General features: G+C 40.5%; 2 protein-coding genes across 3 annotated transcripts; one reads left to right on the forward strand and one right to left on the reverse strand.

Moving 5' to 3' along the window:
- Positions 1–305: 305 nt before the first annotated feature.
- atpsckmt (fATP synthase c subunit lysine N-methyltransferase) lies at positions 306–6,958 on the reverse strand. 2 transcript variants are annotated; one of them, XM_060825473.1, is made up of 4 exons: positions 6,622–6,953; positions 3,333–3,470; positions 3,183–3,233; positions 306–790 (listed from the first exon to the last, which is right to left on the reverse strand). In XM_060825473.1, the coding sequence occupies exons 1-4, from the start codon at positions 6,865–6,867 to the stop codon at positions 620–622; spliced, it is 606 nt and encodes a 201-aa protein (XP_060681456.1). In that variant the 5' UTR covers positions 6,868–6,953; the 3' UTR covers positions 306–619. The 2 variants fall into 2 exon arrangements, with proteins under 2 accessions (XP_060681456.1, XP_060681457.1); XM_060825474.1 differs by having other exon boundaries at positions 697–837; positions 6,622–6,958.
- A 10,751-nt stretch (positions 6,959–17,709) lies between these two features.
- On the forward strand, positions 17,710–38,021 carry cct5 (chaperonin containing TCP1, subunit 5 (epsilon)). The gene is made up of 11 exons (XM_060824790.1): positions 17,710–17,875; positions 19,024–19,084; positions 27,117–27,281; positions 27,623–27,821; positions 29,451–29,643; positions 31,873–32,022; positions 32,152–32,271; positions 32,370–32,555; positions 34,080–34,217; positions 34,477–34,657; positions 37,418–38,021. Exons 1-11 carry the CDS (start codon positions 17,771–17,773, stop codon positions 37,543–37,545), a joined length of 1,626 nt encoding a protein of 541 aa, XP_060680773.1. The 5' UTR covers positions 17,710–17,770; the 3' UTR covers positions 37,546–38,021.
- The last annotated feature ends 25,164 nt before the right edge of the window (positions 38,022–63,185 follow it).

Here is a 63,185-nt window from a genome sequence, read left to right on the forward strand (position 1 = left end):
TCTCCTATGCCTGAGGACTTGTGACCCTCAAATTAAATCACCATCATTTCTCTCTAATTAGAGAGCAGCCCTATGATCTATTGGATTTATGGCAACTTTACCAAAGTCATTTACAACCAAAAGACCATTGGACAATAATAAAAAGCTGGGCATGTTGTTCCTATATTGTTACAACAGCTTGGATTGAATATCTTAAAAGTTAAAAAAAAAGGTAGATGGTTAAACACCACACCCTACATTATACAAACTAATCCCAGAGAAAAGCTTCTGGTTCTGAGAGATTATTTAAAAAAGACAACAAACCAGGCAATTAAAGATTTAATTAGCAACATTTCTGATATTGTATTAAAATATCACACCTATACACTGTTCACTTAAAATGATACTTTTGTAAACTGAATCTGCTAAAGTAGAATCAGATATTTTTGCACATAAATTCAAGTTACTGCAATTATTTGATCTGTGGGGAAAACAAATGATTAGTTTGAAAACAATGCTGCAACTCCAAGCTGATTAGATCACTTCCATTGATGATGTGCAACCATTTAATTCTTGAAAACAATCTGTAGTCACTCTGCAGCAAATGAAAATTATGCCTGCCTTGTCCATTCATTTGTTTTTAAGACTTCTTTCCTGTGGTTTTAAATGACTTTGCATCATACAACCAGGCTGTATCGATTCCCTTTCCAGATTCACGAACAGCCATCCAGCTGGGAAATGGAAAACGACAGGCTACAACTCTAGCATTGCTCTTCAACTCGCTCTGAAGTTTCTCCTCCAAGGACTTCATCTGGAACATTGGAAAATGTAGTCAGAAATTCCCTGATAGTACTGTTCCTAAATTAAAGAAAAATACACAATCCAAAAATTGTATTTCAGAATAAAATTATATTGACTCATTTTGCATCTAATACAGAGACAGTTTTTTTTTACAAAAACTGCTTTCGGATAAGAAATTAGGTATCCACAATATAATTGTCTAAGTTAATAACAAAACTAAGTTTAGGGGCACTGTCTCCATGAACCCATAGGCTTTAAAAACATTCATCCAATGATGACTGGTCCAAGATCAGGAGTTTCATGTTTACTATTTCTTCAAGTTGACTGAAAACATACATTTCCTTCTTTTTGCTTTACATCCTTGCACACTACCTGTCTTGCTACTCCACTGAAACATGCCTTGGAGTTGAGGGGTGGAGCTATGGAAAATAGAAGCTAAACTAAATTAAAACAGGTCTCCAAGCTGTTGTATAAGGGATTGCATGGAGTTGTATGGCACAGTGGTATTGTTACTTACCTTTGAGCCAGTAGGATCAGGTTCAAGTTCCACATGTTATATAATAAAATATCTGAACAGGCTGGTAAGAAAATACCTATAAAGGAATGCTTTTGGCTTCAATCAATCTATGTCATCATAACTTGGGTGGGGAAAGTTTCAACATTTTGGAATCTTTAACAGGACAGACCGATTATTATAGGCCTCCCCATAGTAACAATACCTATCTTATTAATGTACAAAGACTATGTACCCAATTGCTGCCATGCAATAAATTTTCTTGTTTAAGACAAAAGTTTTTTATTAGACTACCTAATTGGCTGTCCTCTACCACTTTAAACAAAGTTAGTCCTGTAAACTCAGTCAAAACAACAGAATGGTGGCTGCATTCTCACATGACAAATCAAACCTTGAAAGAAAGAGAGAGATAATAGAAATTTATTTCCATTTAGATAAACCAAAGCCCCAAGTACATTATTAATCAAATGTGGAAAAAGTCATTTTTTAAGAACCACATATATATGGGCTCCTAGTATCAGTCATGCCATCAACAGGCTGATGGGAAAAATAAATTTTTACAAAGCAGCAAGCCATGCCTAATTGCAAATTGCTATATTCAGGACAAGTGCTGAGAACATGAAACAACCCCCTTTAATGCAGATTGTGTAGATCTTAAAGTAGTCTTAAAATACTTTTATTTGCAGAAGAGATCATTTATCAACTCTTTTTCTTCCAATAACCTCATGGATTTCTTACACAATGCAATGAACACCAGAAAACCTCCAAAATCTGTACACAAATGGTCCATATTGTACCAATCTAAATGACTAAGACCACAATTTTAAAAGTTACTTTAAAAGTAAGGTTTAGTTGTTAAGTTATTGCTTTTCACTATCAACCACAGTAAAAAGTAACATAGCTACTGCTATTGTTATTTTTATATATTCAAGGGATCTGTGTGTCACTAGACTATACTAGCATTTATTTCTCATCCCTAATTACCCAAGGGGCAGTTAAGAATTAACCACATTGCTGTGGGTCTGGAGTCACAGGCATACCAGATCAGGTGAGGCTGCCAGATTTCCTTCCCAAAAAAGGGCAGTAGTGAACCAGACCAGCTTTTATGACAACTGATAATGTTTGTCATTGGGCTAGCTTTTCCTGAATTAAAATGTTAAACATCTGCCACTGTAGGAGTTAAACCCATATCCCCAAACATTAACCTGGGTTTTGGATTCCTACTCAAGTAATGTTCCCAGTACACCACCACCTCCCCTAATTGATTTTCTTTTAATCCAGTCAATCCCTGTTTAATTAATGCCAATTTGTGATATGGGCTTACTGCCAATAGAAACTAAATTAGAAGAGAATAAAACTATTTTTTAAAAAGCAAAATTTTGTAGATCTAAATTAAAAACAAAGTGCTGGAGAAACTCAGCATATCTGACAGCAATGATGGAGGCAGAAACAAAGTAAATGTTGAGTCCAATAATTCTTTTTCAGAAATGAAACAGCTCTGTTTCTCTTTTACTGAAGAAACTTATCATCAGAAAAAAGGTAACTATAATCTAATCATTCTGCACTGGATTCAAACCCAAGGTCTAAGGCTTGAAATAGTGTGCCATTCTCTTTACAACTGACACTTCCAAAGTATTTTTTTAATTTTAGTGGTAAGACATTAATAAAATCAACCTTCAAAACATAAAACACCCCACAGTTTTGCCTGTTAGAAAAATCACTGAGACTTTGGCAGGACAATTTGAAAAATTATTCTTTTCCCCCCAGTTCTCTAATGCAGACCTCATCCAGTGAGGTATTGGAACAGGAATAGGATTTATCAAAATGTACCTTCATATACACACGTCACAATAATTTTTAAGAACTAAATTATTAAAATCAAACTCACCATTTGAGGAACTCCAAATATGACAACATTATTATATTCTGAGAAATCAACCTAAAAAAACACAGGACAAAAATAAAAAGAATTATCACATTGTAAAAATCACAGTATTTAATACATCAGTATTGTTGTGCTGTCCAAGAGTGCCTGTACCTTCCATAAGTCAGAGATGTAAAATCTGGTATTGTGGTGCACTCCTTCCTGCCATGCTTTGAATCTAGCATACCAAACCAACCAAGGATTCAACTCATAACCCACAGCTCGAAACCCTTGCTTTGCTGCTGCAATTACCTATAAAGTTAAAAGAACACATTATCAAAAATGGATTGGTTTTTCATAACCTATTAATACAGTGATATAATTTATATGATGAGACAACAATAGAAGCTGGTCAGAACCATGTCGCTATGAATGTTTTGCCCATAAGTTCCACAACACAATGACCAATATAATACATTTCATATAGAAAATATTGGAAAATTTGAAGTTCTTCCTAATAAAAACATTTAACACTCAATGTGTTAAGATATTTTTAGAATGATAAAAGGTTGACCTTTTTTATTGAGAATATTACTAAGTCCATCCCAAAATGTAGTCAAAACCCATAATCTCAAACAGTGTCTTGAACATTACATTTATATGCCAGATTCGATTAGAATTTTTTTTGCGGTATGGGTGCATCAACTAATCAAAAATTCACTTCTTAGTACAGAACTGGAGTACTGCCGGAACAAAAAACATAATGCCAAAGCTTTGTTTTGATCTCATCAGGACAGTTGTAATAATGCCAAATTTGAAAGGGAGCAAAAATTTATACATGAGAAAAGCGATTCTAATTGGTTGCCAAGTGGACTCAGATTGGCTGAGACATGCCATGGTAATACACCAGGTAACAATGTTCCACAGGCATGTAGAGTCATAGAGATATAGTATGAAAACAGACCCTTTGGTCCAGCTTGTCCATGCCAACCAGTATCCCAAACTGAACCAATCTATTCTAAGATAATCCCATTTACGAGCACTTTACCCATATTCCTCTAAACCTTTGCTATTCATGTACCCACCCAGATGCCTTTTAAATTGAACCAGCTTCACCACTTCCTTTGGCAACTCATTCCATACACAGACCATCCTGTGAAAAAGTTGCTTTTTAAATCTTTCCCCTCTCACCCTAAACCTATGCCCTCTAGTTCTGGACTCTTCCTTGGGGAGGGGAAAGTCCTGATCTATTTATCCTATCCATACCCCTCATGATTTTATAAACCTCTAAGGTCACCCCTCAGCCTCTGACACTCCAGGGAAATCAGCTCCAGCCTATGCAGTCTCTCCCCACAGCTCAAACCCTCTACCCTGACATGCTTGTAGATCTTTTCTGAACTCTCTCAAGTTTCACAACATCCTATACTAGCAAGCAAACGCTATATCAATTGACCTCTTACACAAGAAGAATCAAAACCAAGTTGTGATTTCACATGGAGCAGGGATGGAGAACACAACTGACCCAGCACCATTTTTCTAGTTACATATTCAGACTTTTATTTTTATAATAAATCACCATGTTCACAATTATAACTCAAGTAACATATATTAATATGCTATTACTACAACTTCCCATGAATGGTTGGACTTTGGGATATCATGAGAATGCGCTTTATTAATAATAGTTATTTTCATGTTTTGTAATATCTTCCTGTACATGAGATGGTAATTGTTGCCAATTAATGAACTATTTTCTTAACCATTGCCATATAAATCCATGTCCACCATATTGTGACACTGTAATCTTCAGAACTTTAGCTGTTCATGGATTGAAAGTATGAGCAGTAACTCCCTCTTGAATAAACTGTTTCTGGAGATAAAAGGTTAAGAACAAACTTTATAAAAAAAACAAAAAGCAATATGCCAAATAACCATCCCTAGGAAAAAGGAATCAAAACTACATAAACGATTTAATTGCTTGATAAATGGCTATCTTATACCACAAGAGAATTTAAGGAGTTAATGGCAAGACAGGCTTTATTTTGAACAGGCAGCTAACACCAGTATGAAAAGAAACAAAGAATCTATGCCTGATAAGAAAGCAGAGCTGAAAATGTGTTGCTGGGAAAGCGCAGCCGGTCAGGCAGCATCCAAGGAATAGGAAATTCCTGGTGAAGGGCTTATGCCCGAAACGTCGAATTTCCTGTTCCTTGGATGCTGCCTGACCTGCTGTGCTTTTCCAGCAACACATTTTCAGTTCTGATACTCCAGCATCTGCAGACCTCACTTTCTCCTGATAAGAAAGCAAGCAAGCTACAGACTTCAGAAGTGTCATAATTATAATGTCACACCACAAGCTGAACAAGACAGAAAATCCTATAAGAATTCAGCCTTCAGGAATCTTCAGCAGCAGAACTCCAGGGAACCATACTTCACAAGAATCAAACCTTGGACATATCCAGAAAGAGATGTTCATTGGTATTGTAGCTAAATTCCATTAGTAATACTTTATGGTACAAAATTCCTTAAATTTTATGGTAGTACGTGTTTCTTCTTTTTGAAAAAAAAACATCATCAACATAACTTATACCAGCAACTCATCATAGCGATTTCTATACCTGTCACTTCAAGTTTCACCCACAATAAGCCAGAAGCAAAATAAAAAGGAACACTTATTTCCTAAAATGACACCAACTCTGAATAAGCCCAAACTTTATGCACAAATATCATTCAAACCCAAATCAGCATTATTGAAGAGTTTTAATCTTGGAAAGGCCCCAAAGACATTTTTGCCAATTTACAGCTTTCTTGGTGATTTTTTTTCCCAAAACTAAATTCTTATTACTCCCTCTCACTCTCTCCCGTTCCTTTCCCCACTCTTCTTCTCAGCCCATACTTCTCTTCCACCTTCACCCTGTTTTCTGATCCTGCACTCCACAATCCCCTCCCAGCCTACTCCCATTTCCCCAACCCACCTTTCCCATCCTTTCTACCTACCTTGTCACCCTTCCCTACACTTTTCACCCAACTCTCTCTCCCCTCCCACACTTTCCCTCTCCCCTTTGCCATCTTGCTCCCTCCAACTCCACCTCTTCCCCTTCCCCCTTCCTATTTTCACGGCCACTTGTACCCCTACTTAATCCATCTTCCTATCCTCTTCTCACTTCCTTTTTCCTTACCCATTTCCCTTTCCTCTCAACATCTCACTCTCCCCTCATTTTCCCTTCTCATTTCCTCCCCATCTCTTTCCTCCTCTCATACTACCCCATTCCCTACTTTTTCTCCTGTATCTTTTACCTCCCTATCATCCCTCTCCCACCTGATCTTCTTCCCCAGCGCTTCCCCTTTCTTTCCTCCTTTCCATTCCCCCTCTATCACCACCACCACCCCTCCCCGGCCTAGCGCCGACTTTCTCCGTCCCCCTCCCCTAATCCTTGCTTGTCCACCTCTGTCGATCACTTACGATCCTGCCGTCGCCGCTGCCGATGTCCACCAGCTCTCCCCTGCGGCCTTTCAGTAGATGCAGCACTACCTCCACCTGAGCCGGGCTGGCAGGGACAAAGGGGAGGCACACCCTCCTCAGAGCCGGGGCCACAAATGGGGCGGCGCCCAGGGACAGTGTGAGTCCAGTTCCACTCACAATTCCGAGCAGGGCTAGGCCCCAACGCCGCTTGCGGCCCGGTGTCGCCCCGGGAACCAGATCAGACATTCAACGACAAGAGCGGACCCGAGGCCGGACGGACGGAACGATTGGAGTAGGTGTCACATTGAATTGGGTCCGGGCGGTCACCGTTTGTGAACCGTAACCATGGAAACACACTACCTTCACGTGTGGATAACCCCCCCCCCCCCAAAGACCTCCCTCCCTCCCAACCACAGACTTTCCTCTCACTATAATTTTGAAGCTAACGACCCTCACGATGCCGGTGTTAGACTGGGGTGTACAAAGTTAAAAATCACACAACACCAGGTTATAGTCCAACAAGTTTATATGGAAGCACTAGCTTTCGAAACGCTGCTGCAGCATCAAGTAGTTGTGGTCCACAACTACCTGATAAAGGAACAGCGCTCCAAAAGCTAGTGCTTCCAAATAAACCTGATGGACTATAACCTGGTGTTGTGGGACTCTCGCAATGCACAGCTTTAATAATTGGCATCAAAGTGGATATCACCAGTTTCCTCATTTTCCCTCCTGTGGGATATAGGAAATTCATGTTTCTTCTGCAATTCTGAAATTCATTATATAAAAAATAACTGAACTCCATCAGTGCGTAATTGTTTCAGCCAGGAGCTGAGTCAACAAGAATGTGAACTCTGTGGAGGAAATGCTAATTGGTTTGCTAAGGATGTAACAAATAGTAACCCCAGTTAGAAGGGCTTCGTGATAAGATGCTGTGAAAACAGACAGTTGGGTTCAATATGCCTGTAATAAACAATTGGTGTGGACGTCTGTTTCCCACTTTTGCAGAGGCGCAGGAGCAGACCACAATTAAACGAGTCTTAATGGCTGGATGCTGAGAGGAGCGGCACCAATGGAAGGAGTAAATCATGGTTAGGGAAGCAGGCAAAGAGCAAATAGCCCTGATAATAGGAATGAGCATGTTTTTCACAGACAAGACACGAGATAAGCAGGAGGATCTCAGGGAAGTGGAGGATGTTAAAGGGGGGGGGGGGGGGGGAACAATGAAATAAGGAAAAAATATGTGGTAACCAAATTGTATAAATATTGAGTATTTGTTGAATTCGGTGTGTGTTTTGTCCCTGCCTTGTGGACATCACACCCACTTGCAAGTGTGAAATAAAGAGCCCTGCTGATTCAGATCTTGTCTCGGACTGAAATTATTGCAGTGTGTGAGCTTTGTTTCTCACACTCCCACCCATCTTACCCAAGTTCCAACCTTACAGCTCAGCACCGTCCTCATGACCTGACCCATCTCTTCATCTTCTTTCCCACCTATTCTGCACCACCCTCCTTTCTGACCTATCACCTTTACCCCCACCTCCATCCCCTATTGCATTCTCAGCTACCATCCCCCTCTTCCATTTATCTCTCCCTCCCTCAGCTCCAAGCCTCATTCCTGTTGAAGGGCTTTTGCCCAAAACATCAATTTTCTGGCTCCTCGAATGCTGCGTGACCTGCTGTGCTTTTCCAGCACCATACTCTTGACAGCTTTAGTGATGTCCAGTTTAGTTGTTGAGAGAGTGCAGGAGAGGTTTACAACAATGGGAAACCATAAGGATGATGATTGGAAAATATGTGACTATCTTCCTGAGAGGAGATTTTCTGTGTCTGCTTGCTGGAGTCATACCTAATACCTAGGTGGTTGTGTTTGTTGGATATCAATAATCCCAGCCCCATAACAACAATGTAGTACTTCCTCAGGGTAATGTCCTCGGCCCCACCATTTTCAGCAATTTCATCAATGACTTTCCCTCAATCCTAAGGTTACAAGTGGGGATGTGCACTGGTGATTGCACAATGTTCAGCACTATTAATGACAACTCAAACACTGAATTAGTATGTGTTTTAATGCAGCAATACCTGAAAACATCCAGGCTTGGGCTGATTAAGTGGCAAGTAACATTCATATCACACAATTGCCTGGTAATGGCCATCTCCAAAAGACTATTAGACAAAGAAGCTGAAATAGGCCAATTCAATCTATTGAGTCTGCTCTACCATTCAATTATATTGTGTCTGATCTGAAAATCTGCAACTCCACTTTCCTGCCTTTCTGCATAACCCTTAATTCTCTTATTAATTCTTAAAAATCTGTCCATCTTGCCCTTGAATATACCTAATGACTGAATCTCACAGCCCTCTGGAGCAAAAAATCCAAAGATTCATATCTATCCATGTTAATGTACTATTTCCAACACTATGGGTTATTATCTTATTAAATAGGCTAAGGTTGGTGCCGTATCAACAGCTTTGAAAATCCAAATATATTATACCCATGCTTCCCCTTTATATATCCTGCGTGTTAACTCCTCAAAGGATTCTTGTAAATTGGTTAGGCATGATTTCTCTTTCATGAAATTATGTTGACATTGCTTGATCATATTACATAAATGCTATGTCATTACATCACTTTATTAGACTTGAACATTTTCCCAACAACAGACAATTCCTCCGCCTCCACTGCATCTGCTCACAGGAGGACCAGTTCCACCACTGGTCTATAGTTACCTGTGTTTTTTTTTCCATTTTGAAATAAAGGTATTACATTAGCACTTTTCTAATCCTTTGGAATTTTTCCAGAATCTCAGGATTCCTGGAAGATTATTACCATTGCAGCCACTATCTCTGTAGCTACGTCCTTCAATATCCAGGATGTATTTCATCAGATCCAGAGCACCTTGCAGTCTTCAGCCCCAATAGTTCCCCTAAAACTCCCTTTCTAGCTATTGTTATTCTATTTATATCAACACTTCCTCTTGTCCCTTGAAGAATTAGTTTTTTTTGCTACTCATGTCTTTAATACTATTATTCAACTTTTTTGCATTTTCCTGCTTTCTTATTATTATTATTTCTTCAGCCTTCTACTGTAAGAGGCCTATGTTCAAATTGTGGCTTCTCTCTTTTTATATACTTAAAGCAGCTCTTGCTATCTATCTCGATACAACTTGTGAATTTTCCCTCAATGTTTATTTTCACCCTTTTTACAACTGGCTTTTGTTGTTTTTTTGAAACTTTCCCAATCCTTTGGCTTACCACTAATCTTTGCCACATTTTGTTTTTTCTTTCAATCTGATGCTATCCTTAACTTTCCTGGTTAACTGTGGTTAGCTTTTCCTTTCCTAGAATTCTTCTTCCTCACTGGAATATGTATTTGCTGTGAACCATGAACTATTTTCTGAAACATCTGCCATTGTTCCTTAACTGTCATTGCTGCTGCTTATTCCCAATTCCTCCGCCTCCACTGCATCTGCTCACAGGAGGACCAGTTCCACCACAGAACACACCAGATGGCCTCCTTCTTTAAAGACCATAAATTCCTTTCCCATGTTGTTGGTGATGCCCTCCAGCTCATCTCTATCCACTTCCCGCACCTCCGCCTTCGAACCCTTCCAACCGCAACTAGGACAGAACCCTCCAGTCCTCACCTTCCACCCCACCAACCTCCATATACATCGCATCATCCTCCACCATTTCCGCCACCTACAACAGATCCCACTACCAGAGATTAATTCACTCCCCACTCTATCTGCTTTCTGTAAAGACTGTTCCCTCCCCAACTACCTTGTCAGTCCACGCTCACAAACCCCCCCCAACCAACCCACCCTCCCCTTCCAGCACATTCCCCTGCCACTGAAAGAATTGCAAAACCTGTGCCCACCCCTTCCCCCTCACCTCTGTTCATGCCCCAAAGGAGCCTTCCACATCCATCAAAATTTCACCTGCGCATCCACACATCATTTACTATATCTGTTGCTCCCGATGCAGTCTCCTCTATACTGGGGAGACAGGACGCCTACTCGCAGAGCGCTTCGGAGAACATCTCCAGGACACCCGCATCAGCCAACCCCACTGCCCCATGGCCGAACACTTCAACTCCTCCTCCCACCCCACCGAGGACATGCAGGTCCTAGGCCTCCTCCATAGCCACTCCCTTAGCACCCGACACCTGGAGGAAGAACACCTCATCTTCCACCTTGGGACCCTCCAACCCCATGGCATCAATGTTGATTTCACCAGTTTCCTCATTTCCCCTCCCCCCACCTTATCCCAGTTCCAACCTTCCAGCTTGACACCTCCCTCATGACCTGTTCTACCTGTCCATCTTCCTTCCCACCTATCCGTTCCACCCTCCGCTCCGATCTATCACCATTATCCCCACTTTCATCCACCTATCGCATCTTCAACTACCTTCCCCCAGCCCCAACCCCTCCCATTTATGTCTCCACTCCCAAGGCTCCCAGCCTTATTCCTGATTAAGTGCTTTTGCCGGAAACATTGATTTTCCTGCTCTTCGGATGCTGCCTGACCTGCTGTGCTTTCCTAGCATCACACTCTCGACTGCTATTGCTGCTAACCTCCTTACCCACTCTTCCTATCATATTTATTCCTGCCAGCTCTTCCATTAGTCTTTTCTAGTTACCCTGAGTGACTGTGAACCCAGGTTCCTCCCTCTTAAACTGGGTACAAAATTCTACCATCTTATGGCCACTGTTTTCAAGGGGGTCTTTTACTCAGACATCATTTACTAAACTTGCCTCTTTACATATCACCACAATTAAAATAACCTGATTTCTGGTTGGATCCATCACATACTGACCTAGAAAATGTTCTGAATATATTCTTATGAATTTGTCCTCATGGCTTCTTCTGCCAATCTAATTATGGTAAACTACATGAAGATTAAAGTCATCTACGAAAAATGTACGTACTTTTTAACCTGCCCTCATTATCTCCTGATTTATTCTCTGTCCCCTCCATATATCTACTTTTAGGCGGCTGAGAAACTATTTCTACTAGTATCATCTTTTGCTTTTTCATTTTTCTTTTATCTCCACACATATGGAATCTAGATTATTCAAGACCATTTCTTTCTATCATACATAATCCAGTCCACACCAATAATGTCACCCCACCACCCTTGGTTTTTCATGCTTTTGAGAAGTCACATACCCCTCAATATTTAGTTCCCAGCTTTCATCTTGTAACTATGTCTCTGTAATAGCTACAAGGTCATACCCAAACCTGTACTTTTCTTATGAATACATTAAAGAGCCATTAATTTTACCTTTTTACCATATTTTCCCCCTTTGACCCTATTTAGTGCTGTAGTCTATGTTTGTACACTCTATCCCTTCCTGTCCCACTTTGGGTATTGTTCTGCCCTGTAATGCTGCTATATCCTATTATTGTATAAATTAACAATTTACCCTCAGTTAAACCCCACCCCCTCAATATGCCACCGCCCGCAATGCTAGATATTCAATTTGTCAGGACACTGTTAAATGAAGTCCATCTCGCAAGAACAGCTCCCTTTCACCCCATTACTCATGCTAGTGCCTCATGAACTGAAGCTTATTTCACCCACACTAATATTCAAATATGTTTTTAAGTCATTGACTTTATTTACCCTACACCAGTTTGTGTGTGGCTCAGGTAGTAATCCAGAGATTATTATCTTGGAGGCAATGTTTCTTAATTTAGCTTCTAACTTCTTTCAGTAAAGTCTCCAATCTAGTCCTATCAATATAGTTGGTACCAACATGGATGATGACCACTGCATCCCTTCCCTTACTCACTGAGTTCCTCTCCAGCCCCGAGATGTCCTTAACCTCTGTGCTGGTCAGGCAACACAGCCTTTAGGATTTCTGCTCACATCCACAGCTTCTATTGTCTTATTTATACTGTCCCCTACTACTATTGCAATATTCCTTTTTACTTCCCACCACTTGAATGACTCCCTGTATCAAGTTGCCATGATCAATTTGCTCGTCCGTCCTGTAGTTCCTGCTCTCATTCACACAGCTTGCAAGAAACTTCTAACTCTTGGACAACTGCAGGAGCCAAATCCCCTTAATTTTACACTGCTGGGTGCTCATATCTGGCTCACCCACAGTCACACTCTGGTGTGCCTGATCAGAGACCAATTTTAAAATTATCTAATCTGAAAGGTTGTGACTGCCCTATTTTAAGAATGGAAAGAAGAAAAACACTGGAAACCTAAACACAAACTGAAAACTTTAATTTTATATTAAAGACTAGGAATATACACCAAATCTAGGTGGAAGTGGATACTGAAGATGCTGGAAATTAGAGTCAAGATTAGAGTGGTGCTGGAAAAACACAGCAGGTCAGACAGCATTCCAGGAGCAGGAAAATCTACATTTTGGGCAAAAGCTCTTCATCAGGAATGATCTACTCACCAAATTTCCTGCTGTCATGCTGTAGTTCATGATGTCACTCTACCACTGATCTCGCTGCAGGTCAGCTTCTTTATACTCACCTTTTATCCTCTATTACTCACCTTACACTCTGGAGTTTACTTCTTGCAGTAAACCCCAGATAAAACACCTCTTCCCCTCTGCACAGAATTTCCACTTTGAACCAAATTTCGAATAGTAGTCAGTCAGTACTCACTCAGCCTTCACCTCACACTGCTGACCTTTCACCGTGCTCTGTACAACAAAGAGAGAATCTGACCATTACCCCTTGATATTAACTTATATCATCTCTAAATTTCTCACTACCAACATCCAAGGGGGTTATCATTGATCAAAAGCTGAACTAGGATAGCCATATTAATACAATAACAGCAGGTCAGTGTTAAGAATTGTGGTGAATCCTGACTACTGTCCACAATCTTTCAGTCAGGAGTGCAACAGAATACTTTTCATTTGTCTGGATGGGCAAAACTCTATCAATACTCCAGAAGCTTGACACGATCCAGGATAAAGCAGCTCACTTAATTGGAACCATACCCACAAACATTCGCTATCTCTACCACCAAAACACAGTAGCAACAGTGTGTATCTACCATCTATAAAATGTACTGCAACAACTCACAAAGGCTCTTTTGACAACACTTTCCAAACCCACAATGTCGACCATCTAGGAGAACAGCCACAGACATGTGGGAATACCACCGTCTGCAAGTTACACATGTAACCACATATCATCCTGACTTGGCACCGTCACCATTCCTTCATTGTATTATGACATGGCAGTGAACCCCTCTGATAATTAAATTATACACCCAGAGAAGCTTACCTCACCTCATAATCTGTTAAAATATATTAGTGACAGAGAACTCCCACATTCCAGTACTTAATGAAAATAACATCAATGTATTAACTCTAAAAGTGAATATTAAGCAACAACTATTCACAACTCTATGCTCCCCTTCTCTTTACTGCTTATTATCTGCCTCCAACTCTATGACAATATAGTGTTCCAGTAAAACACTTGCTAAAATTACATCAATTGAATTTCAAAACCACAGAGAGGCTGTCGTTGTGTCTTTCTTCTTTTGTCTGAAGATCTCCCTGGATCGTCTTCTTTCTTCTGTCTGTCTGTCTCTCTCTCTCACTTTCAAAATACCTGCTTTGTTTCTACCCTCAACATCGGCTCATCTCATTGTTTTGAGGTTGGCAAACAATAAACTCAAATTCAATTCAGTTTTAGTATCCTGAGGCATTATTTAAACTGATTGATTAAATTCAACTTGTTGTCAAAACAGCAACCAACTCAGGTATCCATTTAACAGCCAAATGTTACATATTTTCAATTTTTCACTACACTCTAGGCCTGCTAACTAGTCATATGACAGTTGCTTGTAAACTCTCAGTGCAAAATAGCATCCACTCTCTTTTAAAGGTACAGGACACGCCTTCAACGTCATAACTATTGTCAATCAACTTTCTTGTTTCAGCTCAAGAACTGCAATGGTTCAAGCAGACTGCTCACCACCACCTTTCCTAGGGTAATTAGGGGTGAGCAGTAAATGTTGGCGTAGCTAGAAATGCCCACTTGCCATGAACAAATTTTAAAAATAAATCTGAAAATGTTGATATTCATAAAGGCTTCAGAATGCTTGTGTAAAAATGCAGAAAATTAATATGAAGTCATAGCAAATAATTAGGAAAGTAAATGGCTTACTGAACTTTATTGTTAAGAGCATTGGAATATAACATAAAGACATCTTGCTATAATTGGACAGACCTTTTGAGAGACCATATTTGGAGTAGTATAGTTTTGTATTCATATTTAAAGATATGCTTTTCTTTACAGGTATTACAGTGATGGCTCACCAGACTGGTGCCTTGAATGAAATGATTGTCCTCTGAAAAGTTGAATAAATTGGGTCCATATATCAATTCTCATTGAAACTTACAAAATTCTAACGGGATTGAACAAATTTGACAGAGATTGTTTCTTGATCAGTGTTTAGGGTGGCACAGTGGCTCATGAGTTAACACGACGGCCTCATTTGAGGACTGGGGTGGACAAATTTATGGTTCTGCAGGGAATTAAGGGTTATGAGGAGCAAATAGAAAAACAGAGTCAAGGCCACACATCAGCCATTATCATCTTAAATGAATGGAGTAGGCTCAGCAGGCTTTATTTGTAGTCTGTCAGCATTCTGAAGCAACCATTAGCTCAAACGCCCTTGGCTCAATCTCCTCACGCTTTCCATGGCATTTATCCGCACAAGTGCAGGAGGTACAACAGAAGGTTATCTTCCTCCCTTTTCATTATCCAAAGTTTCAAGCATTGTTTCCAAATGAAACAGCAATTTATTTGCACTTTAAAGATACTATGTTTACTGCTAATGATGTGGTCTTGACTAAGTAGGGAGACGAAATATGCAGAATATGTCATTAAGTCCGCAAAAATAGTTTCAAGCTTCCAATAACCTGTCATTTTAATTTTTGACCTAGCTCCCTCTTTAAACTGGTGTTCTAGTGGAGCTTAAGGTAAGCTAGCAAAATAAGACTTCATCTTTTGACTGGGGCACTTTACAACCTTTTAACAACAATTTTAAATAACATGCATTGCACCAATTTTGTTTGGTGCTTCGTTAATGAATTTTCTTTCCCTTCTTATTTTGCATATTTTCTTTTTGCATTCAGACAGCAGGTCAAGATCCCTTCTTATACACTGACTTCAGAAATTAAGCACAAATCCAATTACACAACAGCAGCAAATGTGGCCCACAAAGGATTTAGGTAGTGTTTATCCTGGTTGCCCTTTTTTGCTATTTTGCATGAGCCTGAGCGACACAATTGGTGACATCCCAGGAAACAGGGTCAAAAGGTCATACATTTCTCATGATTTCATTTGTGCTTCTGTTTCAGGATATTCCAATGGTTAAGACAATCATGTTTGCAGTAGATGAGATTTGTGCATACGGACCCTGCATAATCCCCATCGTATTGTACTCCAAGTAAATTATCCAAGAAATTGAAGATTTTGCTATGCAATTCCCTCACTAGGACCCTCTGAAAGTATCAATTTAAATCATAGAACTTGGAGGGTGTTGCTGCAGTTAAGTAAATACTTATCTAATTAAAACACCTAACCTAACTCCTGAATAACTATTTAGCTGAGCCCCAACATAACAATCACAACTCACCCAAACCCCTGAAACTCCCCCAGATCTTGACTGAGACACTCTCCTCCAACCAAATGCCTTATTCTGTCCCCAGCATCCCCTTTCCCCAATATCAACCCCACATAGACTTGACACCCCTTTCCCGAATCATTGGATCAAACATCAGTACCAAATAGAAGCATATGGCACCCCATTCTCACCCATTGGGTTCTTCTGCAGAACTCAACCACATCCCTCTGACACAACACAACCTCCTCCACTCCAGACTCACCAAACCCTTCCCCCTCATCATTTGCCAAAGATGAACCCCATGTACCTTTGCTAGACACACTCTGTCTCGCTACTCAACCAAACACCTCCCCCTCAACACATCAACATGACATCAGCCCCCATGCACAATTTCTCCTTTCCAAACTTAAACATCATCGCCTATCTGGTGCCTTGCTACCTATATCTTAGCACCCTACAGGAGCTGTCAAAATCATTGTCTAGGAGGCTGGGTTACTGTGAAAAAGGAGATCTTAAAATCATAGAATTGCTAGCGTGGAAAAAGGCCATTTGGCCATAAAGTCTGCATCAACCTCAGCCCGTAACCCTATACCCTGCAATTACCATGGCTAATCCACCTAGCCTACACATCCCTGGACACTACAGGATAATTTAACATAACCAATCCATCGAACCCTGCCCATCTTTGTAGTGTGGGAGAAAACCTGAGTACCTAGCAGAAACCCATGCCGACATGAGGAGAACATGTAACACACAGTCACCCAAGGCAGGAATTGAGTCCGTAGCGCTATGAAGCAGCAGGAACCCAAGCCAACATTCCTCACCCGAATGTCTTTTCTATTTTCCGAAAAACCAGACCAGTTATTCTAACATGCCAGTGCAGTGGTTGTGGCCGTGCCCATTAGCTTGAAGGACCAGGTTTCAGGTCTGGCACCACAAGAGCCACTGCCCCACTGTACTACACTAACGGGAATCAGAATGGAAGTAGGGGTCCGTATTTCTGAAGGGCCCGGACTGGGACTATCCAAGCAGAAATGTAGGACTCCGCCGTTTTGTTAATAGAGGAGCAATCTACTTATGATATCCATTCTCAGAAAATCCAACCCAGAAAGCTAGAGTCAAACAAAAAGAGAGACGGAAAGTGGAACCAGAAACAATTCTCATTTCAATGACCCGAACCCACCCATTCTCTCTGGCGGCAGTTCCCGTTAATCTCGCGAGAACAACGGGGGCCTCGGATCAAACCATTACCCCCGCTACATTTCACTGAATTTTTTTTTACACAGGTATAGAATTATTAAATTGACATTTGAATTTTATTTTATTGGTTAAGAATGGAAACTCAGTGTTGAGCCATTGATACATGTACATCTCTTCCCATCGCCTTTCTCCCCCCCCCCCCCATTGTGAATGGTGCGGCCTGTTGGACGGTTCCAGAAGCCGGAGCTCGAGCTCCCTCCCCTCCCCCCCCCCCTCCTGTCGGGCGGAGACTCAGCTGCAGTGAAAGGAGTTTGATCCGGTCCGATCGCAAACATGTCTACTCTGGGGACTCTCGCCTTTGATGAATATGGCCGACCCTTCATCATCATCAAGGATCAGGAAACCAAATCTCGACTAACCGGGCTGGAGGCGCTGAAGGTAACCGTTACATACAAAAGCGTGTGAGGCCCGGGCCTGGCTGCCGTTAGCTGCTTACCCACATGTGGCTGTCGCGGCCTAGACCGCCGGCGGGCTCTATTTGTGTTTGATTAGGGATCTAGTCTCTCGGTGTCCTGGTCAGCCATACACCACCACTCTGCTCCCCGGTCTCGTTTGATCTGAGGCACGGGGGTGAAGTGGCTGGCTTCGAAGCGTCGATTTAAATGTATTTTAAAATATATATGCTAAAATATAATCATGGCGGTTTCCTCCATGCTCCGCCCTCTCGGCGTTGTGATAGTGTGGGGCCAACACTCGGTGAGTAACAACCAAAAGATGGGAGTTTGACTCTTCACTGTGTTAATGTTAACTACTGGATCGCCATCTCGTCCTAACCGACTTATCCGTTTGTAGAAAAATCCCTCTGGAGGATTTTAAAAATACTCGCCGATTCGCAAAGTCTTTTGTTATAAAGGTCATTCATTGAAACATTTTTCATTATTATAGTGAATTCACATCTGGAAGGAGAAAAAATGACAGATTTATCTCGCACCTGTCATGCCCAATGTCCCTCAGTGCTTTATAGCCGTGAATTTAATTAAAGTGCGTTCACAAATTATTCTTGAACTCTTCCCCACCCCCACCCCCCAACTCAAGGGAAATAGTAAGCAAATAAAGTTTACACATTGTATTTGGATGATGGAGAGATACAATGTGGTAAGAGTGCTTTGAAGTGAAAGGAAACTTCTGGAATATAAACATGAATAGACCATTTGAAGCAAATGGTTAATTTCTGGACTTAGAGCCCCAGCACTTTATTCTGCATTGATAATAAATTTGAAATATAGGGCATACATTTTGGAAAAAGAAGAATCTTGATGTTAATAACAGCTTTACATTGTGCATGATATTCTGTTTTTGATATTGTGATGCAGATTTTTCAATTGATGGTTTTTAATACCAGCACTAGTTTCTGTAAAACAAGCAATCACCAATTTAGACAATTGAATCAATGAATAGCTCAAAATAAAATGTCATTTCATTTGCAATATAGTAACAAGTAGAGCTTTTTTCAAAAAGATTAGACTTTTGACAAACTTCTATAAGCCAGTTTTTGAAATAGAATTCTGATGTTGCTTTCATTACAGTCACATATTATGGCAGCAAAAGCAGTATCCAATACGTTGAGAACTTCTCTTGGACCAAAAGGTAAGATCACAAATTTGGAGTTTTAGATAAATCTCAGTTTTGAAGTACTGAAGAATGTGAGGCAAATAAGCTTCTCTTACATTAATTCACATATGTTTACTTGTAAATATACAAATTAGGAGCATAAGTTGGCCATTTGGCTCCTCAAGACTGCTGCAGCATCCAGTAAGACCTTGACAGTGTTTTGAACTCCACATTTCCATAATCCTCAATAAACTTTGCTTAATGAGAATTTTGGCCAGTTATTTGACCAAATGTGGTATTGAGGAACCCAGTTTAAAAACTCCAGTTCATGAGAACCAATGGAACAATTCTGTTGATTGAAGTCATGCCTGGCACAATGGGAGATGGTTAGGGTTGTTGGAGGTCAGTTATCTCAGCAGCAAGACAACTCTGCAGGGAATATTCGAGGTTCCTGATATTCTATTATACCTTGCTGAAAATCCACAGATCTCAGATTTCAAATTATTAACCGAGTACCATCATGTTTTCTGGAAGAGAGTTCCTGATGTACAGCCCTTTGCTTGAAGAGGAGTTTGCTGATTTTCTTCCTGAAAGAACTGGCTTTGATTTTATTGTTAGGTTTAATTGTCATATTGATATAATTATTTATAAACTTCATAGTTAAATGGGGTAGAATGAAATGATGGCGTGAGATAAATTTAACTGTGAGCTTTTCAGTTGACAGATCAGACACGAAGAGCCAAATGACCTTTTAAGACTCCCGCTTTTGATGTCCTACACTGTCTCATCAGTGCAGAATGTTTCTCTCTAACTTGTTTATTCTTTTAAAAATCTTTATAATCCGAATTTAATCACCACTTAACCTTCCATATTCCATGCATTAAATACTAGTATTTGTAATCAGAGTTCTGTAATATAATGTTCTAGAATCAGAAGACTGTCATCAGTGCACTGAAGAAATTTATTATTGTACTGAATTGAGACCCTCTGCTGTTTCCAATCTGTTTAAAAATTGAAAGCCTCCAATTCATTTAACTTGCTTTTATTACAAACTTCTAATCTAGAATGAATACATCCTTTAACTTTATTGTTGCTGACAGGCCTATAGATGTCTTCCAATATAATTTTAGAGAGTGCTCTCTAATTGATCGATTCTAGCAGAAAAGTCTGCTGTTGCATTCGTACATGACATATCTGTTTGGAAAGGATTCACTTTGTTTTACATCTCATCTGATGTTATCTTTCTGAACTGCCAGAGAAAGTGGTAGATACATGTATAGTTACAACTTTTGGGTAGGTACATGAATAGGAAAGGTTTGGAGAGGCAGGCAAATGGGACAGTTTAATTTGGGAAACTGGTTGGCACGGAAGAGTTGGTCCAAATGGTCTGATTCTGTGCTGTATGACTCTATTTAATGTAACACTAACAATTTTAGATTTCCTGCAGTGTTGAAACAGGGCCTTCAGTCCAACAAGGCTACACTGACACCCTTAGAGTAACCCACCCAGATCATTTCCCTACATTTATCCCTGACTAATGCACCTAACACAATTTACAGCTTAGCATGACCAATTCACCTAGCCTGCTATTCTTTTGAGGTGTGAGAGGAAATCGGAGCACCCGAAGGAAATCCACACAGACACGGGGAGAATGTGTAAACTCCACACAGACAGTTGCCCGACGCCAGAATTAAACCTGGTTCCCCGGTGCTGTGAGGCAGCAGTGTTAACCACTGTGCCACCCGTAAATCCTTTTACACGGTTTGACAAGTACAAAGTTTTACATGTTGTTAAAATATTAAAGGTATGCCGAATATTGTTTCTGACTGAGCTCCCCTCCAGTTTTTAGTTTACATGCATTGCTACACTGGACCTTTTTATTACATTTTCAAAATTGTTTTACCATCTACTGATGATGTGGAAACAAATCCTCATGCAGGATTTTGACATAGATGTTTAATGATTTTGTGGTAATTGCACATATATTTCATGTGTGTCCTCTTTAAAGAAACATTAGGAAAAGGAGTCAGTCATTCATCTAGTCTGTTCTGACATTCATTTATATCATGGTTGATGTGTGGCTTAAGTCCACGTGCCTGCCTTTGGCTCATACCACTTAATATCTTTGTTTAACCATCTCAAGTTAAGTTATCTCTCTCAGGTTTAAAATTAACAGCTGTTCTAGTACTGCCATTTGTAAGAGTTCCAACTAAAGTATCGTTTGAAGTGCCGCCTAACATCACTCCCGATGTCTGGCCCTAATTTTCAGATGATGCTCCCAAGTTCTAGAATCTCGAATCAGTGGAAATAATATATCATTATCTACCCTGTATTTTCCTATTACTATCTTGAAGACTTCGATTAGATCAACACCTAACTGTCTAAATTCAAGAGAAAACAGGCCTAATTTATATAATCTCTTGTAACTTAACCCCTGAAGGCCTGGTATAATTCTTGTAAACCTACATTGTACTTTCTCCAAGACCAGAATATCCTCCTGACTAGTACAGCAGGAATCTAACTGGTGTTTTGTATAGCTGCAGCATAATTTCTGCATCCTTATACTCCAGTCCTCTGGATGTCTAGGCCAGCATTCCAGAGGCTTTCTTGATTATTTTCTACACTTGTTTGTGGCATTTTAAAGATCTGGACCTGAACACCCAAGTCCCTTTTCATAGCTACTGTATTTAGCTTCACAATGGCTTACTTTGAATTCCATCTGCCACAGATTTGCCCATTCACCTAGTCTATCAATATCTCTTTGTAATTTTATGCGATCATCTATGTTGTCTACGATGCCATCTAACTTTGTGTTGTCAGCCAGTTTGGATATGTGACTTTCTAATGTGTTATCCAAGTAGTGTGAATAATTGAGGCCCTAACATAGATCCTTGGGGAATACCTGCCAATCTGAATACCTACCCATTATCCCTACTTTCTGTCACCTGCCACTCAACCAATTTCCAGCCATGTTTATCATTTTCCATCAATTCCATTGGTGTTTGTCCCTTAATTAATAGGGTCTTAAGTGGGACTTTATCAAATGGTTTCTGGAAGTCCATATCAACAACATTCATGAACATCCCTGTCCACTACCTCAGTCACCTCTTCAAAAAATTCATTGAGGTTTATCAGACACGGCTTATGGCTGCTTATTAGAATAAATTGCGTTTATCAATAACGTGGCATGGCAAATATTGTTTCATTGTTCTTGTCTGTCGTTCTATTTTGCAATCTTGAAACAAATAAAGCTAGGACCTTATCTATACAGAATGATCCACTGTTGGCCATTGTTGATCTTTCTGATATTGAACTAGTGAGAAGACAAATAGCAACAGTTTCTACTTCTTGCCTTTTTGGAGGTTGTGCAGTTGAGAAAATGACTTGAGTGTGGCTATAATGAATAATATGACAGCTTTAAAATAAGGTACTCTGAATTTTGGAGTTAATGAAATGAAAGCAGTGCAGGAGAAACCAACAGATTTGATAGCATGTGGAGAGGAAAACAAAACTTTCAATAACACGATTCCCTTATTGATTATTAAATCGTAATACAGAAGAACAGAAGTAGGCCATTCAGTCCATCAAGGAAGTTCTGATGGTGGTAGAGAAGTGGCATAGGTACAGATTAGTGTGAATAGCAGGAAATGGGTCAGCTCCATTTTTTAAAAAAACAAATATATGCAAACAAGATATGTTGTGGGGCAGGTGCAACTTACAAATTGTTGAAGTCAATGTTGAGACCTGAAGGCTGTAAGTTTCTAAGCGTGAATTGAGTTGCTATTCCTCCAGGTTGCATTGCTCCATTGAAAATGGCAGCATTGCCGAGGGCAAAAGTGTTAGCATGACAGCAAGATGTGTCATGAGGGCCAGTGATCAGAAAGTTGAGGTTATTCTTGAGGACAGAACAGGTATTCAACAAAACTAACACCCAATCTTTGTTGGGTCTTGCTGGTATAGAGGAGAGCATATTGTGAGCAATAATGCAATGTGCTAGATCGAAAGAAATGGAAACAGACCCTTAATCCAACTTGTCCATGCTGACCAGATATCCTAGCGTAATCTAGTCCCAAGTGCTAGATCTCTGTGACTCTGAGTATGGGTAAACTTCTTTGCTTGGAATGTGTATTTACTGCCTTGGAGAGAGAGGAATTAAAGGGATAAGTGTTAAACTTTCTATGATTACATGGGTAAGTACCATGAAGAGATGTTGGGTGTGATGGGAGAGAAAAAGCATCTTGTAGGAGGAGTAGCCCCTAAATAATACTGGCAGCTTGTGGCATCCTGCTGGAGGTTACAGTTGTGACAGAGACTGAACCTCTGAATGTGTCGGCTGGTGGGGTGGTCAGTGAGATTAAGGAAACCTTATTGTTGGTCTAGGAGGGAGGAGTAGCAGTGAAGATAGAAGTGCGAAAATGGGTGGACATGACCGAGGGTGGTATCCTTGATTGAGAAAAAGGGAAGCCATATTGGAAATGTTCCCGTAGAAAGCTGCAACATTCGAACAAGCGTGATGGAGATTGTGAAATTGGGAGCATGGAAGTGAGTCCTTATGGGAAGAAGGGTGCGAGGAATAGTAGTCAAGGCAACTGGGAGTTTGTAATGGATATTAGTGCATATTGCTGCTCTTGCAAAGATGGAGTGAACAACTGAGGTGGTTGGCCCCAAAGTCCCATACTTCCCCTGGGAACCTGGGCCCCACAGCCTGAGCTGCCTACAGAATTTTAGTGTTGTCCCTTTTAAAGAAGTATCACGGTGAGCCTGTATTGACTGCTGCTGTACACCATCCACCTCTTTTCCCTCATCCACTGCTCGGACACGCCTTGGCATGCCCATTTGCCACTGGGTGGAAGGGATCCCCAGTGGAGGGCTCTCTATGCGGGAGTCCTCCCCCTTTCTCTCGGGGATCTGGGGTGGAAGGTGCTGCACGCGGCGGTCCCCTGCAACCACAGATTGCAGTGGTTAGCGGACTCCCAGCCCAACTGCTTGTTCTCTGGTGCTGTGGAGTCTGTGGATCATGTATATATTGGATCTGAGCACTTGCATTCCCTTATTGATGTTCTAAAAAACCTTCTTCTCTGTTTTTGGTTAAACTTCAACCCCATGCTCCTGATCTTCAGGCACCTGGTATGAGGAGGGACAGCGGATCTGAGGGCCTCCCCATGGGTTTGCTCCTGGGTCTAACCAAACTTGCCATAAACTGGTCCAGGCAGCGGGCCTGGAGGGGGTCGTTAGGACCGATTACCTGCCCCTCTTCTGCAGTTATGTTAGAGCCCGGATACCTCTGGAGAAGGAGCATACAATGTCCTCCAACACCCTTGAGCTGCTCAGGGAGTGGAGTGTATTATTTCCCCGTCCAAATCTATTTAGATTTTATCCATGCCCTCCCCTTCACTGTTTGATCACACAGCATTGCTGTTTGATGTGAAGGGCACTGCTTGTCACTGGCCACTTTGGTGTATCTTTTCTTCCTGATGGTGGAAATTGAATAAAGATTTGCACACCTCGTGTCTTTCACTGTGTCTCATATCTGCGCGCGCACACACACATACCCGGGTGCTGGGGGACAATAAGCATTACTGCAGTTAGGCGATAGTGTGGGGGTTAAAAGAAGGGTTAATTTTTTTTAATTTAAAAAAAATGGGATTTTTAAAAAAAACAGGAATATCAGGTATCTTCTTCACTTTGAGAGCTGGTTCTGAGGGAGCTGGATCAGTGAGTGAAGGACTCCATCTTGTGTCAGGGAGGGGACTGACTCTTAAAAAAAACTAAGGTGGTGAATGGGTGATAATTCAGTGAAGCCTCCTCCTCCCCAAAAACTCCTTTGACATAATGAAACATCCCAAGGTGCTTCTCAAAACCTAAATCAGACTTAATTTGACACCAAATGACAACAGATAAGAAAAGTCAAAAGATGGAAATTATGATGAATATTTATAATATATTAATGTTACTTTGGAGCCTTAATTCTAAAGTAAAAGACTTTTGATTAAAGTTCTGAGAATGTGAATCTCTTAAGAGATCAGAACAGTGAACTACTGACATGCATTCTTGTAAATGATATGATTTAGACAAAATGACCAGCAAACTATCTGGGTACTTAACAGCTTTGTGTTGGAGGCTGATGGTTGTGGATCAGCTATTCAATCTTCCTTTCAAAGAAAAGGTGAAGAGCGAATTTCTTCTTTCAATCTAATCTACTGTGTTTGTTGCTGATAATGTAGTCTCCTTCCCACAGCCCATCACAAACTGGAAGGACAGCAAGTCATTTTCTGCTTTGGCACTGACCGTAAACTCTGCCTTCCACTTTGATCTCATTACATACACAACACACAACACAACCATGTCTTGTTTGCTACGTTGAGCTGACCTATTTTCTGCTATTAACACCTACTCTTTATCTATAGCATTTCTCTACTACCATTTGTACTCTTTTTTTTATGATTGGACCAGAAATGTTACTTTATTTCTATCTAGGCAGATGCTTCCAGACCTGAGTTTCCTCAGTTCTTCCTGTTTTTACTTTAGCCTGACAGCACCTTTTCATTTATCACATGAGTAATGTTCATTTTGGCAGAATAGTAAAAGGCAGATGGCCCATGTCACGTATATTTGCCTATCTTTGTGTGGATGGGATAATTAAAGAACTTTTTGTCATTTATATAAATGATTTGGATGTGAATGTAGGAGGTGTGGTGAGTAAGTTTGCAAATTACACCAAAGCTGGTGGTGCAGTGCAGTGAAGTGAAGGTTATCTTAAAGTACAACTGGACCTTGGTTATATGCGCCAATGGACTGAGGCATGACAGATGGAGTTTAATTTAGAATTATGTGAGGTGTTACATTTTGCTGAGGCAAATCAGAGTTGACTAATACAGCTGCCGGTATGGCCTGGGGAGTGTTGCCGAACAAAAGGATTTAGGGATGCAGGTGCAATGTTACTTGAAAATGGAATTGCAGGTAAACAGTATGTTGGCTTAGCTTCATTGGTCAGTGCATTGAGTATACGAGTTTAGATGTCATGTTGTGGCTGTAGGAGACATTGGTTAGGCCACTTTTAGATTGCTAGGTTCAATTCTGGTCATTCTGCTATAGGGAAGATGTTATTCAACTTGAAAGGTTCAGAAAAGATTTACATGGATGTTGCTGGGGTTGGAGGGTTTGAGCTATAAAGAGAGGCTGAATAAACTGGGGCTACTTTCCTTGAAGCTTCAGAGACTTAGAGGTTTGTAAAACTATGGGCATGGGTTGGGTGAATAGCCAAGGTCTTTTTCCTAGGCTGGGGAAGTCCAAAAGGAGAGGTCATGGATTGAAGGTGGGAGGGGAAGGATTTTAAAAGGACCTGAGGGGCAATATTTTTTGTGCAGAGGGTGGTACATAAATGGGACAAACTGACAGAGGAAGTGATGGAGGCTAGTCTAATTATATCACTTAAAAGGCATTTGAATGGGTACACGAGTAGAAAGTGTTTAGAAGGATATGGGCCAAACGCTGGCAAATGGGACTAGATCAGTTTAGGATACTGGTTAGTATGGATGAGTTGGAACAAAGGATCTGTTTCCCTGCTATATAACTCTGACTCTACAATTAGGGTATGATTATGTCTTCACAAGTTTTGAGGTTGCACACCCATGTGCCTTGCTGTCTGAAAGTGGTGGAAGTGTGGCAAATTCTACCACAACAAAAGAGTTCTGGATCACTTAGGCCGTCAAGGGATTTGGAATCAATACCAGTGGATAGTTTAAGATACAGCATAATGATAATTTCATTCAAGGTTTCAAGTGCTGAAAGCTCTTAAGAGTAGGACAGTGTTCCAGTACTTGTAATTACTATCAATTTAACAAACCCAAATCAACTCTAATTTAGAACCAAGAATAATCAATGGTTATACCTGAACAACAAACTATACTAAAATTTTTAATTAATTGTGGATTGTCTTGGTAACATTTTTGTGTGGTATCAGCTACATAAGCTAGTAGATGCTGACTGATGATCTGCACTAGCAATATGAGTTAAGTATGTTGTTCTGTTAAAAGCTGGTCATAAAGTTGCTTTTGTTCAATTTCAGGTCTTGATAAAATGATGGTAGACAAAGATGGAGAAGTGACAATCACCAATGATGGTGCTACTATTCTGAGTATGATGGACGTGGAGCATCAAGTTGCCAAATTGATGGTCGAGCTTTCTAAGTCTCAGGATGATGAAATTGGTGATGGCACCACAGGTGTAGTTGGTAAGTTGGAGGCTAATGATGTAAGCATTTTATTTGGAGTTTTCTGAAATCTTGTTACCATGTGCACGTTACTTTCTTGGTGAATTCAGAGATTTTGAGCAATAAGAAAGCAGGAAACGTCTGTTATTTGATGGAATCTGTTTTCCCTTTTCAATGTTGATTGTGTCTTTTATATACAGTTAGAATTTTTTCCATATAATCCTTAAACAATTACTTGTAAATTGTTACACTAGGATTTTAGTTGGTCCCCTCAATCTCTAACCCCTAGTCCCAGAATATGATTCACATGGAATCAGTCTCTGTATTTTTCAGAAGTTTATATTGCATGATCTCTTTTTCAGTTCTTGCTGGTGCCCTTTTGGAACAAGCTGAACAGTTACTGGACCGTGGTATTCATCCTATTCGCATAGCTGATGGTTATGAACTGGCTGCTCGCCATGCCATTGAACACCTGGACAAAATAAGTGATAGCTTTCTGGTAGATCCGAATAACAAAGAGCCCCTTATTCAAACAGCTATGACAACACTTGGCTCTAAAGTGTGAGTACAAATTATATGAACTGTATTGATTGTTTCAGCAATGCCCATGTAAACATTGTAGTTTTATGCAGATTTCCCAAATGCAGCTTGCAATTGTGACCATTTACAAAGGTGTTAGGTAGCCATCTTGCCACAGAGAAGATTAATGTGGTGCAAGACTATTGTCATGTTGCACCTTGTGAATCATTTATTAGCCTGTCCAATATTACATTTGAAATATAGCAGTGATGAGGGAATTTTGCAATTAAGGAGATAGATAAGGATGTCAGTAACCATAGCCACTAATTCTGAAGAAATGTGTTGTTTACACATTGTAAGGGTAAGGGATATCTTAGCAGCAGACAGTAATATTGTTGTCCGTATTAGAACAAACAATATGGGGAGTGGAATAAAACAATAGCTTGTATTTATATAATTCGATCTTTTGGGACATTCAGAAGCACTTAACTGTCTTTCAAGTATATTTGAAGTAGAGTCACTGTTGCAATCTAAGAAATATGGCATCCAATTTTTAAAAACCATGTTCTCTCAACCACTAATGTGATAATGACCTCAACCTGTTTTATTGATTACCATTATTGGCTGTGACATTAAAAATTACTTGACTACTTCTCTTTGAAAAGGGTATATTAGAGAGATATTTTACATCCAGGTAAGATCAGAAACAGGACATCAATTTTGACAACTGTAGAAAATGGTTCAGCCTTTCATGTAGTACTTGCTCAATACTAACCTGGAATGACAGTCTAGAATTTTGTGCTTGAGTCTCTGGAGTAGGACTTTACCCATAATTTTCTAGCTCCTGAATCTCTACTGCTGAGCCATAGGTGGTGAGCTCCTTTTGTGATTCTGTAGGGAGTTAGGAGTTAGCTTAATAAAGCAGGAACTTGAGGTTATTCTAAACGATGATTGAACCACATGCAAATGTGCCATGGAGAAAGATAGTTGGGAAGACTTCATCTAAGAAGTGGTGTAGAAATGACAGATTCCTTTTCATGGGATATTAATGAAGAAACAAAGCCAGCAACTTTACCTTTTGTCTTGCCTTTACTTTAGTGTGATCACATCTTTCTTTAAATTTTAAGTGCCTTCTAGTTATGACGTACAAATTGAATGACTTTGTGCTATGTCTTTGAATCTAATTCATAAAGAAATTATAAATTTTAACAGTTGCATTAGTTTTGCCCCACAACTTTCATCTCTCATCCTATCCCTTTAACAAAGTGTCTGTCATTTTCTATCGTTAAGGTAATTTATTATTTCTTCTCAAGACTTGTGACTTCCTGTTGCTTTTGAGCTTAACAATTTTGTTTTTGGCTGGAATTTCATCAAATGCATGTTGAAAAATCCAATGCGTATCATTACAGAGTTCTTCATAATTCACTCCTCAACAATGTGAGTTGGTAAAACAACTTTTCAGTTTATTGTGGTGATCATTCTTTAATGTTAAAATGTTTGTAGAATTATTGGTGTAATTCAGTGGTCAGCTAGAATCTGCTTAATTCAGTGACCTGGTGGCCATTAACTTGGGTTCCAGAGCTGAATGGTCAAATGTTGTAAACCATCTTTGCAGGTGTCTTTCTCTCTTTTTCTCTATTTTCTGAAATTATTTATTTCCTGTTTATACAGTATTAATCGTTGCCATAGGCAGATGGCAGAGATAGCTGTAAATGCTGTCTTAGCTGTTGCTGATATGGAGCGCAAGGATGTAGATTTTGAGCTGATGAAAGTGGAAGGTAAAGTTGGTGGAAAACTAGAAGATACGCAGTTAATTAAAGGAGTCGTGGTGGATAAAGAATTCAGCCATCCACAAATGCCAAAGGTTGGATATTTTTGCACTAACATTCAGTTCCAAAGCACATGTGACTGACTTATGCGTATAGCTTTTTAAGTGGCAATTTGGATACCATTTTTGTTCCAGTAGCTTTGTGTTCAGAAATGTTCATTTGCAGGACAAATTACAACAGCTTGCATTTCTTTAATGTTTTAATTTATCAAAACATCTTGAGATGCTTTGTGCGACTGTTCTAAAATAAGTTTGTTACTGAGCCATATATTGGTGCAGATGGCCAAAACATTGGTCAAAGAAGTAAACATTAGAGAATTTATGTCAGTGTTTACTGTGGGAAAGGACAGGCAAAATATAGAGTGTGGGGAATTGATGTTGACATCTTGAAAATGTCCATATTACAGAGGAGGAAGTGCTAGATGTCTTGAAACACATAAAAATGGATAAATCCCAAGCACCTGATCAGCTGTAACCTAGAATTCTATGGGAAGCTAGGGAAGTGATTGCTGGGATATTTGTATCATCGATAGATTTGCCAGGTGATGCGCTGGAAGACTGGAAGTTGGTTAACATGGTGCCCGTTTTTAAGAAAACTAGTAAGGAAAAGCCAGGGAACTATGGACTAGTGAGCCTGACAGTGGTGGCGGGTAAATTGTTGGAGGGATGAAGAGTGTAGTGCTGGAGAAGCAGAGCCGGTCAGGCAGCATCCGATGCGCAAGAGAGTCGATGTTTCGAATATAAGCTCTTTATCATTCCTGATGATGAGCTTATGCTCGAAACAGTATCTGCTTTTCCAGCATCTGCAGTCCTCACATTGTTGGAGGGAATCCTGAGGGACAGGATTTACATTTGCTGAGGCAAAGACTGATTATGGATGGTCAACATGGCTTTGTGCATGGGAAATCATGTCTCACGAGCTTGGTTGAGTTTTTTTGAAGAAGTAACAAAGTGGTTTGATGAGGACAGAAAGGTGGACGTGATCTATATGGACTTTACTAAGGCATTCTGCAAGGTTCCTGATTAGTAAGGTTACATCGTATGGAATACTGGGGGAACTAACCATTTGGATACAGAACTGGCTCAAAGGTAGAAGACAGAAGGTGGTGGGGGAGGGTTACCTTTCAGACTGGAGGCCTGTGGCCATTAACGTGCCACAAGGATTGGTGCTAGCCTTTTCATCATTTATATAAATGATTTGGATGTGAACCTAGGAGATATAGTTTGCAGATAACACCAAAACTGGAGGTGTAGTGGACAGTGAAGAAGCTTACCTTAGAGTACAACGGAATCTTGATCAGATGGGCCAATGGGCTGAGGAGTGGCAGATCCAAAATGTGAGCTGTTGCATTTTGGAAAGGCAAATCAGGGCGGGGCATTTACACTTAACAGTCAGGTCCTGGGGGATGACACTGAAGAAAGAGGCCTTGGAGTGCAGGTTCATAGTTCCTTGAAAGTAGTGTCGCAGGTGGGTAAGATAGTGAAGATGACATTTGCTATGCTTTTCTTTATTAATCAGAGCACGAGTATAGAAGTTGGGAGGTCATTGTTACCGCTGTACAGGCCATTGGTTAGGCCACTTTTTTGGAATATTGTGTGCAGTTCTGGTCTCCTTCCTATCGGAAAGGTGTTGTGAAACTTGAAAGGGTTCAGAAATGATTTACAAGGATGTTGCCAGGGTTGGAGGATTTGAGCTATAGGAAGAGGCTGAATAGGCTGGGGCTGTTTTCCCTGGAGCGTCAGAAGCTGAGTGGTGACCTTATAAAAGTTTATAAAGTCATGAGGAGCATGGTGAGCATGGTTAGGATAAATGGACAGGTCTCTTCCCTGGAGTGGGGGAGTCCAGAACATAGGTTAGGGTAAGAGGAGAAAGATATAAAAGAGACCTAAGGGGCAACATTTTCATGCAGAGGGTGGTGTGTGTATGGAATGAGCAGCCAGAAAATGTGGTGGAGGTTGGTACAGTAACAATATTTAAAAGGCATCTGGATGTCTATATGAATAGGAAGGGTTTAGAGGGATATGGGCCAAGTGCTGACAAATGGGATTAGATTAGAATATCTGGTCAGCATGGACAAGTTGAACCAAAGGGTCTTTCCATGCTGTACATCTCTATGACTATGAATTCAAGAAGTTTATTTCCAGATGTAACATTAAGATATTGACAAATATTTTTGATTATTCTGAGCTTTATATTTAGCTACTAAAATGTATATATTAGTAAGATTTTAAAGGCATTCCGTTTCAAATTTATCTTTGATTTAGGTGATAAAAGATGCAAAGCTTGCTATTTTGACATGTCCATTTGAACCACCAAAACCCAAAACTAAGCATAAGCTTGATGTGACTTCTGTGGAAGACTACAAAGCCTTGCAAAAATATGAAAAGGATAAATTTGAGGAAATGGTCAATCAGGTCAGTAGTTTGACATCAGGTAGGCATAGATGAGTTGGACCAACAGGTCTGTTTCCATGCTGTATATTTCTGACTTTTAACACTGGACTTTGTATCAAGTCTTCTTTTTGCATTTCTTTCTTTGTCAAGATAAAAGACACTGGTGCTAACTTGGCTATTTGCCAGTGGGGATTTGATGATGAAGCAAACCATTTGCTTCTCCAGAATAAGCTTCCTGCTATCCGCTGGGTTGGCGGACCTGAAATTGAGGTGAGTATAGTTGCAACAAATTCTAGTGTGTGAATCGTGTATTTTGCTATCTATCTTTATAGTACGGGGCAAAATTAATACTTCTGTCTGTGATGCAGCTGATTGCTATTGCCACTGGAGGGCGCATTGTTCCCCGGTTTTCAGAACTTACCTCTGAGAAGCTTGGGACTGCTGGTATTGTCAAGGAAATTTCTTTTGGAACTACCAAGGATAAGATGCTTGTGATTGAGGAGTGCCAGAACTCTAGAGCAGTGACAATTTTCATCAGAGGTGGAAACAAAATGGTATGTATGATATTTGGTAATGTCATGTTTGAAGTAAACTTTGTTTTAGGTGAAATTTGTTTTTCCTGCAGCTGTTTGCCATTTGGTCTTCTATGAATTTATCAACTCTCCTTATGATTCAAGATTTTAACAAGACTTTCAAATGCAACTTTAAAATTGAGTGACATTTGCTTCAGCTATTACTGGCTTTCTCACCTCATTCCCCTCAATTCTGTGTGCATGTTTAGAATATCGGTTGCCCCCTATTTATTTTGGTGGTCATGTGCTAGATCTGGATTGATGTCAAGTGCTACTGTGCTTCATACTCCTCTGTCAAAACTACTTTTTTACTCCAGGCTCACCAGAAAGGCTAAAACAAAACCTTCTTTCCTCTGGTAAAACTGTTGTGAGAAATATTTCCCGAAGAAGGGTTAGCATCCGAAATGCTAACTTCTCCACCTCTTGATGCTGCCTGGCTTTCTTTTTTGTTCCAGCCTCCTGTTCGTCTACTATTGCTATAAATACTTCCCTCTACCCCATACCTGCAGGAACAATTATGAAAACTTTACAGCTGTCTCGTCACCGAGTTAAATGTTGTAGTAAGGATGGAAGTAAGATCTTGGCACTTGTTTCACAGTTGCTCACCTGTATATCTTTCATTCCTCTTCCTACCATTTTACCAAATCCCTCTGGTCCCAATCAATTATTTTAGGTACATTAGCTTAAACTAACATTTTAATCACTATTTTTATTTCTACTTACAAAACTCTTCATCTCTCCTATACAACAAATCTTAAACCTTTCTGTTTTGTCCTCAAATGGGTTGCTTCATGCTTATCTTCCCAGAACATTTTTTAAAATTTCATTCCCAGAATGTGGGCATTGCTGTCTAGGAGTGGCAGTATTTTCTTTTCTAAAGGGCATTAATGATAATTGTAGGGTCACCATTACTGAGACTAGATTTATATTCCAAATCAAAACGTGAATTCAAACGCTTAAAAACTGCCATTGGTGGCATTTGAACCCGTGTCGCCAGGCCTTTTCCTCAGGCTTTTGGATTCTAACCTAATGACATAATAACTGTGCCACTGTCTGCAGTGATGGTATCTGTTCTCGCACACAATCTATTCTTTTCGGTCTGGGTAAAATCTTCGTAACTAATTTGCATTTTTAGGTAATACTGCCTGTCTTTTATAACTTCTCAATATATTTTGCTTCAAAGCAACTACCAAATCTTAATCCTTTTATTCTAAGTTATTTCTGTAGTCCATAACATAAAACAGTGTATTCAATTTTATATAACTGGAAAATACTTCAACATAATGTTTTTGATTTATCCTTACCTGTTGTCTGCTGAGTAGAATCTGAATAAATTTGTGCTGTTGCATAGTTTTATAATGTTTGTAGGTAGGTTTACTGTCAACAAAAAGATGAATTATTGACGTTGCCTTCATCTTATGCTCTTCATAGTGTGTATATGTATCTATGAGCATAGAGCTTAATTTCTGCATTGAGTTTATTAGTGATTACAACATTTTATTCCAGATCATTGAAGAAGCAAAAAGAGCACTTCATGATGCATTGTGTGTGATTCGCAACCTTGTGAAAGATAATCGCATTGTATATGGTGGTGGTGCTGCAGAGGTTGCTTGTGCTTTAGCTGTCAATGAAGCTGCAGATAAGGTAAAATGAACATTTATTCACATTCTGAGTAGTTTGTGTGATTGATGTTTTGGATCATGGATAGTTAGGATTCTCTTACTTTTCATTTAGTTTTGTTTATATGGAGCAGGATGCCAAAAATCACAAATTTCAAATTGCTGGGTGGTATGGAGAGAAATTGTTACCAACTATTATCACTTTTTTTTTCCACGCTTTGTATTGTTCCTGTTACTGGTGAGTGGTTTTTAAATTGCAGTTGTTTTGTTCTGTCTCTGTACAGTGTCCTACTTTAGAACAGTATGCTATGAGAGCTTTTGCAGATTCTCTGGAAGTCATTCCAATGTCACTTGCAGAAAACAGTGGTTATAATCCAATTCAGACAATGACAGAGGTTCGAGCTAGACAGGTGAAGGAGAACAATTTTGCACTGGGTATAGATTGTTTACACAAGGAAACAAACGGTAAGTAGTTTTTCCTTTTTGATTATTGTACTGACATAAGCCTATTTAATCATTGTCTTGCAAAGTTTTTACGGTGGGTATCATATTCATTGTTATCAAATTTTAGTAGCTGTGCTCTGTAACCCTTATACTAGTTTCAGTGTCACCTTACGTTGACATAATACATTTAAAAAAGGAAATTGACCGAAGGCTCATAGGAGTTATGAAAACCAAAAAAATGACAGACAAAAATGTTGGAAAGGTTTGGAGTTGGGTTCAAGAGGAACATTTCTAAACTTCCTAAAAGGAGAGGGGAAAAAACACAGAATGAGAAAGGAAGGGGGTGCTTCCGACCTTTAGGGTTTATAAGACTAAAAATATCATCGCTAGTGGTTCAACAAGAAAGATTAGGATTCACAAGGGACCAGAATTGGAGAAACATGTCATTCTTGATTACAATGATGAGATAGACTGAAGCGAGCCAAATTAGCTCAGCCAGCAGAGAGTTGACGGATGTGCTGGACTTGGTGACAGTTGGATTTTATATATACTTGAGTTTTAGATGTTGTTGTTCCTGGTGGGTATAGACCTGAGAAGCCAGCCATCAGAAATTGAAATAGTTTGGAAGTAACAAAAGCGTGATGCAGATTTCCACAGCAAATATGCTGAGACAGGACAGAGATGGATGTAAAATGGTCTTCTATATAGAAAGGATATGGGGTCAGAAATCCTGTATTGAATAGAACACCAGCAAGTTTATGCAATATCTAGTCCAACCAGAGACAATAGCAAAGAAATTGGAATGGTAATGAGAACAGATGGTTTCAATCTGCCAAGTATTTAATTGGAGAAAATTGCAGCTAAACGAAATGTTGGTCTGGTAATCCAAAAACATAAGCAATGACAATCATGTTATTTGGTGGTAAAAATTAGTTAATATTGGAGTACAGTTGAAACTGAACAGCTCTTTCTTGAGTAGTTGTTAAATTAGAGGGGATCAACGATAGATTCTTGAGGAATTCCAGAGCTAACTGCTAAGAAATGTCCAGGGCAGAAAATACTCTGGATGGATAGGAATGGAATTAGATGACCACATAAGTAGTAAACATAAGAAAGATACTGGAGATAGTGGCCATTTGCATCTGAGGTGAAGAATGATGGAACTGGAAAGTACAATCGCAGAGAATGGTATTTCTCATTTGATTAGAATAATTTTATTGCAGAGGTTAAGCGGAAATCTGATATGAGAGGAAGATATAGAATTGTCGGAAAGGTGGACATGAATTTGGAAAGTAATATAATCAAGACTTTGAAGAGTAAAAGGACACTGATACTGCAGTTATAGAGAAAAAAAGCATGGAAACATGTCCTTTGGTCGCACTCTTCCATGCTCACCAGATGTTAATCTAGTTGTATTTTAAAGAACTATCTGGTTGAATTAAATTTTTTAAGAGGATGTTGATCATAAATTTGCAAGGGAAGTGGGATGGCAGTGTCTTGACAAAATAAATTGCTTGGTATCAGCCATGAACAGAGGTTAGTGGGAACTTGGTCTGAATTATTTTAAGTAAACAAATGGATCCTTTTACAACGGTGAAAAATTGGGTAATGGTTCATTTACATTGACCTCATGTATCTGAGTTGGTTCAAGTATCTCTTTGTTGCTTTTTAGGAAAAATCTTGGCATATGCAGTTACCAACTTTCACATTAAATGAAATAAATTTTCTAATTTTTGTGTGGCTTGATTTACAAATGTTGGTCAGGTCACTCATGGAGTGCTTCAAATAGTGCCCATCTACGCAAGGGGACAGCAAAGCCCTGTTTAATGATTCGTCCAAAAGGCTGAGATGTTTGACATATTCTATTCCTGACAAAATAATTGACTATTGTTTTGGGCCTGGTTTCATATGCTCTTTCGATGCAAGTTCTACACACTTATATATTTATTTCTTTCCTGTGAGACTTGTATTTAGTTGGCCTTGATTGTAATAGACATTCATATAGACTGATATAGTTGTAAATGATAACTGCATGTTGTGACTAGGTATAGCTGTTGCAGTTTTAATATTTCGAGTAGAAGTTCCATTATTTTTTCACATTTTTGGGCAAAGTTAGTGTTACATGATGGATCTTCACAGCAAAGAGTTTGGTATGTAGGAACATTTGTCCTTCATCCGTAGGAAGGAGTAACTAGTTTCAACCAAAACTATCCACTTTGCAGATTGATATTGGGAGACTTTCCTTCTGATGAGAAAATGAACACATGAACTCCCGACTCAGGTGACTGACTGTGTGGAGTTTGCACGTTCTCCCCGTGTCTGCGTGGGTTTCCTCCGGGTGCTCCGGTTTCCTCCCACAGTCCAAAGATGTGCGGGTCAGGTGAATTGGCCATGCTAAATTGCCCGTAGTGTTAGGTAAGGGGTAAATGTAGGGGTATGGGTGGGTTTCGCTTCGGCGGGTCGGTGTGGACTTGTTGGGCCGAAGGGCCTGTTTCCACACTGTAAGTCTAATCTAATCTAATCAAATACAATCTGAACCCAGATACAATAGGAAGAGAAAACTTTTTTTTTTCATTTAAGAACTGATTGAATATTGCAATGGATTTATCAACCAAGGTGGCCACCTTCCTGTAATTATCCTGTCATTCTGCAGTGTGCAGTCAATCTTAGAAATGACTTTATAAAAAGCTTATAAACCTTTCATCAAGAGTGCAGTGTTACTGTTTCATTGAAATGACTTTGTTTAACTCCGTACACTAATTCCTTGATTCTTCATTCTAGATATGAGAAAACAGCATGTCATAGAGACTCTAATTGGAAAGAAGCAGCAGATTTCTTTGGCTACCCAAGTTGTAAAAATGATATTGAAAATTGATGATATTCGGTGCCCTGGAGAAATGCAGGAATAGATATGCTTTACTGACAGGAGAGTGGTAAAATATAGAATATGCCACAATTAACATTTTCTGTTGAGTTATTTATTTTTGCATTACACTGTAAGCTGCATATATTTGTTTAAAAGAACTGAATAAAAGCTTAGACCATTTCTGGGTTAATTTTTCACTTACTATCTGCAACACACAAGTATATTAACAGTTTGACATTCCTCAGATAAAAGACAATAGCAAATTTTTCAACATCCCAAATAAAGTGTTACTCATAATGCACTATATCATAAGGAATTGCATAGTGCTAGAAGTTGAAGTGTTTTATTTATCAATGTATGTTTTTTTTTGGTCATAAATGTGAAAGGAAAATTATGACTGGTAAGTAAAGGAGCAGTAAACCCTGGCCATCAAATTTTGTCAGAATAAACTGAAAACATGTTGATCAAACTGTACAAATCTTTTTTCAAGAGGTTTATTAAAAAAAAGTCTTCAGTTTCTCTACCTTTTTGAAGTGTCTTATTAACAAGCATCGAAAAAGGCTTCGATTAAACCATTTCTCTCTGCTGTAGTGTACTATTAGGAATAAATTGTGTGCTTATGTGGCAATTAAAAAAAAGCCCAAAATATTGCGTAATGCCAATAATTCAGGCAATAATATTTTGGGTTTCTTACAGCCATAAGATGACAAATGCATATTGCTGCAATCCATTCAATTGATAAGATAACAATTCCCTTGTCAGTACTGTCCTTCCATTCCCGGTTTCCAAATGTATGGAGTAAGTTAACTAATTCTATTGATACTCCCTGCTGCACGGGGCACCCCTATAGGATGTCAGTCATTTGATTCTCAGTGGATGTAATAGTTGTCCTAAACTGGAATTGGTGATCGTTTTTTTTATTATAAAACTGTTCGAACAGGATATTACATGAGTTTTGAGAAGATTTGTAGCTCAGGTTGACATTCTGGATGTAAGTTTGCTTGCTGATCTGGAACGTTTGTTTTCAGATGTTTCACCACCATACTAGGTAACATCATTAGTGAGCCTCCGGTGAAGCACTGGTGTTAGTGACCTGCTTTCTATTTATGTGTAGGTTTCCTTGGGTTGGTGATGTCATTTGCTGTTCGTTTTCTCACAGGGTGGTAAATGGAGTCCAATTAGATGTGCTTGTTGATAGACTTCTGGTTGGAATGCTTGCTTCTAGAAATTCTCTTGCATGTCTCTTTGGCCTGTCCAAGGATAGCTGTGTTGTTCTAGTCAAAGTGGTGTCCTTCCTCATCTGTATGTAAGGATACTAGTGAGAGTGGGTCATGTCTTCTCATGGCTAGTTGATGTTCATGTATTCTGGCGGCTAGTTTTCTGCCTGTTTGTCCAGTGTAGTGTTTGTTACAGTTCTTGCAAGGTATTTTGTAAATGACATTAGTTTTGCTTGTTATCTGTATAGAGTTTTTCAAGTTCATTAGCTGCTGTTTTAGTGTGTTGGTGGGTTTTTGGGCTACTATGATGCCAAGAAGTCTGAGTAGTGTGCCAGTCATTTCCGAGATGACTTTGATGTAGGGGAGAGTGGCTAGGGTTTCTGGACACATTTTGTCTGCTTGTTAAGATTTTTTTGCTGAGAAATCGGCGGACTGTGTTCATTGGGTACCCGTTCTTTTTGAGTACGCTGTATAGGTGATTTTTCTCTGCTCATCGTAGTTCCTCTGTGCTGCAGTGTTTGGTGGCTTGTTGAAATAATGTTCCAATGCAGCTTCGTTTGTGGGTGTTGGGATGATTGCTTCTATAGTTTAATATTTGGTCCATTTGTGGTGTTTTCCTGTAGACGCTGTTGAAGTTCCCCATTGGTTGTTTGCTCTACTGTGACATTAAAAATGACAGTTTTTTGTAGTTTTCCTCTTTTAGTGAATTTTATGCCAGTAAGGATTTTATTGTACGGGAATAGTGAGGGGAAAGCTCCCTGATGAGGGGCTAATATCCGAAACTTCGATTCTTGGATGCTGCCTGACTGGCTGTGCTTTTCCAGCACCACAATGTTCGACTCTAATCTCCAGCATCTGCAGTCCTCCCTTTCTCCTAGCTGATTATAACCTTACTGCAAAGCCTCTTCCAAGGATGCCTACCTTGAAGGGGCTTATGCCTGAAACATTGACTTTCCTGCACCTCAGATGCTACCTGACCAGCTGTGCTTTTTCAGTACCATATTCTTCAAAGATGTCCATAATCCAGGCTGTGCTATTAGAATATATTATGGGAATGGCACACAAACTCAGTTAACAGCACATGTCACATTATCTGGGAGCCAAAACCATTATACAGGACTGACTATTGTTCTGCAACATGCCAAATAGACAAAGCAAAACTCAAGATCTGGTTAATGTTACCTTCATCAGTTCACTCTCTTCATTCTATCTTTATCATAGAATGATATGAATTGTTTTACTATTGTAGGTAACCTTAACTGAGATAAATGTTTTTGATTTCCTGATCTATTTCCCACTCCTTTCTAAAATAGTTATGTTAATGTTTGTTGGGTGGGTGGGGAAATCTTCTGTGTTGGTGTTGGTGGTATGAAGATGATTGCTGCTGTGACTGTCCAGGTTGCCACTGTTCTAGAGATTCACCTCCAACAACATCACCTAAGTAAGCAACAGGTTGCATTTCTATTGGCAGATACAAACTTAGGTCTTCATTTGTGACTTAAGCTTCCATTTTCTGCCTGCCATTTTTTTTAATTCCACACCTGTCACTCATCACGATCCTTACCACCTTGCAGTGAACCTGGGTGAGTCAATTGAAAACCTTTGGTTAAATTACCATAATGTTTCCCTCAATTTTGGTAGCTCTCCTAACTTAGGATTTCCCTAGATTCCTGATCTGTCATTTCCTGTTGTTCCCTAACTCAGGTGCTTAATTCCTTAAGCTGTTCACACTATGCTATCATATAGCACTTAATTTTACCCCTTCATGTTCTCACATGTTTACTTCCCATTGTGGACTGTGGGAGTAGGCCATTGTTGATTTGTATTGTTGAGACCACTATTTCCCAATTTAGGCAGTAAATGACTTGGAGCAGTTTTCTGATAGTTTATTTTTGTTAAATAGCATTAGATACGGTACATCCTTTCATTAGGCAAAGAAAGGACATTGATGGACGAGAACACTTTACCAATGCCAAAGCTATCCTGCAGAATAGTGGAATGGGGGTGATGATTTTGAAATGATATCTTTGTCTTTTTCGTCTTTCCAAAGGCTGATGTAGGGAAGGTCCTGGTCTTCTCCCTGATCTGGTAGATCATTTCCCTTGATCCTCTTGCTCATAACAGTCTCTCTCCATGTGTCCCTGATGATATGAATGCTTTTGGGAGCTGGCCATCTCTGCTATGTCAATCATCTGTCTGAGACCTCAAGCAATGACTGACCATGTGTAGCTAATCATGATGCCAGGATGATGACCACTTTCCCACCTCCATTTGAAGGGTAGTTCTAAGTATAAAGATCTTGTTTTTTTCAAAACACTGCATTGGTAATAGATGAGAATGGTGTCTGATCAATCTTTGACACAGTTGTGAACTTGGTGGTCTTTATGTTTTCATATACCAGAAGTCTGTTTATATGTGGGGAAGTATTGTGACTGATGTAACTCTCAACCTACAAAGAAAATATTAACTATAAAACAATTTCAGTTTTTAAAAAGGGCCCCAATTTCCCATACCCTCCCTCAATTCAAACTGTTAGTCCAGTTTGAAATTGAATATAGCTGGGAGCAGTGCTCTTCACCTAGTTATGTTCCTATGACCTTTGCAATGGCAATTTTCAGCATCTGATTTATTTGTGCTACAATACTTTAGCTTTGAAATAGCACAGAATATGGAATCTCTGCCTTACACCCAAGATTGGTGCACTGTCTTCATTAAAAGCAACAATACTACAGATATTGGAAATCTGAAACAAACAGAAAATGCTGGAGGAATTCAGTAGTCTGACAGCATTTATGAAGTGAGAAACAGTTAAAGTTTCAGGTCCAATGTGACATAACAATGAAGAAAAGACAGTTGTACAGTATGGAAACAGATGCTACAGTCCAAATCATACATGCCATTGTCAACCAGATATCCTAAATTGATCTAGTCCTATTTGCCAGCACTTCGTAATCTTAAACCTCTGTAAGGCCATCCCTCAGCCTCTGGAACTCCAGGGAAAATAGACCCAGCCTATTCTGGCTCTCCCTATAGCTCAAACCCTCCAACTATGGCAACATCCTTGTAATTCTTTCTGCACCCTTCCAAGTTTAGCAACATCGTTCCTTATAGAGGTTTACAAAATTATGAGGGGCATGGATAGGGTAAATACGCAAAGCCTTTTCCCTGGGTTCAGGGAGTCCAGAATTAGAGGGCATAGGTTTAGGGTGAGAGGGGAAAGATATAAAAGAGACCTAAGGGGCAACTTTTTCAAGCAGAGGGTGGTATGTGTATGGAATGAGCTGCCAGAGGATGTGGTGGAGGCTGGTACAATTGCAACATTTAAGAGGCATTTGGATGGGTATATGAATAGGAAGGGTTTGGAGGGCTGGGTGCTGGCAGGTGGAACTAGATTGGGTTAGGATATCTGGTTGGCATAGACAGGTTGGACCGAAGGGTCTGTTTCCATTCTGTACATATCTATGACTCTATATAGCAAGATTGAAGGCAGTATTCCAAGAATGGCCTAACCAATACCCTACATAGTCACAAAATGGGATCCCAACTCATGCTCAATGCACTGATCAACAATAGCAAGCATGCCAGACGTCTTTTTCACTAACCTGTCTACCCTTGACTTAAGAAATGTTAACTGTTTTCTCTCCACAGATGCTGCCAGATCTGCTGAGTTTCACCAGCGCTTTTTCATTATGATTCCAATAAAGTGGATTCTTTGGTCTGAATCTGTTTGAAGGCCATTTGTGACCTCGCTATGAATTTGATAGGATTCTGGCTGCAATAAGGACAGAATAAAGTTAGGACTGTTTATTACTTAAACTGCAAATAGATTTTCTCCTGCTCCTAGTAGAGGAACCATAAAGTTGGTTTGCAGATTGTCCAAGGTTTCCTTTGGTCTAGGTTGATTAGCGTCTTAACTTTCTTGGCTCTTTCTGTTATGTTTAGCTCAGATTAAACATCTCTGTACTGAGCCAAATCTCTCTCTAAACTCACTCATTGCTATAATGCTCCATGAACTTCTCTATTGTGTTTTTATGATATATTCCTAACAGACTGACCCTGATGCATAGTAGAACTGCATCTCTACCTTTCTTTTGTCAAACATCATCTGCCACTCCAGCAGCTCTAAGAGATAATGCCTCTTTTTACTAGTTGCTGAATGTTCCACAAGTGCTTCCGAATTAAAGCTGATGAGTGTCGGGTTTCATAACACATGTTCACTATCTTTGCTGCCATTTCCTTAAGAACCTAGGATGTAGGTCATCAGACACTGGGGATCCATCTGCCTTCAATCCTAATAGTTTCCTCTGTACCTTTACCCTTGTGATGACAAAATTCAAAATTCCCTGGATGCAGGAAAGGTTCCAGTTGATTGGAAAAGTGGTAATATTGTGCCCTTAATCAAAAAGAGAGGGAGGTGGCAAGTAGGAAACTTTACATCAGTTAGTTTAACATGTGCTGTTGGAAAATTTTTAGAATATTATGAAGAAAGTGATAACAGATATTTGGAAAGTCAAAACACAATCCATCAGAATCAGTGTGGTTTTATGAAGGGTAAATTGTGTTTAACTAGAGGTCTTTGAAGATGTAACAAGCAAGGTGGATAATAGAGATCCTGTAGAGATAGTTGACCTGGACTTCGGAAGGCATTTTGATAAGGCGCTGTGCAAAATGTTAATACACAAGGTAAGATTTCATGAGGTTAGAGGTCATTTATTCACTTGGATAGAAGATTAGCTAACCAACAGAAAGCAGAGAGTGGGGATAAATGTTCCTTCTGCTATTGCAAGATGTAACTAGTGGTTTATTGCATGGTTTGGTTGTTGGGGCCATAACTATTTACAATCTTTAATAATGACTTGGATGCAAGGAGAGTACAATAGCTAAATTTGCAGACAGCACTGAAATAAATAGGAAGGTTGTTGCAATGAAGAAATAAATTTACATATGGGTCGGGAGGTGAATGGGCAGAAATTTGGCAGATGAAGTTTAACATAGATAAGTGTGAGTTTATTCAATTTACTTGGAGGAATAGAAAGGCAACTTATCTAACTGGAGAGAAACTACAGACTGCTTTGGTAAAGAGAGACCTGGGCATGAATATTAGAAAACTAGAATGCAGGTACAGCAGATAATAAGGAAGGCAAATAGATATTTAATTTGGAGATGCCAATGTTAGACTGGAGTGTACAAAGTTAAAAATCACACAACACCAGGTTCGACTATAACCTGATGTCTGATTCTTAAAAATGAATTTTTTGCATTTATTGCTAAAGAAATAGCGAATAAAAGTAGGGAAGGGTTGCATCCATGAGACCACACCTAGAGTACTATATACAATTTTGGTGCCCTTGAGGAGCAGATGTCGTTGTATTGGAGTTAGTTTAGAGGACATTTGTTAGATTGATTCCAAAGATGAGGAATTGTCTTCGGAAGAGAGGTTGAGCAGGTTAGGCCTTCAGTCTCTAGAATTGAATTTATTGTCACGTGTACTGAGGCACAGTGAAAAGCTTTGTCTTGCGAGCAATACAGGCAGATCACAGAGTTAAGTAGCATAGAGAAGTAAATAATAGATAAACAGTGGCAAAAACAAAAATACAGGTACAGGCGAATGTTAAGAATTTGAGAGCCCATTCAGTATTCTAAGAACAGTAGGATAGAAACTGTTTCAAAACCGGCTGGTGCGTGTGTTAGAATAATTTAGAAGAATGAGAGGGGTTCACATTGATGTAAATAAAATGCTAAAAGGCATTGATAGCAGACGTAGAGAAGACGTTTCCTCACTTGGGGCAAACTAGAACGAGATGTCATAGTTTTAGGACAAGAAGTAGCAGACTTAAAACAGAGATAAAGAGAAACTACTTCTCTTAAACGGTTGTGGAGCTGTGGAATTCACTACTCCAGAGTGTGGTGGATGATGGGACTTTGAGTAAATTTAAGGAAGAGATAGAGATTTTTAATGATGGGTTGAAGGATTATGTAGAGTGGGCAGGAAAATGGAGTTGAGACAAATCAATCAATTTGTCGTCATGACTTTCTCTTATCAAATTGATACTGAGTATCTTCGATTAATCTATGTCTCTCCAAGTGCAGCACAATTCTGTCCCTCAGAGTTCTTTCTTATAAATTCCCCACTAATGAGGTGAGACAGAATGTCCTGTAATGTTCTAATGTGTCTCTTCTTTTATTTCTTCATAATATGACATCACTAGCAATCTTCCAGTCCTTTGAGTGGCCAGAGAGGATTTGAAAATTGCTGCTAGAGCCCTGATATCTCCTCTCTTGCCTCCATCAACAGTTTGGAATACAATTTCATCCAAACCTGCTGATTTAATCACTTTTCAGGCTAATATATCCCACTGTTATCTTCCTTCTCTATGTTAAATTATTTTAATATTTCATTGTGCTCCACTCTAGCTGAGTCATCCTTTTAAATTGTGAAGGCTGATGCAAGGTATTATGATAATGCTATGGCTTTAAAAGGTGTATTTTGTCCTGTTTTTTATATGAGGAGAGGTTGAAACAAAGTGGCCTGCTTCAAACCTATAGAGCAAGCAGCTTCTGAAGCCTTGGGTTTTTTAAAAAAAATTTGGAGCTGTACAGGCAGCTGAATGGGTGAGATCAAATTCCCACAGAACCAGGATTTTATCTTTAGCCTTCAGTAGATGTTGGGGTTGCTACATTTCTGTTTCCTTGCTACAGCTAAATGCTAGGGTTCTTTTCCTTCTGCTAGAAAAACATGCAAGACAATCTATGTTACTGAATTTGCCTATGCCCAGGGTGTGCTTATGGGATGTTATCATATTGGGAGAAAGTGAGGACAGCAAATGCTGTAGAAGTCAGAGTCGAAATAGGTGGCGCTGGAAAAGTACAGCAGATAAGGCAGCAACTGAGGAACAGGAAAGTAAACATTTCAGGCATAAGGGATGTGGAGGGTGAATGGGCATGAGAGATAAACGGGGGGTGGGAGGTGGGGGTAGGGCTGGGGAAAGGTAGGTGGAAAGGTGATAGGTGGATGCAGGTAGGAGTAATTGTGGTAGGTTGGTGGGGAGGGTGGAGCGGATAGGTGGGAAGGAAGATGGATAGGTAGGACAGGTCAAGAGGGTGATGCCGAGTTGGAAGGTTATATCTGGAATGTGGTGGGGGAGAGGAGATTTGTAACTAGTGAAGTTGATGTTGATGCCCTGTGGTTGTTGGGTCCCAAAGCAGAAGCATTCTTCCTCCAGTTGGCGGGTGGCTTTCATTTGTTGGTGGAGGAGGCCCAGGACTTGCATGTCCTTGGTGGGGTGGGGAGGGGGGAGTTGAAGTGGTCGGCCACAGAGCAGTGGAGTTGTTTGGTGCATGTGTCCCAGAGATGTTCCCTGAAATGCTCCGCGGATTGGCATCCTGTCTCCCCGATGTAGAGGAGAGCACATCAAGAGCATCATTTGCAGTAGATAAGATGAGTGGAAGTGCAGGAAAATCTCTGCTGGATGTGAAAAGATCTTTTGGAGCCTTGGACGGAGGTAAGGGAGGAGGTGTGGGTGCAGGTTTTCTGCCTCGTGCAGCAAGGGATGGTGCTGGGAGTGATAGGTGAGTCATGGGGGGTGGGGGGTGGACCTAGCCCCAGATATTATCATATTGGAACTGTTAATGAGTAGTTTATTATTTTGTTAAACATTTCAACAGAATTACAGTTAAACCAATTATTTTATTTTTATTTTGTCTATATTTTAATTATATTGCATGAATAAAGTGTGTTTTGTTTCAAGCCTGATAGTTTTACCAATCAAATTGCATCTAGAGCACAATGCTTTTAAAATTGGAAAAAGTTATGGTGTAGATTATCTCCCTGACATGTTTTGAGGGGATTTGATCTGGTCCAAAACAGTATTCATTAAGGACTGTGCCCCTGCCTTCTAAGTTCAACGGTCTACTTCTACGGTCCATACTTGGCTCTATTTTTTACACAGTTATTTTATGTACTTTGTATATTAAACTGTTTTTGGTTTGCCTTTACTCTTCTTGCCAATGCTTTCTCATGCAATCTCTTAGCTTTCCTAATTATCTACGACTCCACAGTTCTTTTTCTCTTCAAGGGCTCTGCATATTGAGCCCTTGGCATTTGCTCTAAGGTTTTTTTCCTTAATTTTAACCTTCATATACATTGTATAGCTTCATTTGATGTTCCTTCCAAGATATATAAATGATGTAACTAATTCTTTGATCAATATTCCAACATCTGTAGGTCTTCTATACCCTTCACTATCTCATCTGAACACCCTATAACCAGGAATATTAAATTGCCAGTTCTCCTTATCTGTCAGCTAAGTCTCAATCATAGCTATGAAATCAAACTCCGTGTGCCATCTGTTCATCTAAATTATTCTTCAGACTCCTTGCATTAAGATATATTCACTTTAGCCTTTTTAAACTCACTTCTTCTTTATCATGCATATGTTCCCTCTGCTTTCCAGTTTCACTCACTTCTAATTCCAACTCAGCTTCACCCCACTCTGGTGTATTTGACAGGATCCCAACCCCCTGCCAATCTAATTTAAATCAACCCTAACAGCATTAGTAAATATCCCCTCAAGGATGCTCATCCCATTCCTGTTCAGATGTAACTTGCCCAACTTGTACAGGTCCCACTTCTCCCAGAGGAGGTCTCAATGGCCTCTGGAATCTAAAGCATTCCCTCCTGCACCATCTCTCCAGCCAAACATTCATCTACTCTATCCTATTCCTATTTTCACAATTGTCTGCCACTCAGAAAAATACCTTTGTCATCCTGCTTTTCATTTTATAATGTGGCTCCGTAAGGTCTGCTTACAGAACTTCATTTCTCACTTTCTTCCTTATCATTGGCCCCAATGTGGGGGGGGGGGGGGGGGGGGAAGGTATTCACCCAACTTCTTCAGAATGCCCTGCATCCCATGACATACTTGTCCCTGACACCCAGCAGCCAACCTACCAGCTTGGAGTTACACCTCATAGAATCATAGAGTCATAGAGATGTACAGCATGGAAACAGACCCTTTAGTCCAACTCATCCATGCTGACCAGATATTCCAACTTAATCTTGGCCCATATCCCTCCAAACCCTTCCTATTCATCTACTCATCCAGATACCTTTTAAACGTTGCAGTCACATCCACCTCCGCCACTTCCTCTGGCAGCTCATTCTATATGCGCACCACCCTCTGCATGAACAATTTGACCCTTTGGTCCCTTTTATATCTTTCTCCTCTCACCCTAAAACTATGCCCTCTCGTTTTGGACTACCATACCCCAGGGAAAAGACTTTGTCTATTTGTCCTATCCATGCCCCTCATGAATTTGTAAACGTCTATGAGGTCACCCGTCAGCCTTCAATGCTCCACATTAAACAGCCCCAGCCTATTCAGCCTCTCTCTGTAGCTCAAATTCTCCAACCCTGACAACACCCTTGTAAATCTTTTCTGAATCCTGTCAAGCTTCACAACATCTTTCCGATAGAAAGGAGACCAGAACTGCACACAATATCCCAAAAGTGATTGAACCAACGTTCTGTACAGCCGCAACATGACTTCCCAACTCCTATATTCAATACACAAAAGCATACCAAACGTCTTCTTCACTATCCTATCTACCTGCAACTCTACTTTCCAGGAGCTATGAACCTGCACTTCAAGGTCTCTTAATTCAGCAACACTCCCTAGGACCTTACCATTAAGTGTACAAGTCCTGCTAAGATTTGCTTTCCCAAAATGCAGCACCTCACATTTATCTAAGTTAAACTCCATCTGCCACTCCTCAGCCCATTGGTCCATCTGATCAAGATTCTATTGTAATCTGAGGTAACTTTTTTCACTGTCCACTACACCTCCAATTTTGGTGTCATCTGCAAACTTACTAACTATATCTCCTATGTTCATATCTAAATCATTTATATAAATGACTGTAGTGGACCTAGTATCAATCCTTGTGGTACTTCACTGGTCACAGGCCTGTAGTCTGAAAAACAACCCTCCAGCATCCATCTTTGTCTTCTACCTTCGAACCAATTCTGTATCCAAATGGCTAGTTCTCCCTGTATTCCACGAGATCTAACCTTGCTAATCAGTCTCCCATGGGGAACCTTGTCTAATGCCTTACTTAAGTCCATATAGATCACATCTACCACTCTGCCCTCATCAATCATCTTTGTTACTTTTTCAAAAAACTCGATCAAGTTTGTGAGGCATGATTTCCCATGCGCAAAGCCATGTTGACTATCTCTAATCAGTCCTTGCCTTTCCAAATACGTGTAAGTCCTGTCTCTCAGGATTCCTTCCAACAACTTGCCCACCACTGAGGTCAGGCTCACTGGTTTACAGTTCCCTCGCTTGTCCCTACTCCCTTTCTTAAACAATGGCACCACATTAGCCAACCTCGAGTCTTCTAGCACCTCACCTGTGACTATTGATGATACAAATATCTCAACAAGAGGCCCAGCAATCACTTCCCTAACTTCCTACAGAGTTCTAGGGTACACCTGATCAGGTCCTGGGGATTTATCCACAGTTATGCATTTCATTCGCATTTCAAGATATTCAGCACTTTCTCCTCTGTAATATGGACATTTTTCAAGATGTCACCATCTATTTTCCCACATTCCGTACCTTCCATGTCCTTCTCCACAGTAAACACTGATGCAAAATACTTGTTTAGTATCTCCCCCATCTCTTGTGGCTCCACACAAATGCAGCCTTGCTGATCTTTGAGGGGCCCTATTCGCTCCCTAATTACTCTTTTGTCCTTAATGTATTTGTAAAAACCCTTTGGATTCTCCTTAACCCTATTTTCCAAAGCTATCTCATGTCCCCTTTGTGCCCTCCTGGTTTCCCTCTTAAGTATACTCCTACTGCCTTTATATTCTTCTAAGGATTCACTCGATCTCTCCTGTCTATACCTGACATATGCTTCTTTCTTTTTCGTAACTAAAGCATTAATTTCTCTAGTCATCCAGCATTCCCTACACCTACCAGCCTTTCCTTTCACTCTAACAGGAATTTACTGTCTCTGGACGCTCAATATCTAATTTCTGAAGGCTTCCCATTTTCCAGCCGTCCCTTTACCTGTGAACATCTGCAGCCAATCAGCTTTTGAAAGTTCTTGCCTAATACCATCAAAATTAGCCTTTCTCCAACTTAGAACTTCAACTGTTAGATCCGGTCTATCCTTTTCCATCACTGTTTTAAAATTCATATAATTATGGTTGCTGGCCCCAAAGTGCTCCCCCTGCTCCAATACCTCAGTCACCTTACCCTGCCTTATTTCCCAAGAGTAGGTCATGTTTTGCACCTTCTTTTGTAGGTACATCCACATACTGACTCAGAAACGTTTCTTGTACACTCTTAACAAGTTCCTCTCCATCTAAACCCTTAACACTATGGCAGTCCCAGTCTATGTTTGGAAAGTTAAAATCCCCTACCATAACCACCCTATTATTCTTACAGATAGAGTCATAGAGATGAACAGCATGGAAACAGACCCTTCAGTCCAACCTGCCCATGCCGACCAGATATCCCAACCCAATCGAGTCCAACCTGCCAGCACCCAGCCCATATCCATCCAAACCCTTCCTATTCATATACCCATCCAAATGCCTCTTAAATGTTGCAATTGTACCAGAATCCACCACATCCTCTGGGAGCTCATTCCATACACATACCACCCTCTGCGTGAAAAGGTTGCCCCTTAGGTGTCTTTTATGTCTTTCCCCTCTCACCCTAAACCTATGCCCTCCAGTTCTGGACTCCCCAATCCAGGGAAAAGACTTTGTCTATTTATCCTATCCATGCCCTTCATTATTTTGTAAACCTATTTAAGGTCACCCCTCAGACTCCGACACTCCAGGGAAAACAGTCCCAGCCTGTTCAGCCTCTCCCTATAGCTCAAATCCTGACAAAATCCTTGTAAATCTTTTCTGAACCCTTTCAAGTTTCACAACATCTTTTTGATAGGAAGAGGACCAGAATTGCACGCAACATTCCAATAGTGGCCTAACCAATGTCCTGTACAGCTGCAACATGACCTCCCAACTCCTGCACTCAATACTCTGACCAACAAAGGAAAGCATTCTTCACTATCCTATCTACCTGTGACTCTACTTTCCAGGAGCTATGAACCTGCACTCCAAGGTTTCTTTGTTCAGCAACACTCTCTAGGACCTGACCATTAAGTGTATAAGACCTGCTAAAATTTGCTTTCCCAAAATGCAGCATCTCACATTCATCTGAAGTAAACTCCATCTGCCACTTCTCAGCCCATTGGCCCATCTGGCCCGGATCCTGTTGTAATCTGAGGTAACCCTCTTCGCTGTCCACTACACCTCCAATTTTGGTGTCATCTGCAAACTTATTAACTGTACCTCTTATGCTTGCATCCAAATCATTTATGTAAATGACAGAAAGTAGAGGACCCAGCACCGATCCTTGTGGTACTCCACTGGTCACAGGCCTCCAGACTGAAAAACAACCTGACACCACCACCTCTGTCTTCTACCTTTGAGCCAGTTCTGTATCCAAATGGCTAGTTTTCTCTGTATTCCATGAGATCTAACCTTGCTAATCAGTCTCCCATGGGGAACCTTGTCGAACGCCTTACTGAAGTCCATATAGTTCACATCTACTGCTCTGCCCTCATCAATCTTCTTTGTTACTTCTTCAAAAAACTCAATCAAGTTTGTGAGACATGATTTTGCATGCACAAAGCCATGTTGACTACCCCTAATCAGTCCTTGCCTTTCCAAATACATGTACATCCTGTCCCTCAGGATTCCCTCCAACAACTTGCCCACCACCGAGGTCAGGCTCACCGGACTATAGTTCACTGGCTTGTCTTTACCGCCCTTCTTAAACAGTGGCACCACGTTACCAACCACCAGTCTTCAGGCGCCTCACCTGTGACTATCAATGATACAAATATCTCAGCAAGAGGCCCAGCAATCACTTCTCTAGCTTCCCACAGAGTTCTCGGGTACACCTGATCAGTTTCTGGGGATTAATTCACCTTTAATCATTTCAAGGCATCCAGCACTTCCTCCTCTGTAATCTGGACATTTTGCAAGATGTCACCAAATATTTCCCTACAGTCTATATCTTCTATATCCTTTTCCACAGTAAACACTGATGCAAAATATTCATTTAGTATCTCCCCCATTTTCTGTGGCTCCACACAAAGCCCGCCTTGCTGATCTTTGAGGGGGCCCTATTCTTTCCCTAATTACCATTTTGTCCTTAATGTATTTGTAAAAACCCTTTGGATTCTCCTTAATTGTATTTGCCAAAGCTATCTCATGTCTCCTTTTTGCCCTCCTGGTTTCCCTCTTAAGTATACTCCTAATTCCTTTATACTCTTCTAAGGATTCACTCGATTTATCCTGTCTATACCTGACATATACTTCCTTCTTTTTCTTAACCAAACCCTCAATTTCTTTAGTCATCCAGCATTCCCTATACCTACCAGCCTTCCCTTTCACACAAATTGGCTAAAGAACTACAGCAGAAACTGAAACACCTGATCAGTGGATCCAGACGCTCTATACAGTCAACACAGGAATTCTTGGACATCATCAGAAATATACACATAAATAATGAAGAAACTATGGTCTCATTTGATGTAATGGCACTGTTCACCTCTCGCGACAAAACCCTAGCCAGAGAAACAATAGCCAACCTGCTGGACACACAGAACAGACAACAGGATGGTGAAACTATCAACAAAGGCAACATACTCAAACTACTGGACCTGTGCCTCACAACACACTTCACATTCAACAGCCAAATATATGAACAAATCAACGGCACACCCATGGGCTCACCCATCTCTGGACTCATAGCAGATTAGAACAAACAGTCTTACCGCAAATTGAACCCAAACTCTGAGTCAGATATGTAGATGATACCTTTGTAATCATTAAAAACATAGAAATAGAGAACACACACCGGATCATCAATGCCACACTCACACGAATCTGATTCACTAGGGAGGAAGAAAAGGACAAGCAACTCCCATTCCTAGACATGATGGTACAGAGAACACCGAACAGAGAATTCACCACAAAGGTATACAGGAAAGCCACACACACAGACCAAGTCCTGAACTACAAAAGCAACCACCCCAACACACACAAAAGAAGTTGCATCAAGACACTGTTCAAAAGGGCCACAACACACTGCAGTACACTAGAACTGCAAAAAGAGGAAGAAGAACACCTCTACAATGTATTCGCCAAAAACGGATACCCACGCAATTTCATCAACAGATGCCTAAGGAAAGGGAACGAGGACATGCCACAATCCAAAGGACTAGCCACACTACCATACATCAAAAGCATTTCCGACTGATAGCGAGACTACTACGACCACTAGGACTCATAACAGCACACAAATCAACAGCCACTCTCAGACAACTCACCAGAACGAAGGACCCGCTACCCAGCATGAACAAAACCAATGTAGTGTACAAAATCCCATGCAAAAACTGCACAAAACACTACATAGGACAAACAGGAAGACAGCTAACGATCCACATCCATAAACAGTCACGAAACGAAATGAAATGACCAGCTATCCTTAGTAGCCACACGCGCAGATGACAAGCAACATGAATTCGACTGGGACAATACCATTATTATAGGACAAGCCAAACAGAGAACAGCCAGGGAGTTCCTAGAGGCATGACACTCATCCACAGAATCAATCAATAAGCACATCGACCTGGACTCAATATACCGACACTGCAGTGGACAGCTGGAACTGACAACTGGAAGCGGCAGAGACAAACCACTATAAATGCCGGAGGAAAGATCACAGAAGTGCTTCACAGGAGGCTCCCAAGCATTGAGGACGTCACATAAACAGGGCACGAAACGTCTGCAGCACAAATACCCAGCTCAGCGAACAGAACCAAAACAACTATTTTAAAACGAATAGAATTATTGTTGCTGACCCCAAAGTGCTCCCCCACTGACACCTCAGTCACCTGCCCTGCCTTATTTCCCAAGAGTAGATCAAGTTTTGCACCCTCTCTAGTAGGTACATCCACATATTGAATCAGAAAATTGTCTTGTACAGACTTTAAAAATTCCTCTCCATCTAAACACTATGGCAGTCCCAGTCGATGTTTGGAAAGTTAAAATCCCCTAGGAGAAAGTGAGGACTGCAGATTCTGGAGATCAGAGCTGAAAAATGTGTTGCTGGAAAAGCGCAGCAGGTCAGGCAGCATCCAAGGAGCAGGAGAATTGACGCTTCGGGCATAAGCATTCCTGAAAAAGGGCTCATGCCCGAAACGTCGATTCCCCTGCTTCTTGGATGCTGCCTGACCTGCTGCACTTTTCCAGCAACACATTTTTGAAGTTAAAATCCCTACCATAACCACCCTATTATTCTTACAGATAGCTGAGATCTTCTTATAAGTTTGTTTCTCAACTTCCCTCTGACTATTAGGAGGTCTATAATACAATCCCAATAAGGCGATCATCCCTTTCTTATTTCTCAGTTCCACCCAAATAACTTCCCTAAATGTATTTCCAGGAATATCCTCCCTCAGCACAACTGTAATCCAATCCCTTATCAAAAATACCACTCCCCCTCCTCTGACCTCCCTTTCTATCCTTCCTGTAGCATTTGCATCCTGAAACATTAAGCTGCCAGTCCTGCCCATCCCTAAGCCATGTTTCTGTAATTGCTATGATATCCCAGTCCCATGTTCCTAACCATGCCCTGAGTTCATCTGCCTTCCCTGTTAGGGCACTTGCATTGAAATAAATGCAATTTAATTTATTAGTCCTGCCTGCCCGAACTGTTTGACTCACTTCTGTTCTCAACTGTACCAGTCTCAGATTGATCTCTTTCCTCACCATCTCCTGGGTCCCACATCCCCAATCTTACTAGTTTAAATCCTCCTAAGCAGTTCTAGCAAATTTCCCTGCCAGTATATTAGTCCCCTTCCAATTTAGGTGCAATCCGCCCTTCTTGTACAGGTCACTTCTACCCCAAAAGCAATTCCAATGATCCAAAAATGTGAATCCTTCTCCCATACACCAGCTCCTCAGCCATGCATTCATCTGCTCTATTCTCCCATTCCTGCCCTCACTAGCTCGTAGCACCAGGAGTAATCCAGATATTACTACCCTTGAGGACTTCCTTTTTAAATTTCTGCCTAACTGTCCCTTCAGAATCTCAACCTTTTCCGTTCCTATGTCATTGGTTCCAATGTGGACAATGACCTCTTACTGACCCCCTCCCCTGTGAGAACATTCTGCACTGTCTCTGAGACATCCTTGACCCTGGCACCAGGGAAACAACACACCATTCTGCTTTTTCTCTGCTGGCCACAGAAATGTCTGTCTACCTCTGACTACAGAATCCCCTAACACAATTGATCTCTTGGAAGCCGACATACCCCTCGTTGCATTAGAGCCAGTCTCAATACCAGAAACTTGGCTGTTTATGCTACGTGCCCCTGATAATCCATCACCCCCTACATTTTCCAAAACAGCATACCTGTTTGAAATGGGGACATCCACAAAAGACCCCTGCCCTAGGTGCCTACCTCTCTTACCCTTCCTGGAGTTAACCCATCTATGTGACTGTATCTGAGACTTTCCCCCCTTCCTGCCATATAACTGCCATCCAACACAGACTGTTGCTGTTGCAAATTCCTCATCGCTTCTATCTGTCTCTCCAACTGATCCACTCGATCTGATAAGATTCGCATCCAACAGCATTTATGGCGGATATAATCTGCAGTAACCCTTAAACTCTCTTCAAACTCCCACATCTGACAAGAAGTACAAAACACTGCAAAGGCCATTTTTGCTTCTTCACAATCTACAGACCCAGAAAATAACACCATATTATTCCTCTACAAACACTGCCCCAGGTTAAATTAGTAGCTATGGCTTATATTTTAAGTTTAATCAAGAGACTTATCTCCAAAAACATACAATCAAGAAAGAACCCACTGTGCTCACTAATACAGCCTTTCGCTTGGACAGACTTAAAACAACAATTAACTTATCTTTGTCTACTCCCTCCTTAAAACAAGCTCTACAAACTCAATCAGAAAGTTACGAATGAATTTGCCCAACTATCTCACAGTACCAAAGCAGTCAATGAACATAAGGCAGTATCAACAAAACCCTCCCAACTTTATTAGGAAAAACATTAAATTAGCTTTTACTAAAAACAATTACATCTCCAATACTATTCAACCCCTTAAATTTACAATACTTCGAGTCTCCTGTAGATTTGTACAGTCACTCTGTCTCTGTCTGTCTCTGTGGAACTGTGAAGTGCTTTTGTTCTTCCTTTCTCTCTGCACAGTTAGCTGGTCTCTGCCTTTAGCCATGCTGATGCAGCCTTTCTCTTGGACAGACTTAAAACAACAATGAACTTTTCTATTCTGTGTTTTGATCTTCGCCCAAACTGGTTCCTCCAAGATTCGTTGTGAAATTCACTGTTTGTTAATTTTCCCAGATGCACTCTGATATCCAGTGACACATGAATTCAAAACCAGCAAAGGCAGTCACTGTGCAGAATTTCTCTCTCTCTCTCTCTCCTGCACTGTCCTCACCTAGCTGAGATCTCCTTACAAATTTGTTTCTCAATTTCCTGCTGACTATCTCGGCATCTATAACACAATCCCAATAAGGTGATCATCCCTTTCTTATTTCTCAGTTCCACCCAAATAACTTCCCTGAATGTATATCCAGGAATATCCTCCCTCAGTACAGCTGTAATGTTATCCCTTATCAAAAAGACCACTCCCCCTCCTCTCTTTCCTCCCTTTCTATCCTTCCTATAGCAGTTATATCCAGGGATAGAAAGGCCAGTCCTTTCTATCCCTGAGCCACGTTTCTGTAATTGCTATGATATTCCAGACCCATGTTCCTAACTATGCCCTGAGTTCAACTGTCTTCCCTGTTAGGCCTCTTGCATTCAAATACATGCAGTTTAATTTATTAGTCCTACCTTGTCCCTGCCTGCCCTGGCTGTTTGACTCGCTTCTGTTCTCAACTGTAACAGTCTCAGATTGGTCTCTTTCCTCACTATCTCCCTGGGTCCTACCAAACCGCCCCCCCATCTTACTCGTTTAAATCCTCCCGAACAGCACTAGCAAATCTCCCTGCTGGTATTTAGTCCCCTACCAATTGAGGTCTATCCATCTTTCTTGTACAGGTCACTTCTAGACCTAAAGACATTCCAATGATCCAAAAATGTGGATCCTTCTTCCATACACCAGCTTTTCAGCCATGCATTCATCTGCTCTATCCTCCTATTCCTACCCTCACTAGCTCATAGCAGTGGGAGTAATCTAAATATTACTCCCCTTGAGGACCTCCTTTTTAAATTCCTGCCTAACTTTCTATGTTCTCCCTTCAGTATCTCATCCTTTCCCCTTCTTATGTCATTGGTACCAATGTGTACAATAACCTCCTGCTGGTTCCTCTTCCCTCTGAGAACATTCTGCACCCTCTGTGAGACATCTTTAATCCTGGCACCAGGGAGGCAACACACCATTCTGATTTTTTTTGCTGTTGGCCACAGAAACGTCTGTCTGTGCCCCTGACTGGAGAGTGTCCTAACACATTTGATCATTAGATTAAAGCCTGTCTTGATATGAGAAACTTGGCTGTTTGTGCTACATTCCCTGGAGAGCACATCGCCCTTTACATTTTTCAAAACAGCATACCTGCTTGAAATGGGGATAGCCACAGAAGACTCCTGTACTACCTTTCCTGGAGTTAACCCATCTACCTAACTGTATCTGTGACTTTTCTCCCTTCCTATAACTACCATCTATCACACCCCCTAGCTCTTGTAAATTCCTTGTTGCCTCTAACTGTTGCTCCAACTGTTCCTTTCAATTTGACAGGATTCACAACCAGTGACACTTATTGCAGATATATTCCTCAGTAACCCTTAAACTCTCTGAAACTCCCATATCTGACAAGAAGAGCATATCACTCTACTAAAGGCCATTTTGCTCCCACCAATGTACAGACCCAGGAAATAACATTATTGCTCTACAAAACACTGCTCCAGGTTAACTTAATACTTATGGTATATATTTTTAAAATTTAATCCAGAGACAGATCCCAATAAAAACATATAATCAAGGAAGAATCCACTCTACTCACTACTGTAGATTTGCAGCAAGGCCATATCTAAAAATATTTACTTATCTCTTTCTGAGCTGTGACCTCTCCCATACAGGTTCCTCCAAGATCATTTGTGAATTTCCCTGTTTGTTAAGTTTTCTTAGACACGCTCTAATGTTCAGCGATACATGAATTCAAACAGCAAATTCAAAAACAGTAACTATGCAGATTTACTGCTGTGTCAGTTAGCAGAGTGGGTTTCTTTCTCTCTCTCCCCCTTACAGACCATGTGCTTGCTGCCCTTTGTCTGTCTTTCTCCCTTTTAAAACTGCTGTTGTTTTGACTTTTTTTTTCAAAGTTCCAAAACAATCGCAACAGCATATAAAACAGTAATTGCTGCTCCTGGAATGCAAGGAAATCATGTCCAAAACCTAAATTTCTTCAAAAAAAGAGCAGTCTGTTACAGCCAGAAATTTTTCACATCCTCCATCTTGGATTACCCAGAATATACAGCCACAAAAGAGCTTGTCTACTTTCCTCACTAATGAATCCTTTACCACTATCACTGTTCTACACTTCTCCCTGCCCTTTGAACAGTTGGACCACCCAGACTGTCATGAATGTGTATTTGGCTGGCTTCCAGTGAGGATCCATCACTGCTACCATTTGCCAGGCCAAAAATATGATTTTCAAGTGAGGTGCACCTGAGGGATTCCCTCACTACTTGCTTGATTCATCTCTTGATTGGCAGTCACCCTTTCCTTCCGTGCCTGCACTTTCTAAAGCTGTAGGGTGACTACATTCTGAAATGAGCTGCTCATGAACTGCTCAGCGTTGTGAATGCACCATTCACAGGTCTGAACAGGTTTGCTCTCCATTTCTCTACATTCACAGATTGGCTGTTTGGGCCAGAGCTGTGGAGTCCTGAAGAAGGGTTACACCCGAAACATTGATTTCTCCACCTCCTTATATTGCCTGGCTTCCTGTGTTCTTCCTGCCTGTAGCTTATCCACCTTGGATTCCAGCATCTGAAGTTTTATTTTTGTCTCCAACTGAGTCTATCTGTGATGGCCATCGCTCAGGATATTCAGCTTATAGTAACTTGTGACTTGATATTTGTGACTTGATCTGACAGTACTGGAGTTATGGTCTGGATTGGTGTTGTGGGATATAGGTAAAGTAGTGTTACGTCTGCAATTATAATTACTTATACAAAGTAAATGAACTCACACCAGTGTGTAATTGTTTCAGCCGAGAGCTGAGTCAAGAAGAATGGAAACTATGTGGAGGAAATGCATAATTGTTTTTTGTATTAGCTAAAATTGTATGTAAGAATGAAACGGGACTGCAAAACAATGGTAGATATTACAGGCGAATAGATAAGATGCTGTGAGGAGAGGCAGTTAAGCTAGATGCGCCTGTACAAACAGTAGGTATAAACATCTGTTTCCCACTTTTACAGAAACACAGGAACAAACCCCAATTAAAAGGGTCTTAACGGAGATCCAAGATGGCGGCGACTCAGCAAGTCTGAGTCTACAGAGCCCTTCCCAAAACCTGGGTAAAGTGGGTTTCCTGTCCCCACCACACTTACCAAACCACCCAAAAAATTTCTTTAATCTTAATTAGCTGCTGAATATTATATTTAAATAGTCTAATACTGAGTGGATAATGAGTAAATCAAAGGGACCCCGCAGCTCTCAGAAAACAAAGACCCCTCCCCCACCCTCCTCTCCTCCGGCTGCAGCTGATGTAAAAACAGGCCTTATAGAGATGATTGCCAGGCTGGAAACGACACTCGTCAATTTCATCGCAGAATCCCGACAGAGATGGAATGCATTTGAAGAAAAGCTGCAGAAACAGAATCACTCTATGGGAGAATTACAGGGCCGAGTGGAGGGGGCGGAACTAAAGGCCATGACCTCCGAGGCTGCAGCTCAAACAGCTGCAGAACAGGTGCGAGCTCTGGAGCAGAGAGTCCGGGCCTTTGAAATTTACATCGATGATATTGACAACAGAAATCGGAGAAAGAATATTCGGCTGCTGGGCCTTCAAGAGCAAGAAGGGAAAGGACAGTTAGCAGCATTTCTGGAGCGATGGCTGCCGCAGATTTTAAACCTGGGGGCTGAAACTGACCGGGTAAGGGTGGAGTGGGCCTACCGGGTCGCAGTACGCGGATCTGGCCCAAACCAGCGCCCACGCCCGGTCCTGTTCCGGCTGCAGAGTTATAGGGAGAGGCAGATACTCCTGGATGCCTCCAGAAATCTTGGAAAGGATCCTAAAGCTATGATTCATGAAGGATCCAAGATTATGTTATTTCAGGACTTCTCCCCGGCTTTGGCACGAAGAAGGAAGGCGTTTGATGAGGTGAAGAAATGTTTAAGGGACTTAGATATTCAATACACCTTACGCTACCCAGCGACGTTATGCTTTACCCACGAAGGATCCGAGTATAATTTTAGATCATCGGAAGAGGCCAAGAAACTTTTAGACTCGGTTAAATAAATTGTAAGAGACAATTTATGTTGGCTTGCCTCTCCCACACTCCGTGGGAGAAATGGTTACTTTATTCTACTTTACTTTTGCCTCTGGGAGCAGGGTTGTCTTCCTTGCTATGTTATTATACTTAACTGTAATCTGTTGGAGTTGTAATTTTATAGTTATGTGTGTTTGTACGTGGCATTGATGCTATTAGATATACTCAGGTATGGGTGGGGTGGGGTGGGGGTGCGGCGCTCACTGTTAACTCTAGCTCGGTATTATATCTAAATCCTATTAAGGAGCGCCCGGGTCGAGGGTGGGACACTGTTTGGGAGAGGATATGGTGGAACGTTGGAAAGGTAGTAAGGCCCCCTGAGAACAAGGGGGAAGATCTCCATTCAAACATGTTTAATCTTTTTTTTGTTCTTATTGTTTGGAAATAGCTTCCTTTTTATCATACTGTTATGAGTGTATTAGAGAACATTTTCTCTTATTTGAAGGATGTAAGCAACTCAACTATACACTCTGGATGATTGTGGATTAGTTGAATTTTGATGATTATATATTTAAGATCTATTTTTATATTAATGTTTGTGCTTGAAAATTCTGCTTATTTTTGTAAATTTGTCAAAATGTTAAATTCCCAATAAAAATATCTATAAAAAAAAAGGGTCTTAACGATCTGTATGAGAGGGGTGGCACAGATGGAGGGAATAGATAATGGTAAGGAAAGGATATGCCTAACAATGACCCACAGCAGGATGAGGTCAAACGGCCTTATGAGGCCAGAAATAAGCATTTTGTCACAAACAAGGCTGGATAAGGCAAGAGATAAACAGAAGTAATGAGTTCTGTTCTTAGGGAAGTGAAAGACGTAAACAGGGGAGGAGCAATGAAATAAAAAAAAGTAGAAACCAAATTATATAAATATCGAGTATTCGTTGAATTCGGTGTGTGAGTCCCTTGCCTTGTACAGAGACAGACAGTGGACTTCACACCCTCTTGCAAGAGTAAAATAAATGACACTATTGATTCAGATCTTGTTTCGGACTGAAATTATTGAAGTGTGTGAGCTTAGTTTCTCACAATTGGGGGCTGTCTGGGATGTTCTTCCATCGCTGGGGGGAGTGGCTGGCCCTGGACACTGGGAAGATGCGTCCCGTTCCCAATTGAGGAGTGGTCTCGTGTCCCGGTTTGGTCCGCTCCCTTGGGCGACTGGTATGAATTCCACAAGAGAGACATCTGAATTAGACAGTGAAAGGCAGTCGATAGAAAATACGGCGAAAAGGGGCCAGGCAACTCTGTGCACAGACCAGGGTAAGAAAATTGACTTTTAAGTACTGCCTTGGTGGCCGGGATTGAGTTTTAGTAGTTAATAAGGGACTAATGAAGGAACTCAATATGGGTTGTGCCGTGGGTAAGGAAAAAGCCTCCGGGAAAACAAAAGAAGAAAAAGGCAATGGAAATGGAGGCAGGGCCCCTTACAACATACCTCCAGAAAGTCCGTTGGGCAGGATGCTGTGGAATTGGAAAAATAATATTTGTACAAGGGAAAAAGATGATTAAATATTGTTGCTTTGTATGGACTAAGGAATCCATTCTTCGTCCCGCCGTCTTCTGGCCAAAGTACAGGTCGGACAAAGACTGGGTTTGTAAATATCTGAATTTACATGTCAATGTGTGAGAGAGAGAGAATGAAAAGAGCTGTACAGCTGATAGAAAGTTTAACCCTTTGTGATTTGGTTTGAATGCACATTTGTTTGTTGGTGATTGAATGTTTGCGCTTTATTCCCTGGAGCTTGAGTTCCAGGATTGTTTTGAATCTGATTTTTATTATGGAAACTTAACATGATGTCTTTTAAGGTTAAGGATTCTATATCGATTATGAAAAAAAATGATAACTCCTGTTCTTTTTGCAGGTCATGACTGCCTTACTATCAGTTTCTAACTAATCTCTTTTATCCTTACATAAAAACGATTTATGGAGGACAGTTGAAGTTTCAGTTCAACATTAGATTGTAGTAAAAACAAAATCCTATGGTTAGTATCTGTGACCTTGGATTCGGCTTTTAAGTTTTTAACTTGAATAGACAAATTCTTTTAAGGCAGCTCTGGTTATTTCACAACCTATAGCATTATAATTGAGCAATGATTGGTCAGGACTACTTAAGAAAACTAATTTTGGATTTAAATTAAGGGACTAAAACTGGGTAATTATAGTGGATTTCAAAATTGGGAACTGTATGCATTTTACATTTTAAATATTAAATACTGAATAAATGAATGTAAATATATAAATATATTTACAAGTTAGGAACAGGCTTTAAAGTTGGTCAAGCATGAATTGATGAATTGGTATTTGAAGTTATGGGGAGCTAGAAATATTGCAATATTTCTTAAAAAAAAGGGAAGAACGTAACGACTTATCCCCTTCGGGAGGTACCAATAGGGGACAAAGAGATTGGGTTTGTAAGTGCCCCCCTCACCAGTGGGGAGATCAGAACATTTAAAAAGGAAATTAAGGTCCTAGTTGAGGATCCGGTAGGGTTGTCTGAACAAATTGATCAATTTTTGGGACCCAGTCTGTATACGTGGGCTGAGTTAATGACTATTTTGAATATACTATTTACTGGGGAAGAAAGGGGACTTATACGAGGAGCAGCCATTAAAATATGGGACAGGGAACACCCGATTGGAGGTGGGGATGCCGGACAGGGCGAGATGAAGTTTCCCCTCAGAGACCCCCAGTGGGAAAATCAAAACCCGGAGCATAGAGAAGAAATGAGGGAATTGAAAGACCTGATTCTAAAAGGAATAAGAGAGGCAGTTCTGAAGTCGCAGAATTTGACTAAAGCCTTTGAAGTAAGACAGGAGAAA

The sequence above is a fragment of the Hemiscyllium ocellatum genome, chromosome 5, assembly GCF_020745735.1.
Source record: "Hemiscyllium ocellatum isolate sHemOce1 chromosome 5, sHemOce1.pat.X.cur, whole genome shotgun sequence".
NCBI classification, from domain to species: Eukaryota; Metazoa; Chordata; class Chondrichthyes; order Orectolobiformes; family Hemiscylliidae; genus Hemiscyllium; species Hemiscyllium ocellatum.

Excerpts from the sequence above, each read along its gene's own strand:
- atpsckmt (XM_060825473.1), bottom strand. The coding sequence starts at position 6,867 with ATGTCTGATCTGGTTCCCGGGGCGACACCGGGCCGCAAGCGGCGTTGG. Across the intron at positions 3,234-3,332 it reads ACATCTCTGACTTATGGAAG|GTTGATTTCTCAGAATATAA; the intron begins GTACAGGCACTC and ends GTGTTTTTTTAG. Across the intron at positions 791-3,182 it reads TATTTGGAGTTCCTCAAATG|ATGAAGTCCTTGGAGGAGAA; the intron begins GTGAGTTTGATT and ends CCAATGTTCCAG.
- cct5 (XM_060824790.1), top strand. The coding sequence starts at position 17,771 with ATGTCTACTCTGGGGACTCTCGCCTTTGATGAATATGGCCGACCCTTC. Across the intron at positions 19,085-27,116 it reads AACTTCTCTTGGACCAAAAG|GTCTTGATAAAATGATGGTA; the intron begins GTAAGATCACAA and ends GTTCAATTTCAG. Across the intron at positions 27,822-29,450 it reads ACAACACTTGGCTCTAAAGT|TATTAATCGTTGCCATAGGC; the intron begins GTGAGTACAAAT and ends CTGTTTATACAG.